The 72,089-nt window shown below is 41.2% G+C and overlaps 1 long non-coding RNA gene across 2 annotated transcripts; it reads left to right on the top strand.

Annotated features, from left to right (window-relative positions):
• Nucleotides 1–20,717: 20,717 nt before the first annotated feature.
• Nucleotides 20,718–58,883, top strand: LOC122028670. Of its 2 annotated transcripts, XR_006124909.1 has the most exons (4): nt 20,718–20,869; nt 20,969–21,081; nt 21,195–21,325; nt 58,768–58,883. It is a non-coding gene; the product is annotated as an uncharacterized LOC122028670 (long non-coding RNA). The 2 variants fall into 2 exon arrangements; XR_006124908.1 differs by lacking the exon at nt 58,768–58,883 and having other exon boundaries at nt 21,195–23,936.
• The last annotated feature ends 13,206 nt before the right edge of the window (nt 58,884–72,089 follow it).

Here is a 72,089-nt window from a genome sequence, read left to right on the forward strand (position 1 = left end):
CAACTCTTGTTTATAGAATCAATACCCGCATTTATATTAAAACTCGAGTTAGCTTTGGCTAATACGCCCGAGAGTTAATATAGATGTGATTTTGACCTATTCTTTTCCAACCGTTGGAATAATGCCTATAGTTGACTCGATCCAACCGAGTAACTAGGAATACTCAATCTAATTGAGTTTGTATTCATCCATGCGTTGATAGGCGGGACCAAGATTGTCCCTCCGTACCAGATAATATGTATTGCTCTGCTTTGGCAGATTCAACAATACATGTGATCGAGGTAGTGATAGGTATCACGGCACGGTTAGGCATTTTGAGTTGGTTCGATCTAGATCTAATCTAATCGAGAAGGATGCATCTTGTGCATGACTTAGATCTAATCTAATCGCATGGGTGCATCATGTGCACGACTTAGATCTAATCTAATCGTAAGGCACTAATTAATTAATTACTTATTAAACATGCATCATATACATAAGCAATTAACTAATTAATATATTTGTGATTTAGTCATGGCCCTACTACGATCTTCTCAAGCCAATGAGAAGATCGAATGGTCAACCTAGGGTCAACAGCTTCTCCAAGCTCCTCCCTTTGACCACCTTGTGTTGCTCGTGCCCGCCTCGGAACTCCGTCTCGTGTGGACCCTCCACCGCTCCAATTTGTACATTACAATTTGAAACTCGAGTTACATTCGAGTCTAAATCTAATTTACAACAAGAAAATAAGAGAAGGCACGACGCGCAGGTCGCGAATATAATACAACACTCGCAAACACATAACGGCACGCAGGCCGTATTATGAATTACAACACAACCAATCATATTGGGTTTTGGGCCATGACTATCACAAAATTAATATATAATTCAAAAATTATATATTTTCATAATTTTCTATAATTTTAAAATTAATTTTTACAATTTTTACGAGTAAAATTTCCCGGCGGTCCCGTTTAGCGGTTTCGGGCGCAATCGCGGAACGGATCCCCTTCGCCCGGGATCGACACTCCGCCCCTACCCGCGATCTAACCATCGCGAGGGTTCCTTTGCGATCCAACAGCGCCTAAACCCGCTATCCCAAAACGATTTGGGTGAGACATTGCCGTTTCAAAAAATCTTCCGGGTTCGTTTTTAGCGATTTCGGTGCAATCGCGGAGCAAATCCCTTGCGGGGTTAGGGGCAGTGCCCCTACCCACGATCTAACCATCGTGAGTTGCTCCTTTGCGATCTAATGGCACCCAAGCCCACTGTCCCAAACGGATTTGGGGCAAAACGAAGCCGTTTAAGGAAAATCTTTCCGGTAGCCGAAGCCTACAAGTGCCGAGACACTTGTGCTTCGCTTCTACGGAAAAATTACCCATAAAACTATAAAATCATAATTTTATAGAAAATTACAGAGACTTTAGTTTTCATAAAACCTGATACCACTGTTGGGTTTTTCGGGCCGCGAAAACGCTTTTCGCGTCGCTGAAACCCCGAATCACCCAAAGCCGTAGATCCGTGCAAGGAAAAATTTTAAAACACAAATACGAGTTTTATACTACGATCTACAGTAGATCTACAAAGGAAAAACCATTTTACCTTCGATGCGTGCCCTTGCAAAATCTCGCTCGTCCAAGGTACTTGTCGGATCTCCAAAGTATCAAGGTAGATACTTCTCTAGTGATATCCACACGAACAAGGAGTGTCTCTCACACTCAAAGGATGGAGAAGAGAGCCCCAAGTGTGCTAGCACTTTCTAGAGCTCTCGGATAGGATTTAAATGGAGGGAAAAAGAAAGAAGAAAGGAAACTCTTACACTCAAGAAGTAGTCTCCTCTTTTGTGACCTTCACCCTTTCTTTCTTCTCTTGGAATACAACTCAACCACCTTCTCTCCCTTCATGGAACCCACGACCAAAAGAGAGGAGAAAGCAAGAGAGATCTAAGGAGGAAGAAGATAGAATGAATGAGAATGAATTGCATTCACTCTCCTTCATGTGTGTGTAACCCCCTTCCCATTTAATGTGGCCATTAAAGAGGGGATTTGTAACCTCCATGAGGTGTCACGCACATGTGCAACCATGATGATGTGGAGCATCATCAATGGTCCACCTTATGCCAACTCACAAATGAGGTGGCAAATGGTCAATTCAAAATTGACCTTTGATCTTCCTTCTCAAATCAAGTCAAACTTGACCAAATCTCTCTCATGGTTGATCTAATCTAACCATTTGATTCAAGCCAACTTAATATAATGAATCTAATTCATTTAATTAAATTGATTCAATGAGTCATAATCCAAATTAGACTCATTGAACACATGAATCAACTTGAGTCTAACTCAATTAGCCCAATTTGGATTACTCTTAATCCAATTTGGTTCATCACATGAACCTAATCCAATTGGTTCATCATATGAACCTAATCTCCATCCACTTGTTCTTTGTGTGTGACCCAATAGGTTCTTGTAACGTTGGCAATGTTTCTAAACTCCTTTAGAAACATAAGCAATGAGCGGCATCTAGCAATACATCATTACTACCCAAGTTACAAGAATGTTGAGATCCAACATCACCTTGTGACTACTAATTGTGACTCCTCACAATATGTGACAAGTGTCCTTCTATCCTAGACATCTAGATTGATTAATGTGAGGCATAGACCGTGTCATCCTCTAATCAATCTAAATCTTGAACTCCAAGTAGACTCACTCGATCAAATGAGCTCAACATCTAATATTGACTCATTTGGGCATGGCCATGCACTTCGTGGTCTCACTCTATCAAGAATAGCGATGTCGCTCCCGTCATATGGGAGGGATAGATCCCATCTACATCACTCACATCCCTCTGCATAATTCGTTACATACCCAGTAATCGCCTTTATAGTCCACCCAGTTACGGGTGACGTTTGACGAAACTAAAGTACATAACTCCTTATGTAGGGATCCATGGTGACTTCAGGTCTAAGGACTAATAGTCATACTAATAGCCACATGAGAAAGTATATGACACTCATATAACGATCCATGATACTTTCTCATGGCGGGTCATTCAGTATACATTCTCCAATGTATACCCATGTGTCAGCATGATATCTCTATATCCATGACTTGTGAGATCAAGTCATCGAGCTGTCCTACATGCTAGTCTTATTGCATTAACATTGTCCCTGAATGTTAATACTCGACTAGGAATGATTTAGAGTAGTGTTCCCTATATCATCTCACTATCGATTCAACTAATCGATTGATATAGGTATGAACCTTCTACTCAAGGACACTATTATACTTAGTCTATTTGGCACTAATACAAATAAGTATAATAACCAAACAAATGCCTTTATTAATATACAAGAATATGATACAATGAGTCCATACAATCATCAAATGATTGGCTCTAGGGCTCTAACTAACAATCCGAGACCGGATGGATTAGATGAGTTAGATGTCGATTTTCCTACATTTGCAGCCCTTGGCCTTTCTGCTCCTGATTACATTCTTTTCAAAATTGTCACAAACTGTCTTCTACCTATTACCTCTAAACCATTGGCAGAGATTCGACCGTATCATTGTCTGATGCTTTATGGGTTGCGTAGGCGTCTTGACTTTGATATCATGTCGAGTGTCTATACTTCTATCATATCCCATAGCGAGCCAAGCGGTTACACCATCTATATGCCTTTTGGGCATGTAATTACTGACTGGCTTGAGACCCTGGGTATTGACGTCTCTAAGGGGAGGATAGTAAAGATGGTTAGGCAGGATTATCGACTTGGGAAACGTGCGTTTTCCATGTCTGGAATCTTAGGACAGGCTGGGGCGGTTAGGTGGAAGGATGGGAGGGCACTAGGTGAGTTACCTCGACGACAGGTTGATGCTGCTACTGCATATGGCGAGGCGGATCCTGATCTGCGCTGGTAGATCGCCGAGCTGGAGAGCCGCTTTGATCAGCACGATGAGATGATATCTGCTGAGCTGGATGGCCTGCGTATTCGGATAGACCAGCGCTACGATGACCTGCGCGGGCATATTGACCAGTGTTTCGATGATATGCGCAGTCATCAGGTGGTGACACAGCAGTTGCTACTCGGATGGATGGCACGCTACCCGCCTCCGCAGTCTTACCCAGGCTATCCATCCTCCAGCGTGCCGCCTCAGGATTTCACCCCTCCTGCCGATGATGATGATGCTCCTCATGTTGAGGACGTTGATTGATATAGTCTGTGTGTCACCTTGTCTGTCTGTATTTTGGATGTTATTTGTTAGTCTTTATGTCTGACCTGGATGTTTGTACTTCTGATGCTACTCATGTATTTATGCTACTCAGTTTTATATTTGCTTGCTCTTTATTATGTTTCATTTTCTATCGGTTATTAATATGCTGTTCACTTGCATGTCTTGTTTGTCTTTTATTTCCTTATTACTGTCTCATAATACACTTAGAGGGAATTCTAAGTGCTTTAAGAAACAGACATTAAGGGTTAAGGGGGAGTTCTTTAAGTTATCTTACCTTATTCGTACCTTTTCGGTGTTTGACAAAGGGGGAGAAGATAACTAGGTTTAGATGAATGCAAATTTGATTTTAGAAGACCTTCACATAATGTGGTATCCGTCTTAGGGGGAGGATCTTGATTCCCCTAAAATTATGAAAATTTGAACAATTCTGATCTAAACTTAAATCGTGTTGTCAAACAACAAAAAGGGGGAGATTGTTGATACAGTCTGACCTGGCTGTTGTTTTGATGTTGACACTGATTTAAGTTTGTATCAGATATTAATCAAACTCAGACTGACTACTGATCGAGGTTGATCCGTTGGGAGGGAAAGTCCTGGTGAGTGAAGCAAGGCAAGGGAAATCCATATGGGTCAAGGTTGACCAGACATCTGGTGAAAAGTCCAAGCAGGGAACTTGGCATGGGAAAAGTCCAAGTATGGAGACTTGGCACGGAGTGGTCAGAGATGGCTCGGTAGCTCGTTCTCTGGACCGGACGAAGTCGGAGAGGGCTCGGTAGCTCGTTCTCCGGACTAGGTCAGAGAGGGCTCGGTAGCTCGTTCTCAAGACCAATCCTAATATCACATGGGCGTTGGATCGGTCAACAGACCGATCTAGTGGGATTTTGATTGCCTGATCGGTGCACAGACCGATCTGGTGAAACTATGTTTGCTGATTGGTCTGGCGACCGATCAGGAAACACTCGATGCACAGTGTAATCGATCGATGCAGACCGATCGGAAACACTCGATAGCCTCATCGAGTGTAATCTGATCGATGCAGACCGATCGAGATGATGTCGCGAGAAGGAAAAAGGGTTGGATCGGTCCGTGGATCGATCCATATGAACTCTGATCGGCAGGACCGATCGGTCATATCTGATCGGTCTTGAGACCGATCGGTGGCGATCTCGAGTGCAAGGAACGCACTCATTAATCCTGATCGGTGCGGACCGATCAGGCCATCTGATCGGTCCTCACGGCCGATCGGACATCAATCAAGGTGTGGATCGGTCCGGCGACCGATCCACCACATCTGCACACCGCCGTTTGCGATTTACGATTCGTTTCGGCGCGTCGATCTAACATCTGCTTGTGAGCTTTTTGAGTAACAGGTTGCAGGTACCATGGTGATGCTTGAATTCAAATCAATGACTATCAAAGGAATAAAACAAAATGGTTTTTCCACTGGTTATCGCTGCAAATTGTGCAAAAGAAGCGTCAACGTTCACTGGCTTGTTCAGTTGGCTCACTGGCTGCAATCAGCTTGACTCTTCCTTATTGGTTCGAGCTCAGAGACACCAGTGAAGACCAAGGATGGTATTGGTGTGAGCTCAGATAATCAGATGAGGAAGAAGCGTGATTGGCGACGCCTGGTTCGGCGACAGTGATACGCTACTGGTTGATGTGATTCGATGCAGTGGTTTGGCTCTGGATGAAGACAGCAAGAGAGCAGAGAAATAAGAAGGAGGTAGAAGAGAGGTTTGAAAAGAATTCTTTCTTTGGAAGCAAACTCTCTGTCGACGTTCAAGCAAGGGTGTTCTGTGAAGCTTTTGGCTGTGAATCTACTTCTTCTTCACTCTCTGCATTCATTGTGGCTGTAAGTTGATTGTGCATTCATTGTAGCCACAAAATTCTGTAAGTCTAAGTCTTGTGCTTCATTCTAAATCTGTTTTGAGACTTTGTGGGAGGTTTCTCCACCGAGAAGGAGAAATACTTAGCCGGAATCTGTCCGGGGGTTGATCTACCGAAAGATCAAGGGATCGTCCACCTTACGGACACGCCGAGGAGTAAGGGCAAGTTATCCCCGAACCTCGTACATCATTGTGTTAGTGGTGGTGTGTTTTCTTCTTTGCATAAGTGTTTGTTTTGATTATTTTCGCTGTGCTAACAAATCTCTGTGTAGAAATTTTGTTTTTGTTTTTAAGAGGCTATTCACCCCCCCCCCCCCTCTAGCCATCTAAGATCCCAACACTTATATCGAGTAATTTCTCTAACTTATTAATACTTTCTTGCACTTTTCTTATATTCAATTGGTTAACTTATCCCTAATCATTTCATCAAGGAGCACATGACATTTTTGAATGCAAAATTTCCTCATAAGGCTAAGTCTAAAAGGTGGCTACAAGATGAGCATAACCGAACATTTATTAACTGGTTACGTGATCGTGTAAGTTTCATAAGGTTTGAAATATAGGTTTTTTCAAAGCTAAGTTCATATTTTATGACATTGTGAAATATAGGTTGCAAGTGCAGTTGGTCATTCCACTAGTCAAATATCAGAAAGATTGAAGTGGATAGCGCGCGGACCTAGCAATCAAGTGTTAAAGTACTCTAGTTATTTGATTGATGGGGTTACTTATCATACAAAAGAGCGTGATGATATACAAGTTGTTCAAAACTCCGGACTAAGCTTAGTCGCAAAGACAATGCAGGTTGCTAGTTCAAAGGACAAAAATTCGATTGTGTCAGACATGATTTTTTATAGAGTCATTCAAGAAATATGGGAACTTGATTATCAAAAGTTTCAAGTCCCAATGTTTAAATGTAATTGAGTTGAGAATAATAATGGTATTAAATTTGATGATCTTGGTTTCACGCTGGTAAATCTCAAGAGAATTGGATTCAAATCTGACCCTTTTATATTGGCCAGTCAAGCAAAGCAAGTATTTTACATTGAAGATCCTCAAGATCCTACATGGCATGTTGTACTTGCAACACCTAATAGGGAGAACATTGAATATATAAATGATGATGAGTTGGAAAATGATGTAATCCACTACCAATGTTTTACAAGAGGGTTTCTATCAATGGATGTTGATGGAATAGATGAGAAAGAACCACCATGTAGTCGTGAAGATTGTGATGGGACTTGGGTTGATAATAAATAAGTGCAATCCTACATGACATCAACTAGCAGGTTTTTAGTCTTTTGACTATTGTTCATTAGTTGTAAATGAAGTTAATTTGTTTATTTGTATTATGATTCTTGTATAAGTAGAAGTTTGAATGACATTGATGTATGATGCAAATGGAAAACTATTGTACTTTATTTACCAATGCATTGCATAGTGTAATTTTATGAATGGCTAACAAGTTGTCAATGCATAATGCAGGAACTGCATCATTGGAGAACTTTACAAGATTCTAGAATTGTATGGAATCTCAAGAGACTGAAACAACAAGAACTTAAAGAGGTCGCACTCGTTTGGATAAGCTGGTTAGGCAAAGGGTCCACGGAAATAGAAAGGATATAAAATTCAATAAATTTGGGCAGCCAATAGGAGACTTTGCTAGTGAAATGCAAAGTTATATTGACATTCTCGCTCAGGAAAAGGTTAGGATAAATTACAAATCATGGAAGCAAGTTCCAAGTGGTGTTAAGGATTTAATATGGGAATCAGTTAATGTAAGTTAAATTTGTTTTGACAATTTTAATTACCTTTTGTATGTTTATGATCTATTTAATGTGAGGGGTTAACATTTTTTATAGTTGAGTTACAATGTTGACCCTAGTTGGAAAAAGGGGTGTTTGAATTCGGCAAATAATAAGTGGCGGCAATATAAAGCTCTCCTCACTCATAATTTTATTGTTAGCAAGCTTGCTAAACCAGAGGAGTTGAAAGAACCACCAAGTGGTTATGGTATTACACGAGATGATTGGAGTGCATTTGTAATCAGTCGCATGTCTGACGACTTCAAGGTAAGAATTTTAATTTTCTATTTTCAATTAAGTTGATCACAAGCCACTGTTTTAGTTTTAAAGCTGGTATATGAGGAATGTTCAATAAACTAGAAAGTAAGTGATGTGCAAAAGAAGAGAAAAAAGCAGAATGTATACCCACATCAGCTTGCCTGTAAAGGTTATGCACGTTTTGCTACAGAAATAGTAAGTATTTCTACTTAATTCGGTAAATGTGATCTATAATCTGCCTATATTTTATTTCTACTAAATCTATTAATGTGATTTATAAAGTTTTTTATATTATACATTTTGATTGTAGGGAGATGAATTATGTGATGATGAAGAGATTAATCGAGCGATTATTTGAAAGAAAGGACGGATGAATAAGAAGGGTCAATTTGAAGGCGATGATTTGAAAATGGCAATAGAAAAGATTGTAAGCAAGCTCATTATGCGTCTTTCCTACTAAATCTATTATGCCTTTATGGTTTTTATTATGCCTCTGTGCTTTCTTGTCACAATAATAATTTATTGTTACATTTATTTACACTACATCATTGCAGAAAAAAATAATTGTTGTATAATAAAATTTGGATCTTTAAACATGAATCTGCATCTGCTTATTTTCAGCAATAGTTTGGATACAATATTCTTTTTATTACAGAATCGTTTCACACCCAGAATAGCATCATAATCTGCATCTGCATCTGCTTTTGCATCAAAATCTGCATCTACATCAAAATCTTCATCTGCATCAAAATCTGCATCTACATCAAAATCATTTCATCAAAATCTACATCTGCTTCTGCATCAAAATCTGCATCTGCATCAAAATCTGCATCTGCATCAAATTCATTTCTTCATCAAAAATGATGTTATGTACTAGTAATTTATTCTGTACCAGTAATTATTTTGTTTTCTTTTGCATGGCAGGATGATTATGTGCAACAAAAACGAGAGGGTAAGTTGCAATTAGCAGAGGCAAACACAGATATCCTTTCAAAAGCACTTTCATCTGAGGAGCATTCTGGGCGTGTGAGGGGTGTTGGAGGCCATGTCACTCCAACATTCTATTTTAATGTTGGCAGCATAGTGAAGAAACATCTTGTCGATGAGTAGTTTATCATTCAGCAAAAGGAGTTGATGGAGGCAAAGATATTAATCTCAGAACAAAATGCACGCATCTTGGAACAAAATTCACGCATATCAAATCAAGATGAACGCATACAGAAACTTGAAGCAATGTTCAGAAAGGGTGCATGCGACTTAGATATTGATGAAAAAGGTAGTTGCTCAGTAAAGTTGCATCCCATGAGTGACGAAAATATCAAAATTGAAAAGTATGTTCCAAATATTGAAACTTTGGATGATGATGACATGCAAATTTTGAACAATGATGATTTCTTCCAGGTATATATTTAGTTGTCGTTATATTACTTAGTATTATTGAAACTATGAATTGCATCAATTTATAACATGATTACTTATCTTCTAGGGTAAACCGGTTGCATTGACATTGGGTTCTAAGAGCAATATTGTTGCCTATGGTACAATTGTTCATGTCAATGCGGTTGGTAAATTACTTCATGGTGTTCCATTACCCATTAATTGTATGCGTGTCTCCATTGATAAAGCTGTGGATGAATTAGCACATTTGCCATTGCCAATTCCAAATCAATGTGATACAATTGGTGATGCTATAGGAACACATGTGGGATGGCCGACTAACTTGGTAGTTATGCAAGTTGAGGTAAATGTCATATTATATTTATAGTTAAATTGTCCAACAAAGATTAGTGTTGCACCTAACATGTGTACATTTGCAATTTTTAGAATCCTCAAAGGAAAAGAAGTGTTGCCCAAAGGAATAACCCAATTATTTCATCAAGTGTGCCAAGGTCATTGCATCTACTGTATTGTTATTGTAAGCATGCTCTAAATGATGAAACAAATATATCAATGATTTATGAGCATGGTTTATTTGACGATGATTATGAAATCCTTGTGCACCTTGAAGATATCATTCCTTGTTATCATTTGGATCCCATAACTGCAAATTGTATAGTAATTTACATGTGGTAAGTCTTTTTATTCTATTTGTTTACCATATAAATTGTATAAACTTTATTAATTTAGCATTGTAACATTCTTCATTTTGAAATGGTAGGCATCTTTATAACAAGCTGAAAATATATAACAATGTCCATAAAATCAGATTTGTGAATCCACACATTATCCCATATGTGGCATGTGTCACTCGACTGGACAAAAACAACAAAATTGAGCACTTGAATGAAAGAGCTAGTGTTTTGGCAGATAAGCTGCGTCAAGCATCAAGAAATCAACCAGTTTTGGTGCCACATAATGTTGGGTAAGTCAGACTTATAATATCAGTTTTAATTTATTCTTTCAAGAAATATGCATGCAATAATTATGTGATTTGTGCATAGTTATCATTGGATTCTCACTGTCATTGATCCATATAAGGAGACAGTTTATTTGTTGGATTCGCTTAGTCATCACATTCATGACGAGGACTGGAAATACGTAGTGGATATGTGAGTACATATTTTAATTTTATCAAGCATTTTTTAATCAGTAAAACTCTGATATGTCCATTCTTATTGATGTATAAAGGAGCATAAGATTGTTTAATTCAACCAAGGAAAAAAAAGGGAAAAAACAAGTTACATGGGAAATAATAGAGGTATGCATGTCTACTTATGATTAAATTATAAACAATTAAACATGTATATTAGACATTTACAATTTGTTTTTAACATAAGGTCCTCGCCAACCAGATTCGAAACAGTGTGGCTTTTATGTGATGAGATATATGAGAGATATTATTGAAGAAGTGGAAACTATCGAGAGGGATTCACTTCGATCAATAGTAATATTTGGCATTCAATTCTAAATCTTCTCAAATATTTGTGTGTTTATCATTTTGCACTTATCATCTTTTGATTGTTTTTTACTAATCTAATCTATGTCTTTGTTCACAGTTCATCAAAATGCAGTACTCTAGAAAAGAAATTGATGAAGTGCATTCCGAGTGGGTAGAATGCATACAAGACTATATTTATGACTAGGTATGTAAAGTTATATAATGACTAATATACATTTCAGTATTTATGACTAGGTATGTAAAGTTATAATGCATACAAGGCAAACTCATTCTCATTTCAGTATTTCTTCTCTCTCTCTCTTTATATATTTCTTCTTTTCAAACTGAAAAAAAATCACATTGTTTTTAGAGTCCATGAAATCCCAAACAATCTACAAAATATATAGTTTCTTTGCTCTATATGATCTCCTCAGTAAAGAGTTTCATAAGATTAATAAGCTCAAGTCTTGTTCTTGCTTAATAATTTTTTCAAAAACAAATCATTCTAATATAAAGAAATAAAAATATAACAGATTTCTGATTTTTTTTATATCTTATTATTTTTTTTAATGAACATGTTAAATATCATTTCTCTTGGATTTATTTAAAGTCAGAATAACTTGCGATTGGAGAATCAGACCTTAAGTAGAGGAGAAACAAAATTAGCTCAATATAATAAAACAATATATTTTTAACCATTATATTTTAAATTTTCTGATATTTTACTGCTCTGCACGCCTATTATAAAAAAATGATATGTTTTTTTGGTATGTGTGACTGCCTAGCACATGGAATCGCCTTTGAATACCTTAAACTAAATTTGTCTTATGGTTGATATATTGTGAGAGTAGTTCTTCACCTTTTCTCTATAGCAGCTAGATTCCAAGTAATTGACACCAAATAGTTAAAACATATGATTTTTTTTGCTGTTGTAGTTATTCATCTTTTACTTCATGATTTCTTAATTACTAAGTTGATTTGTGTCATTTTACTAGTAAATCAGTTGGGTCGTTTGCTGCTGATTTGGTCTATTCTAGCATAAAAGAAAATTAAAACATTAAGCTAGTGTCTGACTATCTACAAGTAAAGATAATTTAGAGCCTCATAGTTATATCTTTAAATTGATCTATGAACATGTACGCTGAAAGAATACCTATAATCTACTAATTTTTACATTAGCTTAGCATACAATCTTTATGCCTACCTTTTAACAGTTTGTTCAATTTATGTCAAGCTTCTGTTCTTTGAATAGTGTGTCTAAGCTTAGCTTGATCCAACCCGAACTGTTTGATTCTCCTTATTGGTGTTCATTGTTAATATTATCAAAGATATAGATTTGCATCGAGTTTGATGGAGGAATAAGATCCATTCTGTCTAGAATTAACATGATGATGAGATCTAACTCAAGATATGCCACTTATTGCATTGGTGAAGCTATGTACCATTACCAATCTTCAAATCTGATTTCATCTCTTCCCTTCTCCAACTGCAGATATAGTCAAGTTGATTTCTTAAGGATGAAATTCTACTTGTATAATTGCACCCTCATTTCAAGTCTTGTCTCAGTGAAGAGTTTCAGTAAAGAGTTTCAGTTTAGGTGGTAGTGATTATCAGTTTAGAAAATCATATTATGGATTGCATAAAGTGATTAACAGTTTAGATGGTTTAATGGATTAGTTTGTTCTGGCTTTTTTATAGAAATAATGTTGAAACTAGTTCCGTATACTGCTTTGAGAGTTTTTGTGGTTTTTATGCAAACTATACATCCTCAAGCTTTGAGATCTTACTAGAGTGTTACTGTTGTAATGTTGAGACATAAGGTACATGACTTCGATCCTCTATGATTTCATCTTTCTGTTGCTGCTGTTAGCTATTCTAGCTGCTTTCACATAATACATGGTTCAAGATATAATGTCAAGTTTATATAATATTCATCAACTTTTTTCATGCTCACTTGCTTGACTGTACATGGTTCAAGATGCAAAACTGCAAGTTTATAATTGTTTATATATGTTGATAAGTTTTCTACTTTTGGAGCGTGTTTGTTTCAATTATCACTTTAGTTTGTAGTGGTTTATTAGATTATCTGTTTCAATTATCAGTTTATACATGCATGTTTCTACTTTTTTTCTATGGCTTTAACTATATTTTATTTTCAGAAAAGGGATAAAGCTGGGTTTGCAAGCTAAGTTTATGAAATTCTGTATGCAGAAAAAGGACCAGTACGTGAAGATTGTTGCACATCCTGATCACTTGATCTATTCAGAAAAGGACAAGTTAATTTGCATGGTTGTGGTATGATAAACTTAATTTTGTGGTCTCATCTTTTGTGATGGTCATGAACTTGTGGTAATGTTGGGATAGCTTGTAGTAATTGTAGAAGTTTATAAACTTAAGTGAATGTACATATATGTTGTACCAGTTTTTGGTTGAGACAAGATGTATAAAAGACAACTTAATGTATATATGTTGACAACGGTTTTTGCTAATGTATATATATATGTTGTACAGGTTTGTGTGTAAAAAAATTATGTTGACAACGATTTTTGTGAATGTATATACGGTTTTGTGAATGTATATAGACAACAATTTTTTAACGGTTGTGAAAAGTATGCAAAGGATCAATGGTTTTTAAACTAAATTTGGAAGAAAGACAACAGTACTGTATTTGTTGTCATAAGCATATCTGCATGCGATCCAAATTATTGCAAAACTGGCAATTACAATGGTTTTATATGTTGCAGAACTGTTGTCTTTGGTATTAAAAAGACAACGCTTTAAATCCATTGCATGACTGTTGTCTAATGTGGTAAAAAACAACGATTTTAAACCGTTGTCTTTTACTGCACATTTAACAACACTGCTAATTACAACGGTTTAAAGAGCCTACGACAACGGTTTTTAACCGTTGTCTTTTAATATTTTTGTTGTAGTGCATGAGATGATCTCGGATATGAAACAAAGCTAATTTCAAGCTCTATCCAGTTTTCTACTTTCCAATTGATTGGCCAATAGATTGGGGGGTTCAATCGATAGCTCAATCGATTGGTTGACATGATTTCGCGCAGAAAACATCTGGATCGATTGGGTAATCGATCAAAACTTCCCCAATCGATTTGGAAATCGATTGGGAGAGTTTCTGAGCGAACAGTAAGCTTCTGAATCGATCAGTTGATCGATTGAAACCTCCAATCGATCAGTCGATCGATTGGAGCGCTGGAAATCACTCGAGAAGCCTTGAATCGATCGGGTAATCGATTCAGGGCGATTCCAGAGAGCACATAGGCGCTCTGGATCGATCGACCGATCGATCCAAAGCCTCCCCAATCGATTGGGAGCAATCCAATCGATTGGGATTCGACCGTTGGAGCAGATAAAGCCGTTGGCGAGCGTTTCTTCGGCAGTTCTTCATCTCTTCTCCACGGGCGATCACAAAAACTCGACAGAGCGATCCTTTCTTCCTCACCGCCAGTTCTTGAAGGTTCTTGGAGGCACATCCAAGTCAAGAGGCGAGTTGCAACAACAAGAAGAAGAAGTTAGGGTTTTATTGTAATCTTGTAAGATTTACTTGTATTTTGCTTCTTTCTTATTGTTGTATTGTGAGATTGTAAGGCTTCTCCGCTTACGGTAGTTACCATAAAGGAGTGTTTTCATAGTGGAGGATGCATGAGTGTGTGGATCCTTGGACTAGTCACCTCTTCTTGAGGTGGATACCAAGTAAATCCCTAGAGTTAGCGTTGTTGTGTTGGTTTTTGTATTTTCCACTGCACATCATCACAAGAAGCAAGCAACGACAAGCACGAGATCGCGATGAACTATTCACCCCCCTCTAGTTACATTTCGATCCCAACAGTCCTGACAAAAATGCCCCTCCTTCTCCTTTTAATTACTCTTCTACCCCTAAACCATATCCACATCAGATATGTAGAAGTAAACAAAAACAAAAATGTAGAATTAAAAATAAGAAAGAAAATGTAGAATATTTTTGGATTATTTATATGGAAAACAAATTACAACATTTTTTTATTATGTATATGGAAAAACAAATTACAATATTTTTTGGATTATGAATATGGGAAAATAAAAACTATTCACAAATCTAGATTAACTAAATTGCTAGTCTACCAATGTTAATACGAACAGTCCCCGGCAACAGTGCAAAAAATTTGTTACGACTTGTAAGTGCACGGTTACGTTGTCAGTAATACAAAATATTATCAATTCCACAGAGATTGTTGATTAAGCACTAGTTAATTATGCACGGTGAATTATCTAGACAAACGAGAGGTGGTTTATGAATGGTAAGGGAGAGGATGAGAAGAGGGAAGAGAAAGAGAGAGAAGTGATAGAATTGATCTTGAGAGGAGTTGAGGCTAAGAGTATGTGAGAAATGGTTTGGGAAGTGATTCTAGGATTTTGGTCTCATTGAAATACTAGGTGATGTTACATAGATTGCCAAACTCTTATCCTCTATGTTCATGCTCTTATAGGAAGTTAGATTCATCACCGGCTTCCCTTCGCAATGTCAAGCCGACAATGATGTTTGGATCAATATCCCTTGCTATTGGATAGACATGATTCTTATGAAGTATGAAAATGATTAACCCTTGTCACTATAGCAACTCGGTCATAAATCACAAGAAAACACTCCTACTCAATAACAATAGAGATAGCTACTCAATAACAATTGCGTACAATTCCCTAATTCTTTGTGAGGGATTGCTTCTCCTTTCAAGATAATGCCTTAGACGTCCGTAAACGGGTTATCCCTGTCACTAGGACCCCTCGGCCATACAATCTAAAGCATTCTCCCTATGGGATTAGTAAATTCTACACAAACATTTAATCAAACATGCAAAAGATATATAAATATGTCACACACATATTTCATTAAACATGAACAAGACATTGAATAGAAACATGACAAATCTACATAATTTTACATCTCCATCATATCACAAATACTTCCTAATCTTAGAAAGGGAGATCTACTCCATTGCAAGGTGAGAACAACTCCAAAACATAAAGTAAAGCATACTTACAATCCTTGATGTGAGAAGAAGGGGAAGAAGAGATGCCTACCGAGGTTTTCGATGTCTTGGAGATGCCTCTTTGCTCCGGAGATGGACAGATCATCAAGGAATGGAGGTGGATAAAGCCCTAGGGTTTCCATCTAAGGGGACAACTCTTCCCCAAGGAGAGGGACGAAGTCCCAAACCCAAGATGAGTCAAAGAATGGGGTTCTTGACCCTTTTATACCTCGTCCAAACTACCCAGATTAATTAGGATTACAGAGATCCGGTAAATCAAGTTTCTTACCCTTTAAACCTGGTTTACTAGTGTTTCACCTAGAACCAAAGTTGTATCCCTTGAAATTATCTACAATATGATATTTGTATTGAGACTTGGCTCCAACCGATCCTAAAGTTATGATGGTTCGAAGTTTGTTCTGCAGTCTGGGCGGAGGTCCCGTTGAGGTCGCAGTTTGGAGGCACAACCATGTCTTTTAGCATGGCTAGACTCTGCTTTCTCTCGGTTGAACCTGAAGAAAAGTTGTAGATCTTGAAGTTAACTACATTTCGATATAAAGAATAGCCTGTATCTCCAACCGAGCGTAAAGTTATGCCCATTTTATGATTAATCTACAATCTCCCCAGAATTCAGCACAACCCTGTTTTCCATGTGACATGGCCTCTGCTTCTCCGCCACACGTCAGTGTGGAATTCACACGGCCTCACCCGACTTCCTCTCGGGTTGAGCCACACGACCATATAGGTTCACACGGCCACAATCTTCTTCTTCTCTGCCAAAGCCACACGACCTTGTGGATTCACACGATCGTGTCCTTCTTCGCCTCGGTTGACCTCACATGGCTGTGTGGATTCACACGGTCATGGCCTTCTTCCACGGGCAAGAACACACGACCGTGTAGTTTCACACGGCCTGGTTGCTGATCTTTTCTATGTTCGCTCCAATGTGCGCCTTTGCTCCATTTTTGCTCCAAATGACGTCCTATCAATCAAAACAAGTAAAGAGTAAATCTTCGAACATAATATAATAGAGTATGACTTTATAATGAAATATGATGTAATAAACATAGAATATGTTCATGAAATATAAGTAAATGTGCGTCAACATATGCATAAAAGTGTATATAATCTACCCACATCAGAATCCATCAAGTTGCCCATGACTATAGATAACCGGTCGACCAACACCTTAGAGATCACTTTATAGAATACTGTGTAGTAGAATATTGTTCGGTAGTCAGTCACCTCTAGTACGTGATTAAATTTTAGAACCAACACATTCAGTTTGTGATTCCATTGCTTAAGCAATCGACTATACTGAAAAAATTCTTACACTGAAGCCACAAAATCCAGACCTATGGTTTCCCAAGTTGAGGTATTGAATTTTGCATTGTAGTCATCCGGACCTGCGACTTTATCCCCTTCGATGTCATATAAAGCAACCTGTATTCTCTCAGCAAACTGGTGCAATCAGATCTGCTACTTGTCTTCTGGTGAGCCTAGGGATGTAATCGAGCCGAGCCGAGCCGAACTCTTGGATGTTTGAGTTTGACTCATTTATAATCGAGCCGAGCTCGAGCTTTATTTAATGAATATATTCATGGCTCACGAGCTTATTCGAGCTTTTATCGAGCCTAAACGAGTTTAATAAATATAAATTATAAATTTAAATATTCATTAAAAACTAAATTATATATTTTTTAAAAATTATAATATTCTTGTTAAAATTTATAATTTTATTCTAATAAATAAATTTAATATATTTGTCTATGTTTTTCTTAAGTAGAGTGTAAAATTTATAAATTCAATATCAAAATTATTATTTTTTTATTTAAAAGTTGATTTATGAGCTTAATGAACATGTTCACGAGCTAACGAACCGAATATTGTGAAGCTTGAGCTTGGTTTGTTTATCTTAACGAGCCTGATTAAATGAGCTTTTATCGAATCGAGCTTCGAATAACTCACGAGCGGCTTGGCTCATTTACATCCCTAGGTGATCCGCTATCCAGATAGAAGGGTGCTGCTGTCCAACAGTTAGCAATGCACGTTTTGGCCCAATAAATTCTAGAAATACCCCACAAACTCTGCAGCAATATCCTCCAAGCTGGTTGGTTGTTCACTGGATTGTTTGATGAGCGATACATGACATTCTGTTTGTTGTTGCGCTTCACCAGGTTATGAAAGAATTAGTGCACCGATCACTATTCTTGAGGTAAATGGACATAGCTAATTGTTGATAGAACATCTTTTCCGCCTCTGCAAGCATCGCTGCATGCCTCCTTAGTAGCCCATAATCAGGAGGTGGTTCACCTCCGGATAGTAGAGTGTGTTGTGCCACCTCCAACGCCTCTTTTGCTTGTATAGCCTGCTTCAAAATGTGGTGGAAGTGTAGTTTGTCAAGTTGTTGCAGCTAGGGCTTTAGCCGTGTGAGCTTGGCCTTGAGAGTGAATTGAACATTACCAAGGATTGGTTCCCCCCAAGAATGTGCGACCAACCCTTGAAACTGTTCATACAAGGTCCACATGTTATAGAATATGAAAGGTCGTTTATGGTGATGATCCTAGACGAGTGTTGAGACAATACCGTAAGAGTGATCGGATAAGCATCCGGGGCCATAAACTCCGCAAAGCTATCATAATCTACCAATAGCCAATATGAATTAACTAAGGCATGATCTAATTTACAAGAAATCATATAATTCATCCATGTCAATCATCATCTAATCGAATGAAGATCCACTATGTCACAAGCTTGGACAAAGACCTCTATGTCATGTAATAGTGGATCACAAGCTTGGACAAAGACCTCTATGTCATGTAATTCATAATTCGTGATCGGTTGCCACCTTCCTCGTCTTGGACTATCAAGAGTGAATTGAAATCTCCCATAAGTAGCCAAGATTCCAATATGCTTTCCCCTAGTTATGTGAGAGCATTCCATAAAAACCGATGGGTAACAATAGAATGCAAGCCATAGATGAAAGTGACCAAGAAACTTGGCTCATGATCGACATAGGATACGACAATGCATAAACTGATATGTCATCATAAGAACATCCAAGACAACCCGTTGCATATCCCAAAGAAGTAGAATATGACCATGGTTAGAAAAATTGAAATTATTAACCGTCCTCATACTTAGGAATCAATGTTGCATAATGGTATCAAGAGTCCCTTCAATGAGATTGGTCTCAAGTAGTACCATCACTTGACTTCCTTTCTACTTGAGATTATGCACTCTCCCGTGCTTAAGGGGCTTATGAAATCCCCTTATAATTTCAAGAAGTAATCTTCATGAATGGAATACATGGGTTGCTCGCATCCATCGTTGTCTTCCACTTGCCTACACAGCGGGCTGCACATGCTGTGTTTCCAATCCAATGCCACTTGCGGAGGTTAAGGAGCCAGTTTGTGCATTGCCCACCCTTTCATTCTAACTGGAAGTGTCCGAAGAAGAGGATCCCTTCATAGTACTCCTGTCATCCATTCTCTTCTGCCGTGAACCATCCGCTAATGAATAGCTCTGCAACAGAGTTTGACTGCTGCACTGCCGAGCTACCTCCCTGCGCAGCCTGTACTGGATCAGAGGTAAAATGTATCTTCCTCAGCTCTGCCTTTGCTTGCTCACGATGCATTCCGGCCTGCTTACCATGTCCTGAAAGTTGTGCTCCTACTTTCATGTTTAGTGCAGCTTCTTGTCGCCTCTCCGTTTCGACTAAGCCCGGTGGTTAATCATTGGCCTGCTGATGTCCCACCACTGCATGACTTGAGGTTACATGTTGTTGATATGCTTCCATAATCTTTTCTTGTCGCATCTCTGCACAAGCTGCCATCTCTTGATCAACACTGGTTTCATCTAGCATGGACCCATTGTTGCCTATTGCCATCCAGTTCAACAAGGAGCTGAGCATATATGAGACGTTCTCTAGTTGGAGTGAGCTTGTCTGTATACAAAGGTCTACTAATCTTTGAGTCAATTAGGCTAAATACCTTTGGTGTCCAACAATTAAGGGTGTAAATGAGTCAAGCCGCTCGTGAGCTATTTGAAGCTCTATTCGATAAAAATTCGTTTGAGTTCGTTTAATGAGGCTCGTTAAGATAAACAAACCAAGCTCAAGCTTCACAATATTCGGCTCGTTAGCTCGTGAACATGTTCGTTAAGCTTATAAATCAACTTTTAAATAAAAAAAATAATAGTTTTGATATTGAATTTATAGATTTTACACTCTACTTATAAAAAATATAGACAAATATATTAAATTTATTTATTAGAATAAAATTATAAATTTTAAGAAGAATATTAAAAAAAAATTAAAATATATAATTTAGTTTTTAATGAATATTTAAATTTATAATTTATATTTATTAAGCTCGTTTAGACTCGATAAAAGCTCGAATAAGTTCGTGAGCCATGAATATATTCGTTAAAAAAAGCTCGAGCTCGGATCGATTATAAACAAACCAAACTCAAATATCCAAAAATTCGACTCGGCTCGACTCGATTACACCCCTATCAACAATCCGAAGGAAGCATGAATTTGAACCCATACATGGATGTACCTTCCATCTTCACCAAATAGGAAACAACTTTACATGCGCTTCAAGAATAACAAAAAGTCAAAGGCAAAGTCCCTCAAGTAGAATACGATCTTTATTTTTTTCCGCCTCTTTCCCACAACCCTTCTCGTGCGCGCCCCAACTCGTCGCCCTCTTCACCGCCTTCCTCCTCCCCGCCTCAACTTTCGGCCTCGCCAACTCGACTTTCAGCCATCTTTTCTGCCTCCTCCTCACCGGTGCCACCTCTCTCTGCTAGTATTTCTTCGATGCCTCCTCCTCACCCACTATGTGACTTCATTAATGGTATTACTTTATGGTTTTGTATTCGATGCCAGATGAGCAATAGTTGTGACTGGATCTGGAGGAGCTGAGGCACCAGCAGAGCATCGCCAAGAGGCCTCAAGTTGCCTCCCTTCTCGTCTCTGAGATTCGTAGCCTCGAAGCCAAGGTAAATCTCACTTCTCTACACGTTTCGTCTCTGGGATTGGTTGTGATGTTGTATTGTGCCATTCGATTGTGATTTTGTTGGAACTATCTGTTTAATTGATGGTTGATGTGTAGTTGTCTGTGATGACTGCGACGACAACAGGGGTAAGGCTTCTTTAGAGAAGGCATTGGTAGCTGCTGCCTCTTTGAAGAGTTATGTTACCCTGTCATCGTTCAGCTGGGATCAAGACCATGATAAGATGAAGGTATGTTGGCTTCATTTTTTTACTGTACTATTTCTGATGCTTTGAGTAAATAAATCACACTGCCTTCAGAGCATCGCTAACAGAAAATAAGAGTCCAAACATACATTAAATTTACATGAATAATTTTATCAAACCATGTAAATTTTGATCAATCAACAACCACACTATCTTGCTAGATCACCTACGTGGATGTCCCCGGGGTCATGGTGTCGCGGTAGGATATTTAGGTTGTCTCCTAGATACTCGCGGTTCGAATCCCAGCTACGGCGTATTTGCAGGAATTTTCCTCCAAATAGGGAGCGTAATCAAAGGATGCTGGGCTTCTGGGCTGGCCACCGCGTGCGCTTCCTGATTTATCCTGGTGGTCGGTGAAAAATTTCCATGGGACCGCACCGATTACTCCCAGAGATAGTCAATAAAACTAACTGAAATTATCCTTTTCAGATCACCTACGTGGATGACTATTTAAATTATGTGGTTCATTTCTTGATAAATCATCAAATATTAATATTCTAAATTGTGTTCATTCTCCTTGTGAACTTTCAGTTGCAAATTGCTCGTTATAGCATGTCTTTAGTAAATTCTCGCAGCATCAGTAAGATCAATTAGTAGGCTCCTTGTGATATTTCAATTGCAAATTGATCCTTTTTATAGCATGTCTTTAGTAAATCCTTGCATTAGTGGGATCAACCACTAGGACTATAGCACTTTGATCAAATTCTGCATCTTCTATGGATGTTCAACTTATGCTAATATTTCAAATTAATTAACCAAAAAAATACCCATTTTCACTTCCACCATCATAAATTAATTCCCTCTCCTTGAGACTGACAATATCAATCTAACTTTGAAGAATATATTTTCTTTGTATGGTTTGGTCATGTATTTCTTGAAAGTGGTGATTTTGCACAACTGCTGGGCCTGGTAGCCTTTTGTCACTTTCGAGGTGTCGGGCATCGTGATCTAAAGCCAGAGGTCCACTATTTTTCCTTGATGCTTCTTATATCTTATTCTTGCTTTTAATTAAACTCCATATTTGTTGTTGATGTCTTCTTCTCTATGTTGTAACAAAATTTTCTCTTCACAACTAAAGATGAAATTTCTTCAATGAAATTAATTTACTTCGGTCTTTTTTATTTTATCAGAGAACGTGATAATATGTCACATTTGGTGTATTAATTTATTTTTTTATTCCTTGTGAACTGAGATAATTGCAAACATATAACTATACAACACTAGTGGAACTAAGTAACAGGATTTCCCACATGACTTCCGAACATCTTGTCTACCAAATCAATTGTGCCATGTGATCTACCTTTTTGTTTCATTTTTATGCTATTATTAAAGAGTGGAACCTTTGGTCACCGATGAAAGGCTAAATGACACTGTTGGAAGTTCATACTATGTTGCTTCTGAAGTCCTACATAGATCATACAACACTGAAGCAGATATGTGGAGCATCGGTATTAATATTCATAGATTATATATGTTATTTTGTATTGTTAACACACAAACTTTCTGTATTCATTGCTTATGATTTATGTGTTTTGCACCATTTTTCTATCATATTTCAGCATAATTACTATTTTGCGTCCAGATATCTGCTCGGTGTTTGTTTTTACTTTTAGGAGCAATTTGGAACAGAAAAGGATTCTAAAGACGTAAAAGAACATCATTTGAAGAAGACCATGACCTAGCACTTGTTTACTCTGTGGAGAGAAATCTGCTCGGTGTTTGTTTTCACTTTTAGGAGCAATTTGGAGCAGAAAAGGATTCTTAAGACGTAAAAGAACATCATTTGAAGAAGACCATGACCTAGCACTTGTTTACTCCGTGGAGAGAAATATAAGGATTGGAGTGCCCAAGTCATTCCAGATGCAAATTGGGCCTAGCTATGCCCTGAGGGATGGCGAAGGAAGCAGCAAGGACAAGGGTCATGCCAAATGGCATGACCAAGGAGAAGAACCAGAGCAAAATGGCTTTAGCAGTGCCAAACGACACAACCAGGAGCCAACCTGTTCCACATTCCCAGGTTTGAAGAACAATCGTGCCTTAAGGCACGACCATGCCTCTAAAACCCAGTTTTGAAGAACCAGCTATGCCAAATGGCATGACTCAAAAGAGCTAACAGAGAAGACTCTGTTTTGTCCATGCTATTTGGTACGACAAGACACCAGAGTTAGCTTTGGCCGTGCGATATGGCACGGCCAGGTGCCCTGAACCAGAACCACTTTGGTTCTGGCCGTGCTAAATGACAAGGCCAAATGCACATGGTGTGCCTTGGTCGCGTCTTTATGCACGACCACCCCGTGCCTCATCTCTATAAGAGGGGACTTCATCTCCTCCACAGGAGATGAAGTTTAGAGATGGGCGAAGATCATCTAGGTCAAATCCTTGCATCCAGATACATCATCTGGACGATCCGAGTCCATTCTGTTGCTCCAGCCTCGTCGACACACTAAGATTTGCATCCAAAGGCTTCACTTGACATCAAAGGATAAGATTTCCTCTTCCTTCTCTTGGATTTCTGTTATTAAGAGTCTTTGAATTGTATATCTTTTGATTATGGAGTAGATTTATGCTGTTATAGGACGTAGGGAGTAATTGTAATATGTGGATGTTGTAAACTCTATTGAATTACCGATTTCTGTGTTTGATGAAGCTTGTACGCACTTGTTCCGTTTGATGAAATGCTTTCAAGAAGGTTTTCTATAAGAACATGAATTTATTTATCTAGATTATATTTCTTTATGCGTAGATGTTATTTCTATAATAAATATATTGCTGTGTGTCTAGTGTTGAACATGAATATGAATTTTCATTGAATAGATATATGGATTGTTACCTCTTCTGAGTGTATGCTCCAATATAGCTTGACATGACTTTAGGATACTTATTTAACATTGAGTATCTAAGGTAACTATCCTTTTATATGGATCATAACCTCTTGAGGGATAACCACTCTATGTATGGATGTCTATCACTTGACTTGATGGGGGTTCCCTAATTATATGCTATGCAAGTGACCTACGTAATCTAGAGACGTAAACTTGGGGGAATTCTTGTTCTGTTTGAAAGGATCGACCAAAACTTGGCTAAATACTTTGAGACCTTAGAGCATAAATGACTGGAGTAATTTAGAAAGAGAATTCTTGAATAAGTATTTCCGTCTAAAGAAGATAATTTTATGGAGGAATCAAATACTAAACTTTAACCAAGGAGAAGGAGAATCATTATGTCAAGCATGGGAGAGATATACCACCCTAACTCAGTCATGTCCACATCATGGTATGGAGGAATGGTTGATTTTCCAGATTTTCTATATGGGCCTATCCTTTCCTAGTAAAATGCATCTGGATCTAGCTGCCGAAGGTTCATTAATGTGTAAGAGTTTGCATGAAGCCTATGCTCTGATTAACCAGGTCGCCAAGAACCTAATTGATTAGTCAGAGGATAGTGTGGCAATTCCGTCGTTCAGGATCTCCGAAATAGAAAATCTTTGTGAAGACATCGATTTTCAGTTTGAAGACTTTGAATAGTTGCATGATGAATTAGAAGAATTTGCACCTTGGTGTGGTGGAACTCTTGCACGAATGCTAGAAGATTCAACCTCATCAATCGGATTGGATGTGAGTAATGACCATGAAGACCAAGAGATGATGGAGGAATTTAATTTCCAATTATTAGAAGATTTCATTGAAATAAGTTTGGAGTATGATAAGGAGGACATTTATGATGAAATTATGATACTTGAGCAGTGACCATCAATACCTAAGATAGTGTTACCATAAGTTGAGCTTAAGCCCCTACCATCAAATCTTAGATATGAGTTTCTTGGATCAGATTCTTCTTTCCCAGTTATAATTAATGCTAGCCTGAATGAAATGGAAACTCAGAAATGAGTCAAAGTGTTGAAGATGCACAGAAGGGTACTAGGGTATACAATTGATGATATAAAAGGGATTAGTCCTTCTCTATGCATGCACAGAATTTTGTTAGAAGATGATCAGAAAGCTCAGTTGAATATCAAAGAAGACGGAACCCCAATATGAAGGAAGTAGTCAGAAAGGAAGTGCTCAAATTGCTTGATGCAAGAATAATTTATCCCATCTCAGATAATCAATGGGTAAGCCCAATATATGTAGTTCCTAAGAAAGGAGGAATGACAGTGGTGAAAAATGAAAATAATGAACTTATCCCTACAAGGACAGTCACAGGATGATGTATGTGTATCGACTACCGGAAATTGAATAAAGAAACTAGAAAAGACCACTTTCCTCTTCCTTTCATTGACCAAATGCTAGAAAGACTTGCCAATCACAAATATTTTTGCTACTTGGATGGATATTCAGGATTCTTTCAAATCCTTATTCACCCAAATGATCAGGAAAAAATTACATTCACATGCCTATACGAGAAATTTTCTTATAGACGAATGTCATTTGGATTATGCAATGCTCCCACGACCTTTCAGAGATGTATGATACCAATTTTCTTAGATCTAATAGAAAATATTATGGAAGTGTTTATGGATGATTTTTCAGTTTATGGCATTGACTTTGACTCCTGCTTATAAACCCTTGCTAATGTATTGAAAAGATGTGAGGAAACGAATCTAGTTCTGAACTGGAAAAATGTCATTTTATGGTAAAAGAAGGAATTGTTTTGGGGCATATGGTATCAGAAAGGGAAATTGAGGTCGATAAGGCAAAACTAGAAGCTATCGAAATATTACCTCCCCCAGTTAACGTAAAAGGGATCATGAGCTTTTCGGGACATGTGGGATTCTATCGACGATTTATAAAATATTTTTTAAAAATCTCCAAGCCTTTGACTAATTTGTTATTGAAGGATGCTGAATTCTGCTTTGATCGGAATTGCTTTGAGGCATTTGAAAAGATAAAGTAGGCATTAATATCAGCTTTGATAATTCAAGCTCCAAATTGGAACCTACCCTTTGAAATAATGTGTGATGCAAGGGTTTTTACTGTTGGGGAAGTCTTGGGGTCGAGAAAAGATCAAAAATTACATGCTATCCACTAAGCTAGTAAGACTTTAGATGATGCTCAGATTAACTATTCAACTACAGAAAAAAATTATTGGTACTAGTCTTTACATTTGATAAATTCAGATCATATTTAGTGGGTGCAAAGGTAATAGTATATACTGATCATGTGGTTGTCTGGTACTTTTTGAGCAAGAAGGATGTTAAACCACGTATAATCAGATGGATTTTGCTTCTTCAAGAATTCGATTTAGAAATTCGTGATAAGAAAGGGGCAGAAAACATGGTGGCAGATCACCTATCCATAATACATCAGAATAGTGAAGAGAAGTCTGGAAATGATTTACCCATCAATGATTGTTTCCCTGATGAACAACTCCTGGCCATTTCCAATGTTGGGATACCTTGGTATGTAGTCATAGTGAATTTCCTTGTTAGTGGAATCCTTCCCCCTAACATTACACCACAACAAAAAAAGAAATTCTTGGCCATTTCCATTCATCATCATATACTAAGTATTATAAATGGGATAAACCTGTTGGTTGCTACACTTGGATACCGTTCTGTTCCCCTGTATAAAAATTTTATACAAGCACAGAACTTTCCTAGCTACCATTGTGCTTTACTGAAGTTAAACTTGAATCACAAACGGAACTTAACATTATTGATTCAAGTTCAATCTTCAGGAGTTAAGCTTGGATCGCAAACAGAACTTAATATTATTAATCCAGGTTTAACCGATGTGTTCTTCCTAAGTTAAACCATATTACAAAAGTTATCAAATATCTATTTCAAAAATCGACTCCCAAGTCAAACATGACGAGATACTAGACCTTCTTGGATATGAGATCATCCACCACTGCCTCGACAAAGCCTTTTAAAGAAGTCGGATATTTAACTTCTTATAGTAAACTAGGTTTAACTATAGAGACCTCAATTGAAGCACAATATCGAACATGAAATCGGAAAAACGATAACAAAACGATAACATAAAAACCGTAAGCCTCTTGTGTTTGGTATTTCAAGATCTGAACAAAAGAATGAAGTAGTTATGACGCGAAAACTAATAACTAGTTATACCTTTTGTAACTTATAGACCTCTTGATCTTCTGTTATATTCCTCTTCTTATCTCGGACGTCGTGTGCGCGATGATCTACCGAGATGAGAATCCACCCAAACCTTCTTCTTCCTTCTAAGTTTCGGCCACCACCACCAAGCTCCAAGGGATGTTAGAAAACAAAGCCTCCTTTCTCTCCTTCTTCCTCAAGCAAGATCCGGCCACCAAAAGCTCCAAGAGATGTGATGCCGCCGGCCTCCAAGGAAGAAGAGAAGAGGATGAGCAAGAGAAGAGGGCCGGCCACCACTAAGGAAAAGAAAGGAGAGGAATAATAGATGTGTTATGCAATGGGGCAACCCCTCCCTCTCTTTTATAATCCTTGATCATGACAAATAAGGAAAGTTTTAGACATAATTAAAACTTCCTTTTTCTTGCCAATGAATAAAAGGAAAATTTAATTAAAATTTCCTTCTATTCTTGTTATGGTCGGCCACCTCAGTGAGCTCCAAACAAGGAAAGTTTTAAACATAAAATTAAAACTTTCTTATTTGTTTCTGGAATTTTTAAAATAAAAATTTCTCTTTTAAAATTCCTTTCTTGGTTAGTAATAAAAGGAAACTTTTATAAATTAAAATCTCTCTTTTAAAACATGTGGATGGTTACTGATCCTATCCGGAAACTGAGTCGGATGAAGGCGGGTCTCGATGTACTGGAAGTTGACGAAAAGTCGCCGCGGCATTGGATCTACTTGGCACCCCCCGGAAAGGTTCGCACGGGCGGCTGATGAAGGAAGATGACCAGGATGATGACACTACGACTCTGCGCACACTCAGACGAACCCACGAGTCGTCAGAGACAAAAAACCAGAGAAAAAGTCCCCGGGTCAGGCCCTCCGACTCTCAAGTCAAGTACTTTTTCCCCAGAAAGCACAAAGAAAGGACAAAAAGTAAAAACGAGTAAGAAATGACGAGTGAGCGTACCTGCATAAGGGACAAATCATCCTTTTTTATACTGCAACAGAAGTTTCTGGGTCTGACGGGTGTCAGAGAATGTCGGCTATCAGATTTTGTCTGGCGGTGAATGACACGTGGCACCTTCTTATTGGCTGGCGATAGAATCAAAGGGGGTAATGAGCCCCGACTGTTAGCATATTCCTTGACACACTGATTATTCTTTGGCATTCTGTAACAGGCAATTACGATTCCCTGGCTTGTTTGTCCTGTAGTGCCTGGACGCTAGGTCTGTATTCCTAAGTCTGTACTCCGACCTACTTCTGTATGTTGTTATCCGTGATTCGTCTGTCCCGACCTGTAGGCCAGACCTGTATCCCGACCGGCTTCTTTTCACTGTTATCCTTGGCCTGTACGTTTCGACTTATACGCCAGATCTGTATCCCGACCTGCTTTTGTTCACTGTTATGCATGGCTTGTACATTTCGACCTGTACGCCTGGTCTGTATCCTGACCTGCTTCTATCCACTGTTATCCATGGTATGTGCGTTCTAACCTGTACACCAGGTCTGTATCCCGACCTGCTTCTATCCGCTGTTATCCATGGCGTGTACGTTCCGACCTGTACGCCAGGTCTGTATCCCGACCTGCTTCTATCCGTTATTATCCATGACATGTACGTTCCGACCTGTACGCTAGGTCTGTATCCCGACCTGCTTCTGTTCGCTGTTATTCATGGCCTGTACGTTCCGACCTGTATGCTAGCACTGTATCCCGACCTGCTTCTATCTGCTATTATCCGTGGCATGTACGCTCCGACCTGTACGCCAGGTCTATATACCGACCTGCATCTGTCTAATATTATCCATGGCGTGTGCGTTTCGACCTGTACGCTAAGTCTGTATCTCGACCTGCTTCTATCGGCTGTTATCCATGGCGTGTACATTCCAACCTGTACGCCAGGTCTGTATCCCGACCTGCTTCTATCCGCTGTTATCCATAGTATGTGCGTTCCGACCTGTACGCCAAGTCTGTATCCCGACCTGCTTCTATCCACTGTTATCCATGGCGTGTACGTTTCGACCTATACGCTAGGTCTGTATCCCGACCTGCTTCTATCTGCTATTATTCATGGCGTGTACGTTCCGACCTGTACGCTAGGTCTGTATCCTAACTTACTGTATTTTGCCCGAGGCCTTTCCTTCTGCGCCCTTACCTGGCCTTCTCCTTAGTTGTATTTGGCCTGTGGTTCCAATTCTCAGCTGTACCCGGCCTACGAACCCCGTTCTTGATTGCTATCGAGCCTGGATCCGGTCCAACTTGGCCTCCTATCCTTTGACTGCCCCGTCAGCTGGGACTCTGACCATATCCACACAAGCTTGACTTCAACCTCTACGGGGCTAGACTTTTGACCTCCATGGGGGCTAGACTTCTGACCTCCATGTAAGCTTGATTTCTGACCTCCACGTAAGCTTGACTTCTGACCATCCTGTGGTCTTGACTCCTAACCACATCATCTTACTGACCCCACAATCATGCACCATATCACAAGCCTCCCCCTCAAGTCTAGTTGAAGGAGGCTCTAGTCCGACTGACTAGACCCAAGTCCCTTTGTTACCTGACCTGATTCTTTCATCCTCTGCTGACCTGTTTTCCATCTATCTTCAGAATTTCTTGCCTTCCTAGGATATAAACTAGATGATTCTACATGCATATTGTTTCTTCAACTTTCGCGCCTACTTTCCTCCTATAAATGTTACACTGTTTTCTAAGCATCCACTTAATATTATTAATCCAGGTTTAACCGATGTGTTCTTCCTAAGTTAAACCATATTACAAAAGTTATCAAATATCTATTTCAAAGATCGACTCCCAAGTCAAACATGACGAGGCACTAGACCTTCTTGGATATGAGATCATCCACCACTGCCTCGACAAAGCCTTTTAAAGAAGTCGGATATTTAACTTCTTACAGTAAACTAGGTTTAACTATAGAGACCTCAATTGAAGCACAATATCGAACATGAAATCGGAAAAACGATAACAAAACGATAACATAAAAACCGTAAGCCTCTTGTGTTTGGTATTTCAAGATCCGAACAAAAGAATGAAGTAGTTATGACGCGAAAACTAATAACTAGTTATACCTTTTGTAGCTTATAGACCTCTTGATCTTCTGTCATATTCCTCTTCTTATCTCGGACGTCGTGTGCGCGATGATCTACCGAGAAGAGAATCCACCCAAGCCTTCTTCTTCCTTCTAAGTTTCGGCCACCACCACCAAGCTCCAAGGGATGTTAGAAAACAAAGTCTCCTTTCTCTCCTTCTTCCTCAAGCAAGATCCGGCCACCAAAAGCTCCAAGAGATGTGTTGCCGCCGGCCTCCAAGGAAGAAGAGAAGAGGATGAGCAAGAGAAGAGGGCCGGCCACCACCAAAGAAAAGAAAGGAGAGGAATAATAGATGTGTTATGTCATGGGGCAACCCCTCTCTCTCTTTTATAATCCTTGATCATGGCAAATAAGGAAAGTTTTAGACATAATTAAAACTTCCTTTTTCTTGCCAATGAATAAAAGGAAAATTTAATTAAAATTTCCTTCTATTCTTGTTATGGTCGTCCACCTCAGTGAGCTACAAACAAGGAAAGTTTTAAACACAAAATTAAAACTTTCTTATTTGTTTTTGGAAATTTTTAAAATAAAAATATCTCTTTTAAAATTCCCTTCTTGGTTAGTAATAAAAGGAAACTTTTATAAATTAAAATCTCTCTTTTAAAACATGTGGATGGTTACTGATCCTATCCGGAAACTGAGTCGGATGAAGGCGGACCTCGATGTACTGGAAGTTGACGAAAAGTCGCCGCGACATTGGATCTACCTGGTACCCCCCGAAAAGGTTCGCACGGGCGGCTGATGAAGGAAGATGACCAGGATGATGACACTACGACTCTGCGCATACTCAGACGAACCCACGAGTCGTTAGAGACAAAAAACCAGAGAAAAAGTCCCCGGGTCAGGCCCTCCGACTCTCAAGTCAAGTACTTTTTCCCCAGAAAGCACAAAGAAAGGACAAAAAGTAAAAATGAGTAAGAAATGACGAGTGAGCGTACTTGCATAAGGGACAAATCATCCTTTTTTATACTGCAACAGAAGTTTCTGGGTCTGACGGGTGTCAGAGAATGTCGGCTATCAGGTTTTGTCTGGCGGTGAATGACACGTGGCACCTTCTTATTGGCTGGCGATAGAATCAAAGGGGTAATGAGCCCCGACTGTTAGCATATTCCTTGACACACTGATTATTCTTTGGCATTCTGTAACAGGCAATTACGATTCCCTGGCTTGTTTGTCCTGTAGTGCCTGGACGCTAGGTCTGCATTCCTAAGTCTGTACTCCGACCTGCTTCTGTATGTTGTTATCCGTGGTTCGTCTGTCCCGACCTGTGGGCCAGACCTGTATCCCGACCGGCTTCTGTTCACTGTTATCCTTGGCCTGTACGTTCCGACTTATACGCCAGATCTGTATCCCGACCTGCTTTTGTTCACTGTTATGCATGGCTTGTACATTTCGACCTGTACGCCTGGTCTGTATCCTGACCTGCTTCTATCCGCTGTTATCTATGGTATGTACGTTCTAACCTGTACACCAGGTCTGTATCCCGACCTGCTTCTATCCGCTGTTATCCATGGTGTGTACGTTCCGACCTGTACGCCAGGTCTGTATCCCGACCTGCTTCTATCCGTTGTTATCCATGACATGTACGTTCCGACCTGTACGCCAGGTCTGTATCCCGACCTGCTTCTGTTCGCTGTTATTCATGGCCTGTACGTTCCGACCTGTATGCCAGCTCTGTATCCCGACCTGCTTCTATCCGCTATTATTTGTGGCATGTACGCTCCGACCTGTACGCCAGGTCTATATACCGACCTACATCTGTCTAATATTATCCATGGCGTGTGCGTTTCGACCTGTACGCTAAGTCTGTATCTCGACCTGCTTCTATCGGCTGTTATCCATGGCGTGTACGTTCCAACCTGTACGCCAGGTCTATATCCCGATCTGCATCTGTCTTTATCCATGGCGTGTACATTCCGACCTGTACGCCAGGTCTGTATCCCGACCTGCTTCTATCCGCTGTTATCCATAGTATGTGCGTTCCGACCTGTACGCCAAGTCTGTATCCCGACCTGCTTCTATCCGCTGTTATCCATGGCGTGTACGTTTCGACCTGTACGCCAGGTCTGTATCCCGACCTGCTTCTATCTGCTATTATCCATGGCGTGTACGTTCCGACCTATACGCTAGGTCTATATCCTAACCTACTGTATTTTGCCCGAGGCCTTTCCTTCTGCGCCCTTACCTGGCCTTCTCCTTAGTTGTATTTGGCCTGTGGTTCCAATTCTCAGCTGTACCCGGCCTGCGAACCCCGTTCTTGATTGCTATCGAGGCTGGATCCGGTCCAACTTGGCCTCCTATCCTTTGACTGCCCCGTCAGCTGGGACTCTGACCATAGCCACACAAGCTTGACTTCTGACCTCAACGGGGCTAGACTTTTGACCTCCATGGGGGCTAGACTTCTGACCTCCATGTAAGCTTGATTTCTGACCTCCACGTAAGCTTGACTTCTGACCATCCTGTGGTCTTGACTCCTAATCACATCATCTTACTGACCCCACAATCATGCACCATATCACAAGCCTCCCCCTCAAGTCTAGTCGAAGGAGGCTCTAGTCCGACTGACTAGACCCAAGTCCCTTTTTTACCTGACCTGATTCTTTCATCCTCCGCTGACCTGTTTTCCATCTATCTTCAGAATTTCATGCCTTCCTAGGAGATAAACTGGATGATTCTATATGCATATTGTTTCTTCAACTTTCGCGCCTACTTTCCTCCTATAAATGTTACACTATTTTCCAAGCATCCACTCAAGTTCCGAGGAAGTCCCTTCACCTTCTTCTTCCTTATAAAAGGTCCGAGCACACTCTTCTCCTCTCGGCCTCAAGCTATCCTCTTGTTACTAAAGTATCTTGTCTCCATGGAACCTGCAACAGAACCTAGCGAACTTTCTTCTTTGCTTCGACAAATTACCCACCTGATGGAGTTATTGGCTCAGAAAGAGGAAGCCTCGCTTCAGCAAATTTCCCATCTGATAGAGTTGTTGGCTCAAAAAGAAGAAGCCCTGCTAGAGATGACTGCGAGCAGAGATCTTCAAGCGTCCCTTATTCATGAAATGGAAAGCCTCTGGCTGGCCGCCAAATCTAGAACCCGGGCCGAAGTTGCTCTCAAGCTGAAAGCTCAATCGGACTTCCAGAGCCAAGTCCACTATATTATCTATTTGAAGATGAAACATGAGGACGAGGTGACTCTCCTGAAAGAGGAAGGACGGATCAAAGACGAGACCATTGGGCAACTAAAGCGCGCCATCGATCTTATTAAGGAAGATCTAACTAGAGCACAAGCTCATCTGGTTAGGAAGGATCAAGCCTCTTGATCTGGTAGCAGTATAAACCCTTAAAAAGTGTACCCGCTGTTAACGGGATAAAGTCTGCTTCTTGAACTTCACTCATGATGTAGCCCCATACCTTCTTGCTCGGGTATCATTAGGCTTCTATAAAACACCTGTATTTCTCTAATATTTCTAGCAAGAATAACAAAAATAATTAGGATAACTGCTTACCCCACATTCCCCTTACCTCATAAATTATGATCCCCCGACCGGCACAACTGCACTACTTAAGCAGAAACCCTGAAAATATGGCTTACTGACCAGTCGGGCACAAGAACTTGGCTTGTTGTATCTTGCTTTGGCAAATATATGGAGCGTCGACCTAGAAAATCATAGCGCCGACCAGGAAGGTCGTTGGGCGTGAGAGTCATGCTCACTTATAACTCGCACTGGGGCAAGAGTCTGGGATAGCCGACCGGGAAGGTCGTTGGGCGTGAGAGCCTTGCTCACTTATAACTCGCACTGGGGCAAGAGTCTGGGACATCCGATCGGGAAGGTCGTTGGGCGTGAGAGCCTTGCTCACTTATAACTCGCACTGGGGCGAGAGTCTGAGACAGCCGACCGATAAGGTCGCTGGGTGTGAGAGCCTTGCTCACTTATAACTCGCGCTGAGGCGAGAGTCTGGAACAGCCGATCGGTAAGGTCGTTGGACGTGAGAGCCTTGCTCACTTATAACTTGCATTGAGGTGAGAGTCTGGGACAACCGACCGGGAAGGTCGTTGGGCGTGAGAACCTTGCTCACTTATAACTCGCACTGGACGAGAGTCTAGGACAGCTGACCGATAAGGTCATTGGGCGTGAGAGCCTTGCTCACTTATAACTCGCGCTGAGGCGAGAGTCTGGAACAACCGACCGGTAAGGTCGTTGGACATGAGAGCCTTACTCACTTATAACTCGCACTGAGGCGAGAGTCTGGGACAACCGACTGAGAAGGTCGTTGGGCGTGAGAGCCTTACTCACTTATAACTCGCACTGGGGCGAGAGTGTGGGACAGCCGACCAGTAAGGTCGTTGGGCGTGAGAGCCTTGCTCACTTATAACTCGCACTGGGGTGAGAGTCTGGGACAGCCGACCGAGAAGGTCGTTGGGCGTGAGAGCCTTGCTCACTTATAACTCGCACTGAGGCGAGAGTCTAGGACAACCGACAGGGAAGGTCGTTGGGCGTGAGAGCCTTGCTCACTTATAACTCGCACTGGGGCGAGAGTTTGGGACCCGACCTGGACGGTCATTGGGCATGAGAGCATGCTCACTTATAACTCGCACTGGGATGAGAGTCTAGGGCAACCGATCGGCAAGGTCGTTGGGCGTGAGAGCCTTGCTCACTTATAACTCGCACTGAGGCGAGAGTCTGAGACCGACGACCGAGAATTCTTATGAAAACCCGTTCAGAAATAGATGTTGTTGACCTGGGGGTGATTTCCCGACCAGGATAGATGTTGCCGACCTGGGGGTGATTTCCAGACCAGGACAGATGTTATCGTCCTGGGGGTGATTTCCCGACCAGGGATTGCTTGAAAAGACCGCTTCGACCTCGTCTGCAGGCAAGAGATATACAGTATCAGATGCATCGTGAAGATAAAAATATTAAAATCTTACTCAGTCCCTGGGAAAGGGATGTCTTGTGGCCTTGCCACATTCGAATTTCTTTCCCGCCCATTTTCTTTGCCGTTTCCCAAGAAGATTGCCTAGCAGACGTTTTCCGTATGCCCGCTTCCTCTCATGATTTCCTTATCACATTTATCATTAATACGCTTCCTAGAGTAGTGACACCTGTCCCATGCCTTTATTGCTTACGTCGTATGATGTCGCCGACTTTACTCCTTTTTGTACATGACTTCCCATAAGAGCATGTCGTTCTGTGATCGGACGGTATTGGACACTTTACCCAAAAATATACTCGACTCATCTTTCGATATTCCTTAGGAAATGTGACGACCCGCCTTCTACTGGCTAGGCTGTAAGGTCGGACCGTCACATTATGCTGTGCTAAGCTATATCCATGACCATTACTAAGTCTAGGTGCGGAAAATTGTACCAATTTAAAACCTTGCTAAGCTAATACAAGTTCTTGGTACTACATGTGCTAAGGGATGTAATCTAAGGTATACATGACATATCCTACATCCCCTATGGTCAAGAAGCTGAATTGCAAGGTCTCTTGGTCGAAAACCAACTTCTCAATCGATCCAGATTGAACTCGATCGATTGCAAGCTGTTGGATCGATCCATGGATCGATTCAGATCGCTACTGTGCTCGGGGTAATTATCTGGATCGATTGGATGATCGATCCAGACTGGCCAATCGATCCAGTGATCGATTCCAGAGCTCTCTGTTCGCGGGAGCGATTTCCCGATCGATCGAACGATCGATCCCGGAACTCTCTGTTTGCGACAGAATGCGTCTGGATCGATCGGCTGATCGATCCAGAAGCTTACTGTTCACGGAACCAGGCTCCCAATCGATCCGCTGATCGATTTAGGGCCCCCCCAATCGATCCATTTATCGATTGGGGTTTCTGATTTCGCAGCAAAACTCTGATTTCAGCACTGTTTTGTGCCAAACTCACCTACAAGAGTTCTACATTAGCTGGAAACATACCAATAACACATAACTAGGATTATGAGCATAAGTACTAACAATCTAAGCAAGTCTTTCACGATTCAAGGCATTAAAATAACTAGAAATGCGGAAAATAACACTATATAAAAACTAAAGTCTTAGTTTGCTAATTTATCCAAGATCTTTATTCCAGGTTCCATCCACACACATCTTCATCGCATTGACCTCCAGCCTCCGCTAATCCATCTTCCCTTTACCTTTATTTGCAGTATAAGGAAAGAAGTATCTGTAAGCTTTACGCTTAGTAAGAAACCATCTACCTCACAAAACATGCATATGATGCAATTTATGCTTTTAAAACATGCTATTTGAAATATATGCTGAACAGGTAAAAGCGTAGCATGGCATACAAACAAACTAGTCATGGCAACAAGTGCTAACATAAGCTATCATATTGTATCAATAGGAAACTAAACTGATACAAGAAACTGAGCTGAGCTAATTCTAAACTAATGCTAAAGCTGTACTGAATTCACATAACTATTTGTGAAGTTTTGGAAACTATTTTCATAAATAGGTTAAAATTATAATCATGCTGCTGTTTGGGCCCGGCAACTGTACTTGCTATGCGCGCATCCCTAACTAGACCCGGGTTTGCAAGTCCCGAATTTAGTAGGGTTTACTAGGTTATCTAAACCTAGGGACGACTGTGAGAGTCCAATCCAATGGATATCTGATCCAGTACAGTGCCACTGCTAAAAGTAAAATACTGAACATAAGCTAATAATGCTCGTCTTGCTCTTACTAGGTTGTCTAAACCTAGAACTAGGTTGTCTGAACCTAGAGGCGACTGTGGGAGCCCAACCCAATGGACATATAGTCCTGTAAAAACTGAAGCAAGACTACTATACTATCTTAAATGTTTCTGTTGCATTTAACTGAGCTGTTAAACTGTCTAAAACTATACTGGTTATTTTATCGAACACTTGGTGTACGTCATCTCTCCTCTCTATTAGGGAGATCACCTCTAGGCACCCGACAACGTCTAAAACCTCCAACTAAAGGGGAAAACATGTCCGGCCCATCTAGAGATGTTCGACTAATCCCTAAATCTATGAGGAGGGTTAAATACATCCTGTATGTCGACAAAAATCTTCATATAGCAAATCTAAAGGCACACAATCATACGAAAGCTACTTATACTGCAGGTGAGGGGTTTCTTACCTCCTGCGCTAGTTTTCTTACGAATCTAGTCGCTAGTTTTCTGGTGGAGACGATCTTCTCGACGATTCTCTTGCGTCTACTCGTTCTTCTCGTGAAGAGAAGCGTTCTCGTGCTGGAGTCGTCGCCGGGAAGAGCCCTTATGTCCCTAGGGGTGGAACCCTAGACTTGCTTGTGGTTGGCGCCGAGAGAAGAAGAGAAGAAAAGGGAGAGGGCGGCGTGTGAGGGTTTGGGAGAGGAGAGAGTTACGTTAAAATAAAATAACTCTTCACTTGATTCCCTATTTATATTAAGGAATTAATTCGCCCAACTCAACTTAAATATAACTGATTCCCTTTCTTTTCAGCACGGCCCTGCTGTGTTCTCCTGGTTACTAGAGTTCACCTTAAGTCATAGGACCCAATAGGTCTCGGGTTCAATTCTCGCATAGGCTATTCTACGATTCTATTTATTTTTGCTACTTCTGCTACTCTAAAAATTCTGTAAAAATATCCTAAAATTCTAGAAAAATATTAGGATATTTCTAATAATTATTTTGAGAATTTTCGGGCGTTACAGGAAACCCCCCTTTATAAGCCCTAAAGGCAGTCCGCCGTCGTTGCCTTGAGCATTTCGACTACCCTCGTCTCCTCGTTGCTTCGCTGTCTCTGGTGTCTCAGCCCTTCCCCTTCTCGACTCCTTACGCCTAGTGCTCCTCCTCCTTTCGACTGAGCTCTTCTTCGACCTTCCTCACCTTTGATAATGGCAGACGGTAAGGCCTCCTTTTGGTATTCGTGCTATATTTCTGACATAGATGACTATGACCTGTCCGTGATTCGGTCTAACCTGAGACTTAGTGAGGATTACGAGCTTCGAGTTCCCACACCTAGCGAACATCCATCATCCCCTCCTGAAGGTTTCATGACTGTTTTCAAAGATCAACTTCTGGGAGGCCTTCGTTTTCTCATACATCCCTTTATCTCCTCCCTGAGCCGCTACTTTGGTATCTGCCCCTCTCAATTTGCTTCCAACTTCTTCAGAGCTGTATATGACACTGTCATTCTATATCGCATATACCAAATCCCCTTGACCGTTCAGCTATTCCATCATTTTTATTCTTTCAAACGCTCGGAACCATGGGTATTCATGGTACAGGTTAGGCCTGGTTATAAGTTCTTTTCTAACATGCCCTCTTCCAACAAAGGGTAGAAATCTTGTTTCCTCTTTATTAGATCACCTGAACCTTTGGTCGAGTCGACCCAATGGCGCTCTGACATTCCTTCCAACCTCCCTGTACACCAACATCCGCCTTCCTGCAACGCCGCTTCAGAAAAACTTCAAGGCGTGAGCGTTCGCTTGTCTATAATACTGTTGGAAGGCTTTTTGTATTCTTTCGGACTCAGCCTAGTTCAGGCAGAGATAGGGGCTCCATTAGGTAAGACCCCGTTTTCCTTCTTGCTGTTCTTCGCTAACTGAGGTATTTTTCTTTTACTTTGTAGAGGCCGCTATGCTCCGTGCCTACTCCTCAAACATAAAACACCAATTCTTACCGTTTTGAAAGCCTTGAGTGTGGAGTTGAAACAGGGCTTGACTGCTTCATCACAGTCTGCCCTTCTGCCTCACAATCTGTCCCACCTGCACCAGCTCGGGAGGAAGCTTCCCCGACTCTTCCCCTAGATGCTGCTCCTGCGGAAGACCCTGCCACCTCAGAACAGGCCGAGGAAGAGCGAGCTGCTTCTCCCCCAGCTAAATGACTATGCCTCCAGCGTAAAAGGAAGAAGGTTACTCCTGCGATTCAGGAGTCTCCTCCACCTCTTCCTTCAGGCCAGTGTTCATTCATAACCTCTCAATCTTCAGAGGCCAAGGCCATTACTCCCGACCGGGAAATGACTCTGGGACTAGAGGTTCCCCCTCTATCGCCCCGAATATCAGCCCAAACACCCGGTCGGGCTCTGACTCCTGAGCAATCCTCTCTTCCTGCTCAGGCCTCCTCTCCCCGGTAGATCCCTTTTCCTGTATTAGACCAGCCCAGGAGCTCGGCAACTTGACTCACCACGCTCCTCTTCCTGTAGCCACTCCGACCTCCACTTCTCGATCTCAGGGGAGAATCCCCCAAAAAGTATTCCTTCACCACTTCTTGGCGTCTGCTCTCCTTCGTCGAGCCCGATGCTGCCGAAGAAACTGCAGAAGAGGCTCCTCCCACTGTTGGCCTGGTTCAGTTGCAGGGCGAGTTAGTCGCGTCCTGGCGGTCTGGCAATCGAAAGTTTTGGAACAATCTGCCGATGGAGGGGTTGGATCACGCCTCTCGCCAGATAGTCTCTGTGAGTTTTTCTTTTCTCAAGGCTCTTCCTCTAGAATTCCTTATAATCCTTCACTTTATGTCTTATGCAGGCCTGCTCCGCCGGCCTAAGTGCGATTCAGTATGCAGCAAACTTGCAGAGGGAGCATGAGGAGCTGAAGGCTCACTTTCAAGAATTGGAGCTGCCGCTCACACCTCGCGATCCACTCAACCCGACCCTCGGGGACCTGGCCGGATATTTACGCTTGATTGGGGAGTCTGTAGAGTCCGCCTGTAACATCTCTCACGTGACTTTTGACAAGATAAAGACCTTGGAGGCGTCTCTGCAGACCAGCGAGTCCAAACTGGCTTCTAAGGCGGAGAGGCGTTGCTTGCTGGTAGTTGAGTTGGATGAGAAGGACGCCCGGTTGACCACCCTATCCTCTGATCTGAAGAATCTACAAGAAACCCAAGAGACTCTTCAGAAAAGTTTAACAGATGTTCAGGGTCAGCTAGCTTCCAGTGCCGATCGGGAGAAGGCCATTCAAAGTCGCTGGGAGGCGGCCAGCCAAGCAACCCTCCAATCAATGCAGGCCGATCTTTTGAAAGCTCAGGAGAATGCTTCCCAAAGTCAGAATGTCACGCCCTAGGGGATCCCTGTCCGAAGAAATTTTGGCAGCATCTCCCCTGTACGGCTGACAATTTGAAACTTTATACATTGCCTCCAGGGCCACATATACATCGGCCAACACGGTCGGAACAATAATAATAATAAAATGCAACACATAGACATCCATGCAGTTTAATAAATAACAAAACTAGAACAGTGATAAGAAGACTAAAAAAACAAACCCTTCTCAACTACACCCATAAAGCACAAAACTGATGTCCTATTCCACTACATCTATAAAGCTCAAATTCGACGATAAAATCAACTCACCTCTTCTACCGTCTAGGTAGGCATGTAGTAAAATAAATCCAAATAAAACTCATCGACAATATCCATAAAGTAATACAAGTCCAGATAGTGCAATAAGAAACATAACAAAAGACCAAATAAATGTATCCTCTCTGGATCTTCAGGGGACTAGCGACTGGAACTCTCCGGACAACCTCAACCTGAAAATAGTAAATATCCACGGGGTGAGTCAACTCCTCAGCGGGTAACTACTGATATGCATAATAAAGAAAATAACAACCAACACTAATCATGCGTACAGTCTCCTGATATAAGAAGGATAAATACAACTGAAATAACCAGGAGAAAACTGTACTAACCATGACCAGGGTATAAGTATAACAAGGTCGTCAGACCGAGAGGTATCAAAATCCTGTATGCATGTCAAACATATGCATCCATCCAAATGCAAGATATAAGTGCAGCAAATAAAATCAGAAAATGCATAAATGCATGTGATGCCAATGATGGGTCCTGGTCACCCCTGACGCAGTCAGCCATCTCACACACGATGGTGAGACCGAGTGGGTAGGGTTGTGACAACCGTGCACTCTGATATCACTACTTCTGATGAGTGACCGAGTGGATGGGATGTTGTCGGAGTACACCTATCCTCCTACCCCAAATCATAAATGGGGGAGCTCAATGCTCTCATCTCCCAGTACACAATGACAGGGAGGGATCCCGACGTGCTACCACGCTGCAGTACACTACCCATGAGCGTCCTAGCGGAGCACCACCGAGCCAACTGACGTGCTACCACGCTGCGTCACGCTACCCATGAGCAGACCAGCGGAGCACCGACAGAGATGAAACTGGCGATGTGCTCAACAATAATGGAGCAGACTATCGCACAGCATGTAATCATGAGAATGGTGCATGACACTAAGCATGACAAAATCCTGAGCAACATAGCAATATCCATATATATGTAAAATATGTACCATAGGACAATAAATCAAATCAAAGGTACACAGATCAGATAAGGTATAAAACATAGGTCCTGAACATAATAAAAACATGGTTGTGTCACTACCCCTATAAGCATGTATAATCAGGTAGGTACTAACATGATGTGCATAACAAATAAACAAACAAGCATGTAACAGATCGGGTAGTGATCAATCCAAGTAGATAAGAAAAACACAATTGTTGCTATTTGTTAAAAACATTACTATGCATATCAAATGACATAAAGTCAAAGTACCCGCCTCCAATATAGATCGAGCTAAACGACCTCTGTGTCGAAGTGCTCGTCCCGCGTCAAAGTCTTGTGTCACCAATGTATACATTTTATTTAGCTAAAAAAAAATATCCAAATGAATAGCTAAATAAAATTCTTAACAACAATTTAGGGCAAAACCCTAAATCCTAAACCTCAACCTACCTAAACAAAGTCTAACGATAAATTAGGATTAGTTACCTAATCTCCAATCCACCATTGGATCAATAATCCAAACTTAATTCCATTTACACATGATTAATCATCTATATAATCAACCTCCTAATTCCATTTATACAAATCATGAAAACTACATCACCCCTGATTCAAACACATAAGCAATTATGTATGTACCAATTCCTATCTAAATCAATATGTATCATAACCATGTTCCTTACCTAGATTCACATGATCATCTAACCAAATCCTCCAATTCGAAACATGATCTACAACAAGTATTCAAATACAACTAATCCTTACCTCAAATCACAGCTGTGCTGGATGGGAGGTTTGTTACGTTGTTGGGAACTAAGTGTCGTTGGACAAGAATAACAACCTCTCAGCAAAGACTTCTTCACTCTTCCTCTCCAATCTCGTTCCCTTGATCCACAGCCAGGAGGAAGAACAAGCACAGCAGAGAAACACAACAGAGAAGAAGATTAGAGGAGAAGATCACTGATCCACTGCAAAGTTCGTGGCTGCTGGACCCGGGTGGCTGAAATGAATGGCTGTCGGATCCCAAAAACACCACAACACTTAATTCTCTTGGCTCAACTTGACCTAAACTCTTGTCCTGAGTCCCAATCGGCGCCGACGATCTAGGGCACAGTGAGGGCAGCTGGATGGTTGCGTCGAGTAGTCGGCGTTGGGCACAGGGGCACAGGGGAAGTCGGCGGCACTGCTCTAGGGCAGAGGCGCGATGCTCGTTTTCCGGTGGTGATCGACCGGAGCAGGCGACGGTGGAGACGACTAGGGCAAGAGGGAGACGACGGTCAGCAATCGGGCGACACCGACACTCTATAGTCGACGTCGGTTGTTAGGGTCGGCGACAGCACAGAGGAGAGGAGGAAGGGATCGGGAGGAAGAGAAGGAGAAGGAGACAACGCGATGTGGCTTCGGAAGAGAAGAGGGGAAGAGAAGAAGGAAGAGAAGAAGGAAGGGAATCGATTCGGCCTTAATCGCGAGGCAAGAAACTGTCAGAGAGGAGAAGAAGGAAGGGTGGTTAGGGCACGGTGTCGGGCGCGTGGGTTCGGCGGGGGAGAAAGGAAATGAGAATAAAAGAAAAAGAAAATAAAAAGGAAAAGAAATACAAATTTTCCTTGCTTAAATGGGGTACCTTAAACAGGCTTTCCCGAGGCCCAATTTTTATCCCCTTAAACACATCCACATGAGCTCCGAAAAATTCCCAGAAAATTTCTAAAAATTCTGGAAAATTCTGTCACGGTGATTCTCCCATTTTCGGTATTTTACACAGGAAGATTTGGCTTTGGCCCAAGCCGATGCTGAGAAGGCCCGGGTAGAGCTGGCCAATTATCAAGCAGGAGAAGCTGATCGTCTAACAGCGTATAGGTTATCCTACGTCTCATCTCCTTTCTTCCTGAGGAAGATTGGAGGTTTGATGAACCTTATGCTATGCTGTGGCACGACCGGCGAGGCTCGTCAAATGTTTGAGCAGGATCTGCTTCACTCCCCTTCAGAAGACTTCTTGGATACTGCTCGCCTGATGAACGAGCTTCCGGCCGGGTCATTTCCTTCCTTCAAAGATGACGACGACTTATTTCTCCTTCCCAAGCCTCCTGCTGATACTTAGGCTTAATGTGGCAATGTATTCTGAACTTTAATGTAAAAATGAAACTGCCAAACTTTCGCTCAAACTATTTGCTTTGTAATTTTGGATTCGTCTTTTCCTTGGACTATTTAACCTTCTTATGATATGTTAACCTTCTTATGATATGACATGACTACTTGTTTTCGATCTTTCCTTAGCTCATTAGCTTCTTATCAGCTGCCTTGTATGTTTCCCGACCGATATGAACCGTGGCAATATGGAGGTGTACTTCGACCCTCTGGTTCAAGTTTTATTTAGCCCTGATCGGGATTCCCTTTTTTCTCTGGTTCAAATTTTATCTAGCCCCGGTCGAGATTCCTTTTTTTTACCCCGACCTATTTTCCTTGCCTTTTTTTTGCTGACCGCTCAACTTGGCTTAGTAAATCATCCTGGTCTGCGTTTATATCCCGACCTGTTTAACTTGCCTTTTTCTGTTGACCGCCGTGGCTCAGCCACACCCCCCGGTCTGTTCTTTCCACCGTAATCTAGGTCAGGATAATTCCAGAGCTGGAAATCAAGGGTTAAGACCAGATCGGGAAAGCGCGGACACTTTTCCATGAGACATAACTGTTGCGTCTTTTCCCGAAATCCATCTCCTCGTACTTCGCGCTGACACTTTTCTCGATATACCCTTGGGCATTATTTTCAAAGAAGATCCATCGGCCCTCTTTGCTCCCGCCCATTATTGTGCACCGGTGGATGATGGCTGACGAAATTGCCCCTCTACCCAGCGGCTATAAATAATCTCCTCTCGCTTTTGCCTCTAGACTTTGCACGTCTTCCATTACTACTCCTGAATCTCTGTTTTTGCGTCGATAGCTTCCCGCTTGATCTCTTCTCCTTCTGTTTCTTTTCTCATGGCATCCTCCTCTCTTTTGTCTTCTCTGGCGGCAATGTATTTTCCTGGCTCATCCACTTTCGACGAACTAGACCGGGATGATCTGTGATATACCTATGGAGTGGAGGATAACACCCATGTGATCATCCTCACTGGAGTGCACTAATTCTTCGCTCCTCCTGATGGATATGGCACCTTCTTTAAAGAGAAATTTATGGACGACCTCCGTCTTCCTCTTCACCCTTTCTTTTCTGACATGTGCCGCCACTTCAAAATTCCCCTGAGACAACTGACGCCGAATTCTATAAGGATCCTCTGTGGATTTGTAGTGCTCTGCGACGTATGCGAGCTATCCTGGTCTGCCCCTCTGTTCCATTGTTTCTTCACCCTTCGGCAAAAGGAAGAAGGCTCCTTCCGCTTCCAGTCTCGTATTCGGACTGCTTTTTTCTCACCCCTGCAACCTTCTGAATCGAACTGGAGGAGCAAATTCTTCTTCATTCGATTTTCCTCATAAGGTAGAGTGGCTCCTGTAATGGCAATCGTCACTTCCCCCGAGCCCGCCTCTGGGGGATTTTCATCTTGATACATCTTATATAGAGGCTTCTTCTCATTTAGCGGGATGACAACTGAACTTAACACGCTTATTGTCTGAGGAATTGCTATCATATTTCCGCCTGAGCTATCTTACTCCTGATACGCCTCACTCCCTGGGTAAGCTTCTCTTCTAGTTCTCTTATAACTTCATGCATTTTGTTTTTCTTACTGTAGCTGGCCTCCTACTCTATCTTGTACAGCTGAGGTCTTAACCCGTGCTTAAGAGGTTCAACCTCTTCCTATAAGTGACATGGAGATAATGAGGTGCGATCGAGTTATTTTAGAAAGGAGATCACTCTCCTATTCGATCTCGACCCATGTCGGTGTGGCTTCCCCTGCAAATCCCCGACCTCGTCTTCCTCGCAGAGGCTCGTCTGCTACTCGATCTACCTCCTTTGCTCGTCCCAGGCCTCTGTCTTCATCCCAGCCTGGCGCTCCTGTTCATCCCAGACCTGTCGCTACTGTTCATCCCCAGGCCGCGCCTACAGCCCGGCCTTCCACCTCGACGCAATCAACTAGTCCTCCCTGACCGACGTATAGCCCTGGTCGCTGCCGTGGTCGAAGATCTACCAATGTAACCTATGCCAGCCCTCCCTTCAGAGAAGCCTCTCATGCGGCTCGACGGGCACGTTCTGTAAATAACCGCTCGAGTCGTGATGTCCCCTCTTCTTCTAGACGCAGGGTTCAGTTACCTTCAGAAGATTCTGACTTGGACGATCAGCCCTTGGCTCAGAGACTTCGTCGTAGAGCCACCGATCCTAGCCAAGATTCAGGCTCTTCCGCTGTTCCTCTGCCTCCTATTGCAACCACCACCCCTCCTTCGCCTCCTATTGCAACCCCGACTCCTATCCCGAGCCAGGCAGATGCTCCTCCTGCTCCCCCTGTGGTTCCGACCGAGCCTCTGCTAGCTCAACCTTCCACCTCGCAATAGCCTCAAAGCACTGAAGTTGGCCCCTCGCATCGCCCTTCACTAGCTACTTCACCTCCAGAGCCTTCTCAGGTGCCCCCTTCAGCTCCTTCTGGGTCAGCTGCTGGACCTTCTGGCTCAGCTGCTAGGCCTTCCCAACCACCACCACTTGTTCCTCACTATTATTGTACCACTGCTCCTTCTGAGGCTGAGTTAAGGTCCCGACAAGATGTTCCTACCAGCTCCTTGACGATGAAAGGTCGTTTGACCACTTTATGGGAAGATAGTATGTAGTAGATGGAACTCTTGCCGCCCCCTGCCTAGATGGATTGATTCTCTGAGCTGTATATCAAGGTAAGCTTCTATGATCACCGTAGCTATTATCCTCCCCACTCTTATCAGATATTTCCTTTATGTCCCAGGCCTGTGCAGAATCCCTGATAATAAACCAATCCTTCCATGCTGCTCATCACCAAAATAAGGTGCTACGGGATATGGTAACAGAATTGGAGCTTCAATTAAATGACCCTGCGCAGGTTAGTCATGCCTTGAGAGCCGAAATAAAGGATCTGACCAGAAAGAAGAACCATTTGGAAGTATCCCTAGCGCATACCAACCACAAGGTTAAGGGTCTTCAAGAAGAAAAAAGCCAGGTTGATGTTGTGCACCAGCAACACATGGATCACCAAGCTTTGGAGCATCAACAAGCTATTGACCAACTGACCCAGAAGCTACGTGCTACTGAAACCTTAGCACAGGAGCAGGATAAGAAACTAAAATCACAGGTGTCCCAATTAACGTCTCAAGCAGCAGAACTTTTGACAGTCCGGACTGAACTGGCTCAGGCCCGGGCTACTACTGAAGTAGTATCTACAACCTTGACTATTTATAAGGAAGGGGAGAATGATCGCTGCAAACAGAGCAGCGACCTGTACCTGCGTTCTCCAGAGTTTTGTACACAAGCAGGACAGCGTTTCTCCACATATGTTATATATGGTGCGGCTGGGGCTATGTGACAACTTTACGAACATGGCTACTTAAAATCAGCTCCTCCTGTTAAGTTTTTAGATCATGACCGGATCCTTAAAGAGATCCCGGATGATATTTTTGCTCCTTTCAAATGATCCTTATTCACTGCCTGTACATAATGTAACTTAAAGACTTCTTGTGAAATACTTTATTTCTTTTCTTAATGCACATCCACTTACACCTTGAGGTTTACTTTGCTAAAATTTCTTAGTCTGTCAAAAGAAATATTAAGATGTACAGTTTTCGCTTTGACATATCCTCTTACCGCACTATCTGGTCTACTTTTGGCCCCGACCAGTTATCCCGATCTGTCAAACATGTGACAGCCCGGCCTATTCTCCTTTATATGCTTCTTTACACTCTGTAAGGTCGCAGGTAGTTAGCGCTCCACGGTCGATCTAACTTCTTGCCCTAATTATCTTGCAAATAATAAGCTCCGGACGATAATTTTTTGATGACTTTGTAAGGCCCATCCCACTGGGGTGCTAACTTGGCCACATCTCCCACAGGCTTAACTTGCTTCCAGACCAGATCTCCTTCCCCAAATAATTAAGGAATCACTCTTCTATTATAATTTTGCCTCATTCTTTATCGATAGGCCTTCAGCCGAGCTGTTGTCCTGTCACGGGTTTCACTAATGAGATCCAATTCAGCCAACCGCCGCTCTACGTTTCCTTCATCGTATAATGCCCTCCTGACTGATGGCACTCCAATTTCTATGGGTACTACCGCTTCGTTGCCATAAACCAGATGGAATGGTGTCAGACCGGTACTTTCTTGGGGTGTTGTACGATAGACCCATAGGATGCTCGACAACTCTTCCACCCAGTTACCTCCCACATGATCCAACTTAACCTTCAAACCTTGTACTATTTCTCGATTAATCACCTCGGTCTGGCCATTGCTTTGCAGGTATGCCACTGAAGTGAAGGCTTGCGTTATGACAAATCCCTTACACCAGGCCTGGATTTTTTGCCCTTGAAATTGCCTCCCATTATCTAATACCAATTTATGCGGAATGCCAAACCTGCAGAGAATATTCTTCCACAGAAACTGGATGACTGCATCTTCTGTGATCCTGGTCAGGGACTCTGCTTCCACCCACTTAGAGAAATAATCCACCGCCACCAATAAGAAACGTCTCTGACCCGGAGCCATCAGAAATGGTCCCACAATATCCATGCCCCATTGATCAAAAGGACACGAGACTATAGATGTTCTCAGCAGAGCCGTCGGTCGATGTGTTAAATTTTGATGTTTTTGGCAGGACAGGCAGGTATTTACCAGCTTGTGAGCATCCCTCTATAAAGTAGGCCAGAAATACCTGGCCAGGAGTACCTTGCGAGATAATGTCCGACCGCCTACATGACTGCCACAACATCCCAGATGTATTTCTCGCAAGGCCTGGTTTGCCTCCTCCATACCCAAGCATTTGAGTAAGGGTCTAGAGAAGGACCTCTTGTAGAGCTGATCCCCGATCATGACATAAGCATGAGCTTGCTTCCTGACCAGCCGTGATTCTTCTGGGTTAGATGGTAAGATACCCTGCCTAAGATAGTTGATCACGGGTGCCCGTCAATCAATAGTTGCTTCCCTATTGTTTTGTAAATCTATCTAAGCTATAAGGAAGGTTTGTGTCGTTGATCGGTTCAACACCCAAGTGGTTAAGAAACTGACCATCTTTGCTAGCTCATCTGCCTTCTCATTCTCCGCCCTAGAGATCTTGGTTACTGTGATTTCTGTAAATTCCTCTTTCATCTTCTCATAAGCTTCCCGGTATACTTGTAATTTATCATAATTTATCATAAAGTTGTCGGCTACTTGCTGAGTTACTAGCTAGGAATCTGAATAAATGATTACCCGGGCTGCCCCTACGTGCCGGGCTTCTTGCAGTCTTGCCAACAAAGCCTCATATTCTGCCTCATTGTTGGTGGCTCGGAAATTCAATCGGACAGCCAATTGGAGTATATCCCCTTGGGAGATATCAATAAGACCCCGACCCCGCTTCCTTGATGAGTTGCCGATCCATCCACATAGACCTTCCAGGTTTCTTCAGAGTTGGTCTGATGAATTTTTGTTAAGAAATCTGCTAAGGCCTAAGCCTTAATGGCTGTGCGCGGCTGGTATTATATGTCGTATTCCCCTAACTCCGTCGTCCACTTGATAAGCCGACCTGCAACTTCTACATTAGTCAGAGCTCTTCCCATGGTGCTATTGGTCAAAACTATGATAGGATGTGCTAAGAAGTAAGGTCTTAATCGCCTAGCCATAAGGATCAATCCATAAACCAACTTCTCGAGGGTCGTGTATCGAGACTCGACCCCTTTTAATAGATGAATGAAGAAATATACTGGTCGTTGTACATTGTCATGTTCTTTAACAAGCACAACCCCTACGGCCTCAGGGGTGGTAGATAAGTAGACCCATAATGGTTCTCCAACAACTGGCTTGAATAGAGATGGTAGAGCCTCCAAATACTTCTTCAGCTCCTCAAAAGCTCGGGTACATTCTTCATCCCATTGGAACTTGGAGGCCTTCCTGAGCACTTTGAAGAAAGGAGCAGCCTGGTCTGCAGATCTGGAAATGAATCTTGATAGGGCTGTTATTCTGCCAACTAGCTTTTGTGTTTCCTTTAAATTCTGGGGAGCCTGCATATCGCGTAGTGCCCGAACCTTTTTTGGATTAGCTTCTATTCCCCGCTCGGTCACTAAGTATCCCAAGAGCTTTCCTCCTTTAGCCCCAAACAAGCATTTCAAGGGGTTCAGCTTCAGCCCATATTGTTGGAGAGTCTTGTAGGTTTCTTCTACATCCTTGATCAGGTTCACGGCTAAAGGGCATTTGATGAGTATATCATCCACATAAACCTCCACATTGCACCCGATCTGCTCCCAGAAGATTTTGTCCATCATTCTTTGGTATGTGGCTCCTGCGTTCCTGAGACTGAAGGGCATGACAGTATAACAGAAGGTACCATCAGCCGTAATGAAGCTAACCTTTTCTTGGTCCTCCACTGCTAAAGGTATCTGATGATACCCCTGATATGCATCCAGCATGCAGATCCTCTCGTAGCCGGCAGTGGAATCCACCATCTGATCGATCCGGGGCAGAGGATATCAATCCTTGGGGCTAGCTCGGTTGAGATCTCGGAAGTCTATGCATACCCTCCACTTATTATTAGGCTTCTTTACTAAAACCACATTAGAGAGCCAGGACGGGAACTGCACTTCTCGAACGTGGCCTGCCTTCCATAGCTAATCCACCTCGGCTCTGATTATTTTGTTCTGGTCAACCGAGAAGTTTCTTTTCTTTTGTTTGACTAGTCGGGAGTCCGACAGTAGATGTAACTTATGCTCCGCTACCTCAGGCTTGACCCCAGTTAACTCCTCTATAGCCTAGGCAAAGACATCCCGATTATGGATCAAGCATTGGACTAACTCTTCCTTGAGAGGAGAAGGAAGGTCGCTTGCCAAGCGAGTTAGACTTTTAGGTCGTTCAGCCATAGGCAAAGGTTCTTCTTGGACAGCATGAATGCCCCCATCTTGCATCCTTTGGTTCTTCCTGGCCTCCACCCGTACCATATCAATGTAGCATCGGTGAGAGACTCTTTGCTCTCCCTTGACTTCCCCAACCTGCTCACCAACGGGGAATTTGATTTTTTGATGAAAGGTAGAAACAACGGCCCTAAATTCATGCAGGACGGGCCTTCCCAAGATGACATTATAAGAGGAGGGGGAATCAACCACTATAAAAGTGCTCCTCCTGGTGCGCACTAATGGCTCGGTGCCCAAAGATATGACCAGCTTAATCTGACCCATTGGCTTCACCTCATTGCCTGTAAATCTATATAGAGACGTAGCCACAGGCTGGAGTTTAGTGGCATCGATCTGCATCTCCTCGAATGCAGTTCTAAACAGAATATTGACCGAGCTCCCGGTGTTAACGAAAACCCGAGCCACTCAGCTATTGGCGATGATGGCTTTGATGATAAGGGCATCGTCATGAGGCAGCTCCAGACCTTCCAGGTTTACCGACCCGAAGTTGATAACAGGGCCGGAAGCCTGCTCCTGTCTGCATTCAACAGTGTGAACCTCCAAGCGATGCACATGTGACTTGCGTGCTCTCCCCGAATCTCCATCAGTTGGCCCTTCAAAGATCATGCCAATCTCTCGGACGGCGGTATTGCCTCTATTCTCGGCTTCCCGCGCTCCTTCTGGCTCTTTCCCCCGACCGGGTTGATGAGTACTGGGTCCTACTAGGTCGGGGCGGGGTTGTCTGGCCTGTCCAGCCGCGGCTCGTTGCTCTTCCATCATCTTGATTACTTGAGGGGCTAGCTCGGGCGGCGGTATGCCTAACTCTGTAGTCCGCTTGGAGTGTCGAGCAAACTGGAAACAATGATTAGTATCATGAGTACGAGATCGATGATAGGTGCAATACCGAGTGTTCCATGGTCCAGGTCGAAGAGCGTCCATGGCTGCGACTCGGGGAGCTGATCTAACCTTCGACCCGGGATGGAAGGTAGGTCGGGCTTCCCGAGCGCGCGGTAGAGGTTGAGGAGGTGGTTGAAGCACCCTTCTTTCTGGCTTATTGGTAGAGGGAGGTGGTCTTTCGGCTTTCCTCCGGCCCGCCTGTGCTTCTTCTATTTTGATGTAGCAGGCAGCTTTTTCCACCATCTCATCAAAATTTCGAGCGGGATTTTTGATGAGATCTCTGAAGAATTCTCCTTCTCCTAATCCATGAGAGAAAGCGCTCATCAAAATCTCCGAAGTGGCGGTGGGGACATCCTGGGCCACTTGATTGAAGCGGTTGATATAACTTCTTAGGGGCTCGGTCGACCCTTGCTTAAGAGCGAAAAGACAGTGATCCGTCTTCTAATATTTTTTACTACTGGAAAAACGACGCAGGAAGGCCGTCTTGAAGTCCAAGAGACAGGTGATGGATCCTTGTGGTAACCCATCAAACCATTTTAGTGTCGAACTAGATAGAGTATTCAAGAAAACTCGACACTTGACAACATCACTGTATTGGTGCAACAGGGCTGCATTTTTAAACTTGCGTAAATGCTCTTCCGGATCTTTGCTCCCGTCATACTCCTCGATCGAGGGGCCCTGTAGCCCTTAGGCAATCTTTTATTCAAAATCCTAGCCGAGAATGCTACTCTCTTATTCGGGTCTTTTGGGAACACTTCCGGTATGATGAGAGTCTTCCCTTTCTTCGAATCTTTGGGCAAGGAACTTTCAGCCATGGAGACTTGAGGCTGTTCTTTCTTAAGGCTGAGGCCATGGGAGTCTGGCTGATAATACTCCACGCTAGGCTCGCGATAAGGAACCTGAGGAAACCCTTCAGGCTGTTTTCTCTTAGAGCCCCGATCTGAAACAGGGAGGGGCTCCTTGGAAGCTTCAGCAGGAGCTTGGCGCGGTCGTGAGACAGTCACTTGCTTCTCGGAGGCTGCTCGCCTCTTGGCCTCCTTGAAGAGTTCGTATTCTCCGTCGGTCATGGTGACATTGATGCGGCCAGACTCCTCCATCTTCACGTTCCAGAACAGGTGATTGTGTTCCCACAGACGATGTCAAATTTGATCCCGTCCGGAAGCAGAGTCGGATGAAGGCGGACCTCGATGTACTGGAAGTTGACGGAAAGTCACCGCGACGTCGGATCTACCTGGCACCCCCCGGAAAGATTCGCACGGGTGGCTAACGAAGGAAGATGACCAGAATGATGACACTGCGACTCTGCGCACACTCAGATGAACCCACGAGTCGTTAGAGACCAAAAACCAGGGAAAAAGTCCCCGGGTCAAGTCCTTCGACGCTCAAGTCAGGTACTTTTTCCCCAAAAAGCACAGAGAAAGGACGAAAAGTAAAAACAAGAAAGAAATGACGAGTGAGCGTACCTGCATAAGGGATAAAACATCCCTTTTTATACTACAACAGAAGTTTCTGGGTCTGACGGGTGTCAGGGAATGTCAGCTGTCAGGATTTGTCTGGCGGTGAATGACACGTGGCACCTTCTTATAGGCTGGCGATAGAATCAAAGGGGTAATGAGCCCCAACCGTTAGCATACTCCCTGACACACTGATTATTCTTTGGCATTCTCTGACAGGTAGTTACGATTCCCTGGCTTGTTTGTCCTGTAGTGCCTGGACGCTAGGTCTGCATTCCTAGGTCTGTATTCCGACCTGCTTCTGTATGTTGTTATCCGTGGTTCGTCTGTCCCGACCTATGGGCCAGACCTGTATCTCGACCGGCTTCTGTTCGCTGTTATCCATGGCCTGTACGTTCCGACCTGTACACCAGATCTGTATCCCGACCTGCTTCTGTTCGCTGTTATCCATGGCCTGTACGCCAGGTCTGTATCCCGACCTACTTCTATCCGCTGTTATCCATGGTATATGCGTTCTGACCTGTACGCCAAGTCTGTATCCCGACCTGCTTATATCTGCTGTTATCCATGGCGTATACGTTCCGACCTGTACTCCAGGTCTGTATCCCGACCTGCTTCTATCCGCTGTTATCCATGGCGTGTACGTATCGACCTGTACGCCAGGTCTGTATCCCGACCTGCTTCTGTTCGCTGTTATACATGGCCTGTACGTTCTGACCTATACGCCAGCTCTGTATCCCGACCTGCTTCTATCCGCTGTTATCTGTGGCATATACACTCCGACCTGTACGCCAGGTCTATATCCCGACCTGCATCTGTCTAATATTATCCATGGCGTGTGCGTTTCGACCTGTACGCTAAGTCTATATCCCGACCTGCTTCTATCGGCTGTTATCCATGGTGTGTACGTTCCGACCTGTACGCCAGGTCTATATCCCGACCTGCATCTGTCTAATATTATCCATGACGTGTACGTTTCGACCTGTACGCCAAGTCTGTATCCCGACCTGCTTCTATCCGCTGATATCCATGGTGTGTATGTTCCGACCTATACACCAGGTCTGTATCCCGACCTGCTTCTATCTGCTGTTATCCATAGTATGTGCGTTCCGACCTGTACGCCAGGTCTGTATCCTAACCTGCTTCTATCCGCTGTTATCCATTGCGTATACGTTCCGACCTGTACGCCAGGTCTGTATCCCGACCTACTTTTATCTACTGTTATCCATGGCGTGTACGTTCTGACCTATACGCCAGGTCTGTATCCTAACCTGCTGTATTTTTCTCGAGGCCTTTCCTTCTGCGCCCTTACCTGGCCTGTGAGCCTTCTCCTTAGCTGTATTTGGCCTGTGGATCCAATTCTCAGCTGTACTCGCCCTGCGAACCCCATTCTTGATTGCTATAAAGGCTGGATCCGGTCCAACTTGGCCTCCTATCCTTTAACTTCCCCGTCAGGTGGGACTCTGACCACAGCCACGCAAGCTTGACTTCTGACCTCCATAGGGTTAGACTTCTGACCTCCACGGGGGCTAGACTTCTGACCTCCACGTAAGCTTGATTTCTGACCTCTACGTAAACTTGACTTCTGACCATCTTGTGGTCTTGACTCCTAACCACATCATCTTACTGACCCCACAATCATGCACCGTATCAGTTACAAAAAGGAAAATTTTCTCCAAAATTAAAATATTCCTTTTTAACTACAAATAAGGAAAGATATCAAATCTTTCTCTTAATCTTTTGTAGAAAGCTATAAAAGGAAAGATTTAAATTTTAAATTTTCTTTTAAAACCATGGCTTCCACATAAGGAAAGATTTTAAAAATTAAAACTCCTTTTAATCTAATGTGGTCAGCCACCCTACTTGGGCTCCAAGCTAGGGCCGGCCACCACTTGAACCCATCTAGCCTTGGTTTGGCCGACCCTAGCTTGGGTTCGAAGCTTGTCTTGGTCAGCCACCTTAAGGTGGGTAAGAAGTTGGGTTTCGGTGAATATAAGACTTTATAAATAAGAGGCTACGACAGGGACCGAGAGGAGGAATTGGTTTGGTCTCCCGATGAACTTGAGCTTCCCGTGTTCGTCCCGAACACCCAACTCGAGTTCATCAATAATAACTCATACCACTAAAAAGTTATTATTGAACTACTGCACCAATCCCATATTACTATATAGACTCCTTATCATGAGTGTGTTAATCTCCCTGTGTTTAAGATATCAAATTTTCACTAATTAAATGAGTTACTGACAACTCACTTAATTAATATCTAACTCCAAGAGTAGTACCACTCAATCTTATTGTCATGTTGTACTAAGTCCACCTGCAGGGTTTACATGACAATCTTTATGAGCTCCTCAAGGGGATATCATCAACCTAAATTACTAGGACACAGTTTCCTTCTATAAACAACAACACACCATATAAATAATATTATTTCCCAACCTATCGGACCTTTTGATTTAACGAGCTAAATCTCACCCATTGATAAGTCAAAGAAATAAATACTAAGTATACGTGCTTGTTGTTATATCGGGATTAAGAGTACACACTTCTATAATAACTGAGGTTTTGTTCTTTTATGCAGTCAGTATAAAAAGAACAACCTCAAATGGTCTTGCTCAATACTCTCATAGTGTACTAGTGTAATTTTATAGTGTAGATAAACTAATACCAAATTACACTACAACCACTCCAATGGGTTATCCATTCCATCTTGGTTGTGAGCTACTATTTATAATTTATAAGGATCTGATAACATGATATTCTGTGTGTCTCCTCACACTATGCTATTTACAATATAAATTAAATGGACAACTATACTTAGCATAAATGTAGACATTTGACCAATGTGATTCTTATTTCTAAATAAATATTTATACAAAAAGTTAGGCTTTTAGTATACATTCCAGCAAAACCACTACTGTATAAGCAATGTAGCGATATGATTTTTCGAAGGTGCATACCTAAGGAGGAGATTAAAGATATCCTTGGCCATTTCCATTCATCATCATATGGAGGATACTTAGGTATTTCCAAAACAGCAGCTAAAATTTTGTAAGCAGGGTTTTATTGGCCAACTCTATTCAAGGATGTAAAGGAGTATGTGTAACCAAGTGATAGGTGTCAAAGAACAGGAAACATCACAAAATGACATGAAATGTCATTGAATTACATGTTTGAAATTGAGCTATTCGTTGTATGGGGGATTGATTTTATAGGACAATTTCCGACATCTTGTGGAAATAACTATATCTTAGTTACGGTTGATTATGTGTCAAAATGGGTATAAGCTATGACTTCACCTAAATGTGATTCCAAGTAGTAATCAAGATGTTCAAGAAAGTTATTTTCCCTAGATTTGGAGTTCCCAGAATTGTTATTAGTGACGGGTGGTTCCCATTTTATCGTAAGACAGTTCAAAACATTGCTAAAAAAATATGGAGTAAGTCATAAAATTGCAACTCCTTATCACCCGAAAACTAGTGGGCAAGTGGAAATTTCCAACAGAGAAATCAAACTTTACTAGAAAAGATGGTATCCACTTCAAGGAAGGATTAATCTCTCAAGGTAGATGATGCCCTCTGGGCGTATCGAACTGCTTATAAAACCCCAATTGGAATGACACCCTTCAGGCTAGTTTATGGGAAATATTGCCATCTCCCGATTGAGCTTGAGCATAGAGCATATTGGAAAATTAAAAAGATCAATTTCGATTTGAAAGAGGCAGGAGAAAGGAGAAAGCTTCAACTTAATGAACTTGATGAGCTCATGATGGACGCTTATGAGCATGCTAAGTCCTATAAGGAAAGAACAAAGAGGTGGCATGATAGACACATCAAAGACAGAGAATTTCGAGAGGGAGACTTAGTCTTACTATTTAATTTGAGATTGAAGTTGTTTCTAGAAAAATTGAAGCCAAGATGGTCTGAACCTTTTAGAGTTAAAAAGGTTTATCTATTTGAATCTATAGATATTTAGAAGCAAGAAATCGAAACCTTTAAAGTCAATGGGCAGAGGCTCAAAAGATATTTCTTAGGAATGCCGGAGGAGGAAGTTGAGAACTTGAATTTTACTAAACCACATCCTCCAGAATGAGTCGCACTACAACAAAAACCCTCATAGACATCGGTGGAACAACAACAGTTTTAAGCAAAAATCGATGTCTTTGAGTATTTTACATCGTTTTTTTCCAAAAACCGGTGTCTATGAGCGCAGATTTTCGCTCATAGACATCGGTTTTTTAGGCGATGTCTATGAACGTTTTTTTCGCCGCCTGGGAAGCCTCCGGTGAGGACGAAGAGCTCCTTTCCGAAAGTGCCTTCGTCCACGCCGACGACAGAAGGCGGGGCAGGAGCAGGTGGGGAGGCGAGAGGAGGCGAAGGCGGCTGTTCCATGGTGGTCCGCTGGATCTTGTGGCAGATGCCTCGCTCGCCGTTGCAGAGGCCGCGGCCACCCATGGTCTCCGAGAGGTCGAGCTTGGCGGAGGGGGTGAAAGTGAAAGCGGAGCGGGTCAGAGGGGTGGCCTGCTGGAGGAAGGTGGAGTTGCGAGAGTGAAGGCGAGGGTTGAGTGTAGTGTGGATGGGAATCGAAGTCGCCATGGATGGATGGATGGATGGAAGGAAGGAAGGAAGGAGATCAGGTGATTCGTCGAGTCGAGCAGGAATGATCGCGAAGGCTGCTGGTTGGAGGAGGTTTCCAGACCACAAAATACTCAATCACATCGAATGTTTAGGGTAATTGCATTTTTTGATCTAACAAGTTAACCTATATCGTCGCTCGCTTCGCCGTCGACGAGCACAACAAGAAACAGGTCTCGCGTTCCTCCTAATTACTATTTTTTTTCTCTCCCAAAATTGGGGCTTTTTCTCCAGACCATTGTTTTTCGATCTGTCGATACGCAGAATGCGCTTCTGGATTTTGCACGTGTTGTGAAGGCGAGGGAGCAGGTTGCCGCTGGAACTCTGCATCACTTGACGGTGGAGGCAATTGAGGGAGGGGAGAAGAAGCTGTACGAGGCCAAAGTGTGGGTGAAGCCATGACTTAATTTCAAACAGGTTGAAGAATTCAAGCATGTTGGCGAACAAGGTAAATCTAGCGTCACTTTACTAAACACATTCTTAGTTTTCTTGTACACTGTTGAAGTGAAAAACATAGTGAACATGAAGATGGTAAAGATTCAAACCAAAAAGCGCAAGGTCCAAAATATACAAATTTTTCATGGTCTCTTGAAGAGATACCTATTAAGTTGCCATTACACTTACATCACACCACATCATAACTCCATTATATTATCTTTCCTTTTATAAACAAGGAGTCTAAGGATACAAGTATATCGAGCGTCTAGATAAGTGAGATTAGATCGGTCAATATAACACTAGTAAGATTAACACAAATGCATGAACATGATGTTGCTGTTTTCAGTACTGATTGTAATACTGAGCCATCTGCTCACACAATAAATGTGCCCAAATCTGGGAAACTAAAGGACCTTATTCAGGTTCTAGGTGTTGCTTCTTCATTGAGAGACGATGAGAGTCTATTGATTGCTAAGGCATGTTTTTTTAAAACAAAAAAATGTTATATTCAATCAATGAACTTTTGCTTTAGTAATGAATTAACCATTATTGAAGCATCCACAGGTTTATGCTAATTGCATTATCCGTTTTCTGGATGAACCATCAGATTCAGTATCCCTGATACCAAAAGATGCTGAAAAATCTCCAGTTGTGATTTTTGCACACCAAAGATTGGAAGAGTGAGCTTTATAATCTCTATTTGTTTTTGCTCCGCGTTTTTTTTGAAGTTATTGTTTTCCTATCAAAATCAAATTTCATGTTTGGATATTCTTTCAAGATATAAAGTTTGTAGTAATGCATACAAGACTTTTAGAACTTAAGATAGTTTCTTAGATAGTTTCTTTAAATAGTTGCATGATTGTTTTGAGAGTGAGTTTGATTCGATTGATATAATTGATAGCATTATGGATGAGCATAGGAAGTTTTGGAAGAAAGAAGAGGAATTTTGGGGCACTATGCGAATAGTCCAAGTTCGAATAAATGCTATGTATCAATATTATCAGATTTGATACGACATATGTCTTGTTTTCCACATCCTTTCTCTCGTCCACCCCCATACATTGATTCCATTGAGGACAATGTAATGTTCAAGTCGGTTGGGGGGGGGGGGGGGGGGTTGTACAGTTGCAGTTTACTTCAGTTGTAGTTTATTTTCTTAGTCTAGTTGTACTTTGTTTTCTTAGATTAGTTTTCTTTCAGTTTTGAGGCATTTTGAGCTACACTGTCCATAATATTATTGCTGACTTGTCCGAGAGTAAACTTCTAGCACGATCATTATCTAGAGGTCATGAGTTACAATTTTCAGTGCTAGTATATTTAGTGATATATTTTTCTATCTATAGTGGAACAAGATGAGTATATCATTTGTTTGATAGCAAAAATTTTCGCACATTTATTGTTTAGATTCATGTTGTTAGGTAATTAGTGCTAGTATGTTTGGTGATCTACTTTTCTCTATCTTCAATAGTAGGACATGAACATTGTTTTTCATTGAAAGGATTTGATTCTAGTCTAGTTTAAGGATATCTTTTCACTTGCCTTATTTTGATAGTTGAAAGTACTAAAAATAGTCATGATTCATTAGACTTGATGAGTACTTGAATGCCCATGATGATTTCTTAACTACATCTAGGTCACTAGACTGATTCTCGAATCATTAAAGCTTATTTGAAAAAATGGAAATAACACCAATTGTATCGTTACAAATGTGCAATTCAAAAAAAAAGAGTTTATGAAATAAGAGATTAAAAAATTTGTTATCGTGAGTGGAAACTAATTGTTTGCCACTTTGAGACCAAGTTAGGTTATTGGGGAAACGAACACTAGATTTCTCTTGATATCGAACACATTCTTTAGACCTTGGGTAGATTTAAGATAGATGAATCAAGTAGTGTTTACTGTTGGGAATAAAAAGGAAAGATGATTTAATGATGACTTGACTAGAATTAGGAGTTGATACTTGAGAAATTTAGGCCACGATTTGCACTGAGCATGGAGAACTCATTCTTAGGCTAAGTCAAATCCATTTATGATCATGCTCATTATTGAAATTGTTGGATAGAGTTAAATTGATTCATCAAGGATTATGATGCACTTACTCTTACACATGTTTCTAGACTGTAGAATTTTATTTGATAACAATCAAATGCTTTCTTGTAGATCATTCTTGATTATGCTCATCAATTTCATTGGTTTGATAGAATTGAATAGAATCACTAGGGATACACATTTTTAGCTCATGAATCTACATTATAGAGTTTGCTTGAGAACAAGCGAAGGTTTAAGTCTAGGGGTGTGATATGTGTAGATTATATATATTATTTTGTATTATTAATGTATAACTTTTTGTATTTATTGCTTATGATCTATGTGTTTTACACCTTTTTTCTATCATATTTTAACATAATTACTACTTTGTCTCCATAGATCTACTCGGTGTGTGTTTTCACTTTCAGGAGCAATTTGGAGCTGAAAAGGATTCTAAAGACGTAAAAGAAGATCATTTGAAGAAGACCATGACCTAGCACTTGTTTACTCTGTGGAGAGAAATGCAAGGATTGGAGTAGGAGAAGAACCAGAGCAGAAATGGCTCTAGCCGTGCCAACGACACAACCAAGAGACAACCCGTGCCACATTCCCTGGTTTGAAGAACAAACCGTGCCTTGAGGTATGCCCATGCCTCTAAAACCCAGTTTTGAAGAACCAGTCGTGCTAAATGGCACGACCTAGGATAGCTAAACAGAGAAGACTCTGTTTTGGTCGTGCTATTTGGCACGGGTAGACACCAGAGTCAGCTTTGGTCGTGCCATATGGCACGACCAGGTGCCCTGAACCAGAGCCACTTTGGTTCTAGTCATGCCAAATGGCACGGCCAGACGCATAGGGTGCTGATTGGCCGTGTCTTTAAGCACGACCACCTCGTGCCTCACCTATATAAGAGGGACACTTCATCTCCTCCACAAGAGTGGAAGTTTGGAGACGGGAGGAGATCATCTAGGTCAAATCCTTGTATCCGGAGATGTCATCTAGACGATTTGAGTTTGTTCTGCTGCTCCATCCTCGTTGGCACGCCAAGATCTGCATCCAAAGCTTCACTTGACATCAAAGGATAAGATCTCCTCTTCCTTCTCTTGGATTTTTGTTATTATAAGTCTTTGGATTGTATATATTTTGATTATGGAGTAGATTTATGTTGTTCTAGGACGTAGGGAGTAATTGTAATGTGTAGATGTTGTAAACTCTATTGAATTGTCAATTTCTGCGTTTGATGAAGCTTGCACACACTTGTTCTATTTGATGAAATGCTTACAAGAAGGTTTCCTTTAAGGATATGAATTTATTTATCTTGATTGCATTTCTGTATGGGTAGATCTTATTTCTATAATAGATACATTGTTGTGTGTCTAGTGTTGAACATAAATATGAATTTTCATTGAACAGATTCATGGATCGTTACCTTTTCTTAGTGTATGCTCCGATATATCTCGGCATGACTTTAAGATACTTGTTTAACATTGAGTATCTAAGGTAAATATCCTTTTATATGGATCATAACCACTTATAAGGGATAACTACTCTGTGTATGGATGTATCTATCACTTGAACTAATGGGATTTTTCTATTTATATGTTATGCAAGTGACCTGCGTAATCTAGAGACGTAAACCCGGGGGAGGCCTTATGACAGGAGATACTCTACTGAAAACCCGAACTCTCTAGATTACTTTTTTACTTGATAGCATACTTGATTACTGACAGGAGAAGTACTCTGAATCATCATCGCGGGGTGGCATTCGGTAGTAATTTAGACCGTCCTGCAAACATATAAGTAGAAAACTAGGGATGGACAAATTCATAGTACAATATCCACCATTATAATGAAACCAACAACCTAGAATATTTTCTGAATTAAGGGGCTTCCTCAATTATCTTTCTTTACTTTTATTTTCATATTTTAGTTGAAAACCTAAAATAAACACTTGTCGATTCTGTCCAGTCAAGTTCCAAGTGTACAGTCAACTAGCATTTGATCCTCAATCCTCGTAGGATTGACTTATAAATTTTATTATTTTGACGACGCCTGTGAACTTACGGGTTTCACACACATCAGGTGTCATAACGTACATTCTACTATGTGGGAGTAGACCTTTCTGGGCACGGACTGAATCCGGAATCTTCCGATTAGTATTGAGGGTTGATCCTAATTTTGATGATGCACCATGGTCTGGCGTATCTGCTGAAGCTAAAGATTTTGTGAAGAGGCTTTTGAACAAGGATTACAGGAAAAGGATGACAGCTGTTCAGGCTTTGAGTAAGTTGTTAAACTGTTGTTCACTCAAATTTCATGTTATCAATTATAAAAATACATGAGATTCATTAAATTACTAAATGATATTTAAATCTTCTATTCTCTAAATTATTTAAACGACTCTTTTACTGGTTATTTTTGTGATGCTTTTCATCTGATAACAAATATATGTTTCTTTTGTGTTAGTTCACCCTTGTTTGTGAAATGAACAAAGGCAAATTCCTCGAGATATGCTTGTATATAGGTTAATCAAATTTTACCTCCGCACCTCTTCTCTAAAACAGTCAACACTGATGGTACGTACATGTAATGGGGATTGATTTAATAGTGTATAAGTGATATTCAATCAATTTGACGTAACTTAATTTTGTTAAGTGACCACAATATTTCTTCACAGTTATCAGGCATGCTGAATAGAACTTAAGGTATATTAGGAATTACTCTAATTTGTTAGAATCTTTTTGTTTCAACATGCACTATCCAAAGCTATAACTGAGGATGAACTCTTCTATCTGCATTTGCAATTTAAAGATGGACTGATTTCCCTCGATAACGTTCAAATGGTATATTGCCTATTTGGTCATATTTTGCAACCAAAAAAGTGATGATTTTGATCCTGTTTTTCAATTAATTGTCATAAAAGTATGTATTTCTAAAGCATAAAATTATTATAAAAATAGATATGATTAAATTAATAACTTTGTATTGTTTATTTATAGTTAAATTTGAAGAATGTGAGTCGTGGAGATATTTGTGCTAATACTAAATGTAGGTTGCTTCATTAGTCCGTTGATAAATTAGTTGTTGCAGAAGGTTGAATTGCATCCACAAATCCAAATACAAAAGTGCATCATGTTATTTTTGGTGGATCATGTTGGAAAGTTTGGGTTGATAAGGTTTTGGTGGAAAAGGTAGACCTCATTTGATCAAATGATGAAATGCAGTTCTCGATGATGCAATAGGAAGCACGGTCACATATTATCTAAATTTATAATATTATGTGATTGATACATATTCTACTGATTTATATGGATTGGAAGTTTAATTGTTGTTATGTAATAGCTAGTTTGCTAGAGATTTTATATCTTGTTCTGGATCTTCAGACCTTGTTTTGGTATAATGAAAAACAATGGTTTTTATTAATTTTGTATGAATTAGATTTGTACTCAATTTGCTGTAAAATTTTTGTTTATTATTTTTGTTAATGATTTTTTTTAATATAGATAAGACCATCAACAATGCACGTTTGTACGTTGTGGATTTGAATGTTAACAGCATGCATTTGGATGCTGCGGAAAATATATTTCATAGTGTACAGCGCACGCGGTGGAAAATATTATTCATAAAGTGCTTTGTGCGTCGGAAAAAATATTATCCGTAGTGTGTAATGTACACTGCAGATATTATTTTTCATGAAATGTGTTGCGCGCTGCAGATAATATTTTTCACAACGCGCAAAGCACACTATTAATAACCTTGGACTTTCAATAACTTTTAATTGTGCAGCGTACAATGTGCGCCGCGGAAAGCAAATTTGCACACTATGAAAAGTCATTTTTGTTGTAGTACGAGTTCGTTATTGAACCTTGTAGAAAGCGTTTGCTAGCCTCGCAATCAATGAGCAAGCTTAATGAAGCTTTCCTCTACTCGTATCTATGCCAAGTTATCCTCTAGGCAACTTCGCTAAGTCACGAGTTATATCTCCGCTTTGATACTAGCCAAAGGAGGGAGACAGAGCAATCTGAGAGAGGGATCATAGCTCGACTTGGTACTCGGAGGCACAAGGCAACCGGACGGTACCAATTAAGATGGATGACAACCATATGGAGGTTGTCCAAAGGCTGGAACCTCGTTGTCCAAAAGAGGACAGAAGGTTCAACAACAATAGGTTTTCGGTAGCAACCATTGCTGGCCGGAACAGTGACTATGGATGGTCGGATGAGGGTTGAGCGACACAACTTTTGCCTAAGGCACTCCTTGTTGACCGGAACAGTTCCCAGGCTGGTCGGAACAACCTTTTCCGGTGGCACAATAACCATTGCTGGCTAGAATAGCCCTTTGGACGGTTGTAGAAATTTTGTTTTTCCGAGGGAAGTGTTCGGGACAGTCTCTTAGCTGGTCAGAATAGCAACTGTTGGTGGGTGGCCTTGTTGGATGACGACACAAGGGGCAGCAACAAGCTGCTGGCGGTGTCGAAAGGAAGAGGAGGCAGTAGCTGGTGTTGGAATGATTCACGATAGAAGCCTTGCTCGGAACAATAACCTTTGATATTATGGCGGTACAAGGAGGAGCAGTAGCCTGCCATCAAAAGAAGGGAGGATCAGCAACCTCCTGGCGGGAGAAGCTTTGATAGCGGCAAGCTTCTCGGCGATGACAAGCTCTTCTTTGGTTGGCAGCAAGTAGAGAAGAAGAAGAAAATAACCTAAACCTAATCAAAATTAGGTTTTAGGTTTAAGTCCTTATTTTGCCTCCAATATATATCTTTATATAGATTGTTGGTGCAAGGAGCACCAGACGATCGAACCTAAGTTTTGATTATGGTAAAGGATCCAAAGTTAAGGTTACTTGTTGTCTAACAAGTGTGATTGAGCTTGCAGGAAAGTCCTAAGTGTTCTTAGGTAAAAGTCCTAGTGGATTCTAAGCAGGTGAAAAATCCTATAGGGAGATAACCCTAGGTCCTAAGGGGAGGTAACTATAGGTAAAGGAAAGCCCTAGCTGCAGTTAGACACGAAGTCCTGATCCATGAGATTGGGCAAAGTCTTTGCGGGTTGAGTACTTTGGGTGAAATCCTAGAGTCGGGGACTCTAGGTGAAAATCCTGGTGGTCGTGGACCAGGTGGAAGTCTGGACGGGTCATGGAGAGGGTGTTCAACATGAAGACCTGAAGTCTCGAACTCTGAGCAAAAGTCCAGACGGTCTGGAGGTCTGGTCTGGCAAAAGGTAAACTCTCCTAAGAGGAGTAGGTGAGGATGCGTTCCCCGAAGGGGGAACAGTAGGCGTTGGTTCGACCTAGGGTTTCTGTGAAATTCGAAAGTCAGAACTGGACAGTCCGAAGGTTATCAAATGTTATCTATTTACATATTATTTAGCTATTTGCCTAACTCTATTTTGCAAGGAACTAACATTTTTATATGGTCGGATTTGGCCTTGTTCGGTTGACCGAACGTCTAAATCGGTCGACCGGACCCTCAAACGAAAGGATCAGATTTCTAGCGAATAGGTCGGGTTCGACCAAGGGATCGATCGATCGAACTTGGGGTTCAGTCGATCGAACAGTGGATAGACATCGACATGGTTGGGCCAAGTTGATCAGACAAGATAATACGGGGATCATTGACGGATCAGTCGACTGAACGGAGGGATCGGTCGACCAAACGAAGGTTCATCCGGAGAGGCAACATCTAGACTAGATGCCGGGCTGATTCAGGCAAGATCGGTCAAGTCATTTGATCCCGAGATCAGTGGATTTGGATCAGGCTCAAATCTGCAATAAAAGAGAGGCTTCGACCTAACACTTCAACAACGATCATTAAGAACAAGTCGAGCTCTTGCGCCACTCTGTAAATGTCTAAATGTTGCTCTGACGATGATCAAGCCAGAAGATTGATTTCGCTAAGTCATCGGTAACAAATTTTATTTCAATATTTGTAAACTTCATACTTGTCGTTTTCTTTGTAAAGAATTTTTGAACTTATAGTGATTGCCCAACGAAAGCGATCAACGATCGTGGGACTTGGAGTAGGAGTCGTCACAGACTTCGAACTAAGTAACTAAAAGTGTTAGAACTTACTTTACCTTATTTCTATTTCCGCTGCATTTATCTCCGATCAAGTTTTACGAAAAGTGAAAAATCCACGAGTGCTATTCACCCTCCTCTCTAGCACGCATCGATCCTACATAGATTTCTTACCAAGTTTGAATAGAAAATTCAAATTCATACCCGCTAATCCGAAATCATATCCATTAGCCTTAAGATTAGTTTAAAACTAAATCATCTTGGTTTAACAACAAAACACTTTTGTTTTAAACCAAACCACTTTGGTACAATAGCCAAACCATCTTTAATTAAAACCAAATCAATTTAGTTTATAATTAAAACCAAGAGGGTCCAATTTGTCTTCAAAAGACGAGACCCATCTACACTTTCGTCGAGTTAAACTCTTTCCATATTTGCCCTTTGTCTGGTCCAACAAAACTCAATCTCTCTCGATCTGAGAATCTAATTCTCAAACTCGTTTTATATATTTTAGATAAACTCGTAGTGTGTGTGACCTAATAGGTTCCCTATTTATATTGGTCATTCATAACTAACTATTAATTATGGATCGATCATGAGTGATACCTAGTAGTACATCATGATCTCCAATTAATCGAAAAATCACAGTTGATTCCATAACCACTTCTGAACCATTCAACAACTACTTTGAGTCATACTTCATTTCTTTCACTCTTTTTATGTTCACTTGGTTCAGGACATGGTTTATATGTCAGTCCCCACTAGGATAATTACGTCATACCTAGCCCAAGTTATATTTCCTCATCCTATAGATTTAAATTACTTTGACATGTGTCTAAGAGTATCATACTCTTGACATATAATACTTTGCCCAAAGACTTTGAGTAATAATCCTAATAAATAGTTGTAGGGTATACATCTCCTTTTACAAAGAGTGGTGAATCCTCTATAGACTATCTAAAAGCCTTTTGGTGCAATTTCTCCTAGATCAAAATTGACTAGGTTCACTAAGTTTGAATTGGCTCAAGTTTGAATCTTGATGTTTAGTTTTGATATTTAACAATATGTGGAGATTGCTAGTGCTATTATCTATCTGGGAAATTGATGGTCAAAGGTTGACCAAAAGTCAAGTAGGTCAAGGTTGACTGGATACTTTATTGGGAAAGTCCTAACTGGAGGTTAGACAAGGGCAAGACCAACGGAAAGGTTGACATAAGAAGGAGAATTCAAGTGGGTCAATGTTGATAGGACACTTGTTGTAGAAAGTCCTAGTGAGTAAAGCCAGACAATTGGAAAGTCCTGGTGAGTGAAGTCAGACGGATGGAAAGTCCTGGTAAGTGAAGCCAGACAGTTAGAAAATCCTAGTGAGTGAAGCTAGGTAGATGAAGTCTTGGTGAGTGAAGCTAAACAGATGGAAGCCCTGGTGAGTGAAGTCGGATGAAAAGTCCTAGTTAGTAAAGCTAAGCAGTGAGAAAAGTCTTAGTGAGTGAAGTCAAGTGAAAATCCCTAGTGAGTGAAACTAGACAGTGAAAAAGTCCTGGTGAGTGATGTAACGACCCAATTTTTCCTATTTCAAGTTTTAAAAGTCCATAAAAATATTTGGAAATGCTTTTAAAATATTCTAGGGATTTTTAGGAATTTTTATAGTATTTTTACGTAATTTTTTGGAGGTCGTTTAGTATGTTTACAAAAAGAAAGAAGTTTTGACAAAAAATGTGGAAGTTGAGACTCGAACCCAAGACCTCCGGCCGAACTCGACTTAACCGAACGCAGCCAACCAACTGGGCTGCGCGTGATTTGTTAACTAAGTATGTAGCGAGATGTATTTAAGTTATTGTAAAGGGCAAAAATAAAACCTAGGTTATAAAGGGATAAGTTAAGAGGAGAAGGGAATTATTCCCGTGACCTAATCTCGCGATTCCTTCCTCTCTCGCGGCGTCGACTTCCTCTCGGGCGAAAACGCAGCCGCAGCTCGGGCTTCGCCTCCGGTGGTCGGATAAAGACACTTCCGTGAGATCTTCTTGGACCCGAGCTTCTCTCGTCGAAGGGAGCACGCGGACACAAAAGGAACGCCGAGATTTGAAACTAGCCGAAACCCTAGAGTCCTCTTCTCCGGTTGTAAGTTCAAGAACAGCGAGGTGAGTTGCTACTCACCTGCAGTAGGATAGCTCCGAGATTTGTTTTCCTTGCTGCCGTGATTTAAGGATTTTGGTTTTATGCTATTGTCGTGAGTTTGATTTCTGAAGCATGTGGTAAAGATTAGTGGTTTTGTGCCTTCTGCCGTGAGCCTCCAGGTATGAAGGAGGATGAAGGGTATAGATTAAGCATGTGGTTGTTTACCTCAGGCCTTATGGCATGTAGGAGTGGTTTTCGGACTTGTTCTTCTTGATTTCGAATCATGCTGTAAAGAATATGCTTGTGTCTTTTGATTTTTGAAGCATGCTGTAAAATCGCTTGTGTGTTTGCTGCCGTGTACTTCAAAGAAGGGAAATAATTGTATGAACTAGGCATTTTTGTTCCTTTAGATATAGGGCAGTTGACATTGAACAAGAGATGAGCTGTAGTTTCGGGTTGCTTGTGTTGGTTGCTGCCATGACCATTAATTCCGAACCTGCTAGGTTGAATATGAGATCACCGGATTTGCTGTGGCACTGATCATCTTTGAGATTGCCTGCATTGTGCATGATAGATAGAGTTTCTAGTTTTCCTTTGTTGTTTGAACTTACCTTAGCTGAGCATGTTTTGTTTTCATTTACCCTTAGCTGATCATGTGCAGTTTTTTTTATTTACCATTAGCTGAACGTATGCAGTGTTTCATTTGCTACTAGTTGGGTATGAGCAGTTCTTTTTGTTTTGCTATTACACTTTATTCATGCACTGAAGTTGTAGAATTGTTTAAGCATATTATTGAGCATGTGCAGTTGCTAATTGCTATGAGTTGAGCATGATCAGTTTTCTTTATTACTAGATACACATGAGCAGTTTCTTTGGTTTTTATTTGCTATTTTAATAAGCATGAACAACCATGTATTCTAGTGGGAAAATAAGAGTTCTATCAAATTCTTTTAGAAGCATTAACAAGTAAAAAGAAAGAAAAAGAAAAGAAAGAAAAGGCCAAGGCCTTAAGTAAATCCCAAAATCAAGACTTTAGGGATTTTGGCACATAAGATGTTATTAAAATGCCAAGGCATTTAAAGAAGAAGTAATTTAAGATAATAAGTATTTTACTTTTTAAGAAGAGGCTAGTACCCGACTTCCAAGGTTGTCGTTAAACAAATCCAAGTGTCCAATTCCAAGGTCTTGGCCCTGGTAGACCAAGGTCTCCTCTTTTAGGATTGGCGGCTCGCTACCCCAACCTATTAGGGAACGCGCATAAAATGGTACTATGCCTGGGCCCAAGAGAAGTTGATTATTATTTTCAAGTATTAAAGTATAAATTTTAAATAAGTGAAATAAAAGAATAAGTTTAGAGTAAATGAAGTAAGTTTCACTTTGTTTTAAAGATCAGCAAGTTTAGCTTTCTTTTATGCTAGCAGCTTTTACATGTTTAGTTTCTTACATGTTATTTATTTGCTAGTTGATGAGCATGTTTAGCTTTATATGTTAGCTTTTCAGTTAGTTGATTTCTTTGCTATTTATGAGCATGAGTAGCTTTACATGTTAGCATTCAGTTTTAGCATATTTTTTTTTATTTATATACATGCATATCGAGATTTTGTGAGTTAGATAGCGCTCACTAAGCATTTTGCTTATAGTCTGCATTTCTCCTACTGCAGATAAAAGATAAAGGAAAAGGAAAAGTATGAGAAGGAAGGCGACAAGGAGGATGTGTGTGATGTCGGACAATGGAAGCTTGGGACCTTGTAACAGGATTTAATCAGTTTTTTTTTCATTTAATTGATAAGATAACTAGAAGGATTATTCCCTTGGGTCACTGGACTTTGTTTATTTCGCATTGTTTTTATTACCATTGCTAGGTACGCTAGTCCTGTTGTTGAAAGTTTGGCCGGACTTGATTGCTTTGGTTGCATGTTAAAATTAGGTGCAGTATTGTTAATCCTTGCACTATTGGAGTTTAGTTATTTCTGAAATTTCTTTCATTTGAACTACCATGTACGTATCTTTTTATCAATGTCGTAGCATTATTTGTGTTGGGATACACTGCTGTTTAAATTCAGAAAGATCTGCATGCTTAGTTGCTGTACCAAATAGAATTGCATGATACATTCGTAACCTGCATTTGTTCATAAATGTGCTGCAATTGCTTTCAAGCCTTGAAATGAGTAAAGTGCATGTTAGACTTGTTTATGCCATGTTGTTGGAAATACTCCTATCAGAATTGTTGCTATGGTATCTTAAATTGTATGCTAAGAAGGTTATTTGTGTACTTGGAAGACAAATGTTGCTCTTTCTGTTTTGGGAGAATAAATGGTTAGTTGTTACTTATTTTATTCTTTCGTATCAGTTAGGTTGCTAGCACTGTTAGAAGCAGCAACCGATCCTGATAGTATATAATGCAGTTGTTTATTCTTTTTCCAGTTGCTCTAAACTGAGAATTCTATGCGAAACCATAACATGCATGGACTTACCTTTAAGCTTGAATGTAGCATACTGAGGACTAGTTTCTCTATAACTCTGTCTATAACAATTTCTAGGTATGCTAGTTTATTGTTTGAGTTTAGTTTTTATAGGAGTTCTTTCCGTTCCTCAGCATGTAATCACATATAGAAATGTTTAAATTGCATGATATGAAGGGCGTTTACAGTAAGAACAGTGGAAAAGTTTTGCATGGCAGTCCGAAATTTTTTTTAAGCTTTGCTTTTATTAGCATAAGCAACATTACTTAAGTAAAGTTATAGTTAAGTAGCATCCATCCTTAGAGATTAGTAAAGAAGGGTGGTTGTTACAAGTGAAGCCAGGTGAAAAACCCTAGTAAGTGAAGCTAGGTAGTGAGAAAGTCTTGGTGAGTAAAACTAAGTAGTAGAAATCCAAGTGGATCAAAGAATTGACCAGACATCTGGTGAGTGTAAGTCTAAGTGGGTCAAGGTTGACCAGACACTTAGCACGAGAAGATAAAGTCCAAGTGGGTCAAAGGATTGACTAAATACTTGATGACGAAGTCCCAGCAGGTCAAAGTTGACTAGATGTTGGGCAAGAAAACCCTAGACTAAATTGAGGAAGTTAGGGTTAAAGAAATCGATTGAGTGATTGATTCAGTCGGAACCTAATTGATCATGTGATCTATTGGGAGGTTGTCACGAGTATACAGAAAGGACCTGAATCGATTGACCAATCGATTCAAACAAGCATAATTAATTGGTCAATCGATTAGGGTCAAGAGATTCGTGAAGAGGCATTTGCGAAAGTAAAGCTGAATCGATTGACCTAATCGATTTAGCCATTGCTAATCGATTGGGTTAATCAATTAGGAAGTGTTTTATCATGGAAAGGCTTAATCAATTAATCCATTTTGTGAGTGAAGAGAGAGTTATGGAATCGACTAGGTAATCGATTAAGGCTCTTTGAATCGATTGGGATGACTCAACAATCGATTAGAGTTCGAAAAAAGAGCCGTTTTGTAGGTTCTAAGCAGGTTGCTGACATATTAATCGATTAGGAAAAAGCTGAATCGATTAAGGCCCCCGTAGTAACCTTAGAAAAGGGTTTTTGTGGACATTGTAGATCAACACTCTCGCTCACAACTTCTCAATCACACAAGACAAGTTCTTGAAGACTTAGAGTGAAGTACTAGTGCATTTCCAAGTTGATCAAGAGGTGATTTCAAGCAAGAAGAGAGTAAGCTAGGGTTTCATTGTTATGATCTTGTAATATTTCATTTGTAT

The sequence above is a fragment of the Zingiber officinale genome, chromosome 10B (genome assembly GCF_018446385.1).
Source record: "Zingiber officinale cultivar Zhangliang chromosome 10B, Zo_v1.1, whole genome shotgun sequence".
NCBI classification, from domain to species: Eukaryota; Viridiplantae; Streptophyta; class Magnoliopsida; order Zingiberales; family Zingiberaceae; genus Zingiber; species Zingiber officinale.